General features: G+C 47.8%; 4 protein-coding genes and 1 pseudogene across 9 annotated transcripts; 2 read left to right on the top strand and 3 right to left on the bottom strand.

The window, feature by feature from the left end:
• The first annotated feature begins 25,899 nt into the window (after nucleotides 1-25,899).
• LOC120659716 (IAA-amino acid hydrolase ILR1-like 9) lies at nucleotides 25,900-30,681 on the top strand. The gene is made up of 6 exons (XM_039937943.1): nucleotides 25,900-26,335; nucleotides 28,806-28,931; nucleotides 29,195-29,509; nucleotides 29,644-29,772; nucleotides 29,846-30,285; nucleotides 30,382-30,681. The coding sequence occupies exons 1-5, from the start codon at nucleotides 25,994-25,996 to the stop codon at nucleotides 30,215-30,217; spliced, it is 1,284 nt and encodes a 427-aa protein (XP_039793877.1). The 5' UTR covers nucleotides 25,900-25,993; the 3' UTR covers nucleotides 30,218-30,285; nucleotides 30,382-30,681.
• A 1,398-nt stretch (nucleotides 30,682-32,079) lies between these two features.
• Nucleotides 32,080-36,408, top strand: LOC120659714 (IAA-amino acid hydrolase ILR1-like 7). 3 transcript variants are annotated; one of them, XM_039937942.1, is made up of 5 exons: nucleotides 32,080-32,544; nucleotides 33,327-33,452; nucleotides 34,375-34,689; nucleotides 34,820-34,948; nucleotides 35,982-36,408. In XM_039937942.1, exons 1-5 carry the CDS (start codon nucleotides 32,173-32,175, stop codon nucleotides 36,111-36,113), a joined length of 1,074 nt encoding a protein of 357 aa, XP_039793876.1. In that variant the 5' UTR covers nucleotides 32,080-32,172; the 3' UTR covers nucleotides 36,114-36,408. The 3 variants fall into 3 exon arrangements, with proteins under 3 accessions (XP_039793876.1, XP_039793874.1, XP_039793873.1); XM_039937940.1 differs by lacking the exon at nucleotides 35,982-36,408 and adding an exon at nucleotides 35,090-35,737 and having other exon boundaries at nucleotides 32,089-32,544; nucleotides 33,327-33,422; XM_039937939.1 differs by lacking the exon at nucleotides 35,982-36,408 and adding an exon at nucleotides 35,090-35,737 and having other exon boundaries at nucleotides 32,090-32,544.
• A 97-nt stretch (nucleotides 36,409-36,505) lies between these two features.
• On the bottom strand, nucleotides 36,506-47,346 carry LOC120659715 (annotated as a pseudogene).
• Nucleotides 47,347-49,332: 1,986 nt separating this feature from the next.
• LOC120659713 (mRNA-decapping enzyme-like protein) lies at nucleotides 49,333-55,485 on the bottom strand. Of its 3 annotated transcripts, none has more exons than XM_039937937.1 (8): nucleotides 55,096-55,485; nucleotides 54,929-54,969; nucleotides 54,166-54,215; nucleotides 53,154-53,298; nucleotides 52,297-52,353; nucleotides 51,483-51,603; nucleotides 50,856-51,365; nucleotides 49,333-49,613 (listed from the first exon to the last, which is right to left on the bottom strand). In XM_039937937.1, exons 1-8 carry the CDS (start codon nucleotides 55,270-55,272, stop codon nucleotides 49,563-49,565), a joined length of 1,152 nt encoding a protein of 383 aa, XP_039793871.1. In that variant the 5' UTR covers nucleotides 55,273-55,485; the 3' UTR covers nucleotides 49,333-49,562. The 3 variants fall into 3 exon arrangements, with proteins under 3 accessions (XP_039793871.1, XP_039793870.1, XP_039793872.1); XM_039937936.1 differs by lacking the exon at nucleotides 49,333-49,613 and adding an exon at nucleotides 49,623-50,000; XM_039937938.1 differs by lacking the exon at nucleotides 49,333-49,613 and adding an exon at nucleotides 50,013-50,456.
• A 1,124-nt stretch (nucleotides 55,486-56,609) lies between these two features.
• On the bottom strand, nucleotides 56,610-59,805 carry LOC120659712 (IAA-amino acid hydrolase ILR1-like 9). 2 transcript variants are annotated; one of them, XM_039937935.1, is made up of 6 exons: nucleotides 59,313-59,805; nucleotides 58,588-58,713; nucleotides 58,027-58,341; nucleotides 57,787-57,915; nucleotides 57,291-57,715; nucleotides 56,610-57,209 (listed from the first exon to the last, which is right to left on the bottom strand). In XM_039937935.1, exons 1-5 carry the CDS (start codon nucleotides 59,667-59,669, stop codon nucleotides 57,341-57,343), a joined length of 1,302 nt encoding a protein of 433 aa, XP_039793869.1. In that variant the 5' UTR covers nucleotides 59,670-59,805; the 3' UTR covers nucleotides 56,610-57,209; nucleotides 57,291-57,340. The 2 variants fall into 2 exon arrangements, with proteins under 2 accessions (XP_039793869.1, XP_039793868.1); XM_039937934.1 differs by having other exon boundaries at nucleotides 57,093-57,194; nucleotides 59,313-59,804.
• Nucleotides 59,806-60,299: the final 494 nt, after the last annotated feature.

Genomic DNA, 60,299 nt, shown 5'->3' with positions numbered 1-60,299 from the left:
CTCCGCCGCCGCCGTCGCCGCCTCGCCGGTCCCGCGCCTCCTCTCCGCCGCCGTCGCCGCCTCGCCGGTCCCGCGCCTCGCCGGTCCACCGCGCCGCCTCCCACGGCCGAGCACCGGCGCCCCCCATCGTGGGCCGCGGGGGGGCGAGCCCGAGAAGCAGGCCGGGCTTTGCGGGCTGGCCCGGCACGAAACAGGCCCACGGGCCCGTGCCTGGGCCGTCAGCGGAGCCCGTGGGCTGACCCGGCACGGCCCGCTAATGAATAGGGCCGGGCCGGGCACGGCCCGGAGATGACCGAGCCATGGCGGGCCCGGCGCGCGGGCCGGGCCGGGCGGCCCGAATGGACATCTATAGGCGCAGCGCACGCTTCAGAACACGCCAAATGGGCTGTGTTTAGTTCTAAAATTTCTCAATCTAAATTTCACTATTCACCTATCACATCAAATCTTTTATCTCATGCATCATTAAATGAAGATAAATAAAAAAATTAATTACATAGTTTTGATGTACACGACGAGACGAATCTTTTGAGCCTAGTTATGTAATAGTAGGACAACAATTACCACAAACAAACGAAAAGTGTTACAGTGTGCTACAGTATCCGATGTGATTTTTTTACCACTATTTTACGGATCTAAACACAGCCATGGTGGATTTTTTTCCCATGGCAATCCAAGGCAAAGTTTTCTTTCAAAAAAATCCCAGGCAAAGCAGTGGTTAGCACAAGCGAGCCTAATGATTTTATTCTTAATATAAATAAAAAGGATGATCCTAGTAGAGTTATAAAAAGAGAATGGACATTTATATTTATATTTAGGAACAAGTCCATTTTACCCTCTGAATTTGTAAAGAAGTAAATCAGATATCTTACACCCTTGACTCCTAAAATCGGGCAAAATACCCCCTTAGCGCGTTTTCAGGTTGGGTTTCGCTGACGTGGCGGTGGCCCCACATGTCAACCTACCGTGCTCATAGATCAGCCTCTCTCTACTCTCCTCCCTATCACCTCTCTCCTCTCGCCTTTTTGCTCGCGCCAGCGCCGCGGCCGACCCTCCCGCCGAGGTCGCCGCCGCCGGCCTTCGCGCCGAGGCCTCCCTCCCCGCCCCCTCCCGCTGAGCTCGCCGTCGTCTCCCTCCTCGCACGCCTTCGCCTCTACTCCATGCAGCGCGCCGCTATGGCGGAGGCGGAGGCGGAGGCGCAAGTGGCGCTCCGGCGACACCGGCGGCGAACACGCGCGATGGGCGCGCGCATAAGCATCGCAAGGCGGCGGCGAACGCGGCCGTGGGGTCGGTTAATGACTAGGAGGGCCGGTAGTAGGGGCTCACCAGTGACGAGCTTGGCGGTGATGGAAACAAAGGGGGTTCGCCGGTGGTAGGCCGATGTGGTCCACTACGAGGCGAGGCGAGTGGTTGGTGGTGCTCGCGGGGTGGAGACAGTGCTGGTGGCGCGAGGAATTGAGCGGATAGGCTGGGGGCGCGGCGAATTGACCGGCGGCTTGGAGCTCCTCCTCGGTGGCTCCAATGGCGGTCGCGTGACACGGCGCTGCAAAAGGGTAAGAGAGGGAGGCAGTGAGCGGTTTGGGAGATGCGCACGGGCACGGCTGTTGTGCGGCGAAGCTCCCCCTCGGTCTGGGCCTTTTCCGGCGTTGCGAGTCGATGACTGCGAGCGGCGCACAGCGTGGAGCAGAGGCAAGGGCATGCGAGGAGGGAGACGGCGGCGAGCTCAGCGCGAAGGGGGGCGAGGCGGGCTCGGCGCGAAGGCGAGTGTTATCCTAAACAGTAAACAGTCGGTCTCTTTCGTTTAGTTCATTATTCGAGCAAAACAGGTGTTTAAACGGGCAAAACATCCGTTTAAACGGTCAAAATAACAGATTAAACGGAAATGGTGTGCCACTGTTTAGCATTTAAACAGTGTGTAAACGGGCTAAATGACCGTTTAGGCGAATAGTGCCGCCGCCGCCGACCTCGGCGGGAGGGCCGGCCGTGGTGATGGGGCGAGCAAAGAGGCGAGAGGAGAGGAATGAGGGAGGAGAGAGATAAGAGAGGCTGACATATGGGGCCCGTAGGCTGGCATGTGGGGCCACCACCATATCAGAAAAACCGCCCTAGAAACCAGCCAAGGGGGTACTTTGCCCGGTTTTAGAGGTTGAGGGGGGTAAGATATCTGGTTTTGTAGTCCATGGAGATAATCTAGACTCCTTAACAAGTTCAGGGGGTAATCTAGACTTGTTCCTTATATTTATATTTATAAAGAGGAAGAACAGTTCCTTTTTGAGATTATGATCTTACAATCTCATGCGTCATGTATTAAATGGTCTCTGTGGGGTTTAGGGTTCAGGAAAGCAAGCATGTACCTAAACTTTATTATCTTCATAGACATTTTTACAAAATGAGTACTCAACTAGTGTGGTATGTAGATATCAGATAGTTGCGTGTAATTAAATTATGGCCACACTAGTTACATGCAAAACTACTAGGTACATGCATTAAATTCGTCTCACGATTTACAACCCATTCGTGCAAAAAATTTTGTAAATAGATTTTATTTAATACTTCAAATTAGCAAGATTCTCTTTCCAAAAATTTTGACCAAATCATCTAAACACAACCTAAGCTGCTAGTAGTACAAAAGGTTCACACGCTTTTCCGTTACCTTTTCGTTAATGATTACTTCCTCTATTCTTTAATGTAAGTCATTTTGCTTTGTTCTAAGTCAAAATAGTCTAAGTTTGACCAAATTTATAGAAAGAATACTAACATCTAACACATCAAATAAGTAAATTACGAAAGTACATTTCATTGTGGATCTAATTATTCTCATTTGTCATTCAAAATGTTATTACTTTTTTCTATAAATTTGGTCAAATTTGAAATAGTTTGATTTAGAACAAACCAAAATGACTTACATTTCAGGACAGAGGGAGTAAGTGGGTGATCGAAGAGGAATGCTCCTCCCTCACCAAGCTGTTTAAAAAAAATTGCTTACGTCAAAATTTATGCATTGGAATCGGATTGGGGACTTGGGTACTAGAGAGGTGACCGGGGAAAGTAACAACGATAATATTTCAATGGTAATCACTGCATCAGATGATCGATTTAGGGGCATGATTCCAATTTGCACGAAGTATATTGCTTTCATAGTGATTCAACGTGTTTGTGATATCTCCAAGTGGTCGACGGTCATCTATTGCTAAGAAAATATTCAGGCGATCATCTACTATGGATCTTTATAGTATAGTGCAAGGCGGCATGCGGGAGTTAAAAAACATTATAAATAATAGATTTATATTCACATATATAATTTAACATATACTATAGTAATTTTCATTTTTTCATTTACCGCAAGCATTCAAAATATGTTGAAGCCAAATTTTTTTAGGCCTTGTGGATAGAGAGTGATCGATCGGTTTCCGTATGTGCTTTCCATGTTAAGATAAACCGTGTGCATGTGCATAAGGAAAGAAAAGAATAAATCGTGTGCGTGTGCATAAGGAAAGAAAGAAAAGAATATTTTCCTTCCAAACGTATATTTTCTTCCTCACATTTATGGAAACTTATGGGAATTGATTGGCTGGCCATGTAGAGTAGTTTGGGTAAAATTTTTGCCATGCATGGGTCAAAGCGACGTGCGTATCAAAGGAAAGTAAATTGCCGGTAGAAGAGATGGGTATGTTAAAATTTTGGGTGAAAAAAATAAAACTTCTAGGTAGAAATATTTTTTTTATAAAAAATGAATATCCACCTACTTTTAGTTAAAATTGTTTTGGCAGCAGACCATTCTTGCAGCTGCCTCGCGCCCGGCAAGGCGTGCACATACGTGGTGTTTCTCTTCTCTCCCCCATCACATAGCTCAAGAGAGTGGAGATAACTTCTATATTTATGTTTGCCATCCCCCCCACTAGCAAGGTGAGACTAAACTTGCACCACTTCCTCTTGCACACATGAGTCTTTGAGATTTATTGAAAATTTCGAAACTGTTAATGGACCAAGCCCACTAAAATTCCAGCACAATACATGTGGTACAATATAATCACGCAAACCGATGAAACTCACTCGATTAACAAAATTCCGACCTCTACATTCAGATTCTTTTTTTTTTATAGTCAACTCACTCTTTAATTAAGCAAACCCAGGATCAGCACGATCGCGATCCACCAAAGTCGTTACAAAACCAGGGAGGGGATCCTCCCACACACTTGGGAGGTCCGGGTCCCGACTAAGACCAAAACGAGCGAGCTCATGTGCCGCTTGATTACAAGTTCTAGGAATAGCAGAAAAAATAACATGATCAAAATGCATCTCTAAAACACCCCGCGCTTCACTAAAGATGACTCCACCAGGTGCTTGATCATAAGCATTGCCGCGAAGAGCCGAAACCAGATTCGTCGAGTCTGTTTCAATAATCACTCGAGATATTCCACGGTTCATGGCCGCCTCCAGTGCTGCCAAACATGCTTCCCCTTCTGCCGAGATAGCATCAGGAACTGCAGATAGCCGGCCTGATCCTGCCACGACTGCCTGACCATCACTGTCCCTAATAATGAAACCCCATGCTCCATCCTTTTCCACTGCCCTGAAAGCGCCATCAAAGTTCACCTTTAGAAAGTCAACTGGTGGTGGTTGCCAACACTTTCGTCCAGGTATAGCCTCTCGACTTGGCCTAGTTTGTTTTTTACCACAACTAGCAATAATCTCATGTGCACTGAAGCTGACTGAATCGACCTTTTTCATCTGTTCTCCCACATTGCATTTGTTCCTGGCATTCCACCATGCCCACAATAGACCAATGACAGGGAATTTCTGGCTATCGTTCAGAGCAAGGACGCACATTAAAACCTCCACTACACTATTTAGTGACAATAGCTGGATACGTATATGCTCCAAATTCATATGCCTCCATAACTTTTTGACCATCTTACACTTCAAGAAACAGTGGCCGCCATCCTCATCTAAACGCCAGCACACTGGACACCTGGTATCTATCTCCATACCTCTTCTCAAAATGTTCATGCGCAAAGGTAAGCTGTTGTGCCCCAATCTCCACAGAAAAAGCTTCACCTTCGGTGGACAGGCTATCTTCCACAACTGATGCCAGCGAACATCCTGCTCCCTTTCAACACTAGAGCTTGAGCTACCTGTTTGTCTTATTTGATCCCTTTCCTTGGCGTCCTCCAGAACGTGATAGGCTGACTTGACAGAAAAAATACCTTTGTTGTCAAAGTGCCAAGCTAGAGTGTCTTCCCTTCCATGCTTGATGGGAATGGATAGTATGTGTTTAACGTCCTCCTCCCAAAAGATCTCCTTAATAAGTTCCTCATCCCAGGTTCCAGAGTGTGGATCAATGAGATCAGACACTTTATTGTAAACTATTCTTCCCCTAGGCGTAACTGGTCATCGTAAAACTCCATTCGGAATCCATGCATCACTCCAAATGTTGATGCTTGAGCCATCACCAACCCTCCAAATCAGCCCTTTTTTCAACGCTTGCAGACCGCACAGAATACTCCTCCATGTATAGGAAATACCAGGCTTCTCACTAGCTGTCAACGGATCTCCATTCTGAAAATATTTAGCCCTCAGAACCTGTGCAAATAACAAGTTTGGCTCCATTATAAGACGCCACCCCTGTCTAGCTAGCATAGCCAATTTGAAGAGGTGTAAATCTCTGTATCCAAGCCCTCCCTTTTGCTTACGCTTACACAGCTGCTCCCATGATAACCAGTGCATTTTGTTCTCTTTATCTTGGACTGACCACCAGTAGCGACATGTCATGGCCCCAATCTGATCACACAGAGTCTTTGTGATATCAAAACAGGACATGGCATATGATGGTATTGCTTGAGCCACTGCTTTTATAAGAACCTCCTTCCCAGCTTTAGATAGCAGTTTCTCCTTCCATCCCCGGATTCTCTTCCACACTCTATCCTTCAAATATGATAAGGTTTTAACCTTGGAATTCCCAATGAAAACCGGGAGACCCAGGTACTTTTCATTCTGCGTTTCAGCAGCAAGATCCAACGAGAGCATGAACGCAGATTTAATCTCCTCACTAGTGTTTTTACTGAACATGACTGAAGACTTTTCCTTATTTACCAACTGCCCTGAGCAGTTCTCATACAGTGAAAGCACATTTTGCAAATGTCCTGCACTCTGATCATTAATTTGGAAGAGTAACAGTGAATCATCTGCAAACAATAGATGGTTTATACTCGGCGCACCCCGACATATTTTGACTCCAGTCAACTCGCCTCTTGCCTCAGCTGCGTTCAGGAGACATGAAAAAGCTTCAGCACAGATTAAGAAGAGATACGGTGAAAGAGGGTCGCCTTGCCGCAATCCTCTCTCAGGTACTATTTGTTCCGTATGCTCACCGTTCACTTTGATCCGATAGGTCACAGTTGTCACACATTGCATCACCACATCCACCCACCGCTGATGGAAGCCCAATTTGCACATCATTCTCCTAAAAAACTCCTACTCGACACGATCATAGGCCTTACTCATATCCAGTTTCAGAGCAGCAAGCCCTTGTACACCCTTTTTCTTATTCTACAAATGGTGAGTAAGCTCATAAGCAAGCAAAACATTATCTGTTATCATTCGGCCGGGGACGAAAGCACTCTGGTTCAGAGAAATAATATCAGGAAGAATCACCTTCAGCCGATTTGCCAAGACTTTGGATGCAATCTTGTACACCACATTACACAAGCTTATTGGCCGTAGATCTTTCAAATGTTCTGGGTTAGGAACCTTTGGTATTAGGACTACAACGGTGTCATTCCAACTCCTCGGCATTTCTCCACCCCCAAGAAAAGCCCTATACTTCTTATAAAACAAAGCAGGCATACCATCAGTGCCAGGAACTTTTAGATCCCCCATACTATCCAGAGCATGTTTGATTTCCTCATCAGAATACTCCCCCAACAGAGAGCTATTCATTTCTCTCGTAACTTTTGCTGGGACCTGCTGTATTAATTCATCATATCTATCCCCTGCATGGGAAGTGAACAAAGACTTATAATAATTAGTCACCAATTCATGAATACCTGCCACATTCGTCACAACATCACCATCATCATTGACCAACTTATTTATTCGTCTCCGCCGCCGCCTTTCAGAAGCATGCCGGTGGAAAAAACTGGTGTTGCGATCACCATTCTGCAACCAATGCACTTTCGCTCTTTGTCTCCAATACATATCACGTTGCTCCTCTAGTTTCTCCAGTTTGTACTTCAGGATCTGCTCCCGCGCGATCATCTCTGAGGATATAACACGACGCCTACACACCTCCAGCTGGCGCTTGACATGCTTGATCCTTTTCTCCAGATCGCCCAAAATATTCCTGCTCCAATCCCATAAATCACCCGCTACATCTTTCACTGCATCAGCCACCACACCCGTTCGTGTGTTCATCGAGAGTTTCCAAGCATTCTCGACTATCGCTGCACAATTCTCCTCCTGCACCCACCCAGCTTCGAACTGAAAAACTGGGCCACTCCCCCTGCCACTACGCACCACTTCCTCCTCCATGGTCACAATCACCAGACGGTGATCAGAGTGCCGAGGGTCCCCATTTCTCACCAAGAAATTTGGGAAGCGTGTTCGCCAAGCAGCATCAGCCACAGCCCGATCAAGACGCTCACGGATATAATGAGCATCCGTATGGCTGTGATTTCGCCAGGTGAAAGGATCACCAGCGAACCCCAAGTCGTCCAGAGAGCATTCCTCCAAAACTTCCCTAAAGCGGTCCATGCAAATCTGTGGGCGCGCCACACCACCTTCCTTCTCATGCCCTACCAGAATCTCGTTGAAATCACCCATACACAACCACGGGTGTCTCCTTGCTGCATTCAGCACCCGCAGCGCCCTCCATGACACTTCTTTTCTCTCCGTTCTTGGTTGTCCATAGAATCCAGTAAACCTCCAAACAAAACCATCTTCTTCTACCACATCCCCATCCAAGTACAGTCGAGACACTGCACGAAGTTGGAAATTAATCTCCTTTTTCCAAAAAATTGCAAGCCCACCACTCTTCCCCTCGCAATCTTTCACCACCAAATTCGTCATACCCAGGCTCCACCGCAAGCCCTCAATCCTACGCCGATCCATCTTTGTTTCAGAGAGAAACAAAATGTCAGGGTCTTCCACCTTTTGGATATCCAAAAGGCCACGAACTGCCGGGCCGTTCCCCAACCCCCGACAGTTCCAAGCTATCACCTTCATTGATTCTCGCAGGGCTGTTCCGACAGCCCTGCCACATTATCATCAACTGACATCCTCATCTTCTTACTCCCAAGCTCCTCATTGCTCAGCGAGCGCTTTCTGCCCTCAAATGCAGAGTTGGCTGCTACCTCCGTGCTGCTGGTATTTCGAACTATTTTTTTTGTATCGGCCCCGCTTGGGAGCCTTCTCCTTCCCCACCCCCTCTGCATCCTCCGTCGCCTCCAAGCTACCTTCCCCCTCCACGGCCTGACCAGGATCCACATGCATGGCCTGTAATGCGCTGTTCACGTGCTGGTCATACATCCCAGGCACTTCCCTCGCATCACCCAATGGCACTGTAATCTGGTTGTCTGTTACTTCAGTTCTTTCATCCGATTGCTGGACATTATCAGTTCCAAAACTCAGCACCTTCCGGCTCCTGCTGGGCGACCCTCCTAGCCCGGGGTCCTGCTGACCTTCCGTTTGCTTCAGGGGACTCGTCACCTCCTCTTCAGAGTTTTTCTTTTTCTCTTCCTTCTTCTCCCCCACCAGCACTACTTCCTTCCTCCAAGTTGGGCCATCACTCCCAGCACGACCAGAGTGACTCCTGTTACTCGACCCTCCAAAGCTTCCCCTACTACCACTCCCACCCGACCTCCAAGGACCCACAGAACGACCACCAAAGTACCTATCACCAGAGCCATCCTCTCTACTCCTCCTGTCAGGGATACACCGCAAACTCTTGTTATATTGCCGCACCTCCCCCTTTGTCAGTTGTTTTTCACAAAGCTTATCAGTATGGCCAATGATCCCACAAATGTAACAGAAATTCAGGAGAAACTCGTACTCCAAAGGACACCACAATGGTTTCTTATTTTCCCCAGCAAAAACAGTGACTCCCCTCATGAGTGGCTGTCTAATATCCAGCCTGATCTTGATACGCAGGAAACGCCCCACCGCCAAACTATCATCATCCGCCTCCACCTCCATCAGAACCCCGATCTCCTTGCCAATTACCTCCCCCGTCGCCTTCTTCATCATTCCGAAAGGGAGTTTTAGAACACGAACCCATATCGGAATGAAGAAAAACACCAACTCCTCTACCGTTTTGTTTGGATCATAATCAGTCATCACCACCAGATCTCTCCCAAACATCCACGACCCTTCCTCTAGCGCACGCCGCTTCCCTGATGCTTGACGAAAGGTGAAAAGAAAATGATTCTCACCGAGATCCTTGCACCCAACTCCCTTGATTGGACACCAGATCCTTCCAAGTGCACTCGCCAAACCATCTGCATGGACCAGCTTCTCTGCGAGCACCTTTTCGACGGCCATCGATTCCGCAGATCCACTTTGTCCTCCAGCCTCCACCTCCACGCTAATGCCTTTCCTTTCTGCCGCCGACAAGTTCATGCGACCCAACATCCCTTCCACTTCCTCCATCCCGCCGCCGCCAGATCACAATGATGAGAAACACGAAGACAATCAACGACCAGGGAGGCTAGCAGAATTGGTCTAGGCTCCAGGCGGAGATCTCAACGTGGACACGAACGTGGGATGGGATGTGGACTCGATGATCTTATCCTGTGAACTAGCAGATCGGGAACAGGAGGACGTAGGACAAGGAAACGCGAAGGAAACCCTAGTCGCCGAGACCCACCCCGAGTCGCCTAGGAAAACCCTAGACGCCGAGGACCTGGAACCCTCCCCCTCTACATTCAGATTCAGCAGCCAACACGACTGGAAGCCAAAGAAAGAAAAACACAAGGAGAGGAGGAAAAACAAAGACTGAAACTGTGTGCCGTAAGCAATAATAATCATCATGCACTCAGCATATATCATAAGCTCGAAACATGCACCCTGTGAAGCGAAAGCGAGCGAGCCTAGCGGTTGGAGAAGATGACCCCGGCAACCGCCACGGCCATGGCCGTCGGGTGACCAAAGATGACGCCGATCACGACGCGCACCAAGAAGCCAAGGACCCTGAGCGAGCGCTGCAACGCTCTACCGACGCGGCTCTTGGTCTTGGTGGCGTCCCTCCCCTGTAGCAGCAGCGCCTTGAGATCCTTGGCGCTCACCGGAACCATCTCCTTGCTGGTGCTGTGCTTGGTGGTGGTGGTGGCCGGAACGCTCTCCTTGCCGGTGCTGCGGTTGGTGCGGTGCGCGTCACCGGAGGAGGAAGGCTGCTTGCTGCTGCGCTTGAGGCCGCCGCCATCAGCGATGACGACGCTCTTGGGCACGGAGGCCATGACCTTGTTGTACGCCTCGTCCATGGACACGCTGGTGATGGCGGCGGCCTCGCCGGACGCCACCAGGTCCCTGGTGCATGCCACGTGCAGGAACACCGCCCCGCCGCCATCACCGACATCGCAGCGGTAGGACCAGTAGAGGCAGCGCGAGCACCGGCCCTTGCCGTCGTCGTCCGCGCAGAGGGCGCGTTGGCCTCTTCATACGAAGCTCGAAGGCGAGGCCGGCCTCTTCATACGCAGCTCAAAGGCGAGGCCGGCCACCTCGAAGCGGTCCGGCAGGTCCGCGCAGCAGGGGTGGACGTCGTGGTCGAGCTCGGGGCAGTGGTAGACGAACCCGCTCGCGGGGCCGCCGGCCGCACGCTTCGCAGTGCCGGCGGCCCGCGGGCGGCGGGGGCTTGTCGCGGAGCACGAACCTGCTGCCGCCGATCTCCCGCGCAGGAAGGCACCAGCGTGCAGCCGACGTGGAGGTCGCCGTTGTAGCCCGCGCCGCGCCGCACTGGTAGCGCAGGCCGGTGCCGGGCAGCTTGCACCCGTCGCACCGGAACTTGACGCCGTCCTCCGGGGCCAGCTTCATCTCGTGGCGCCGATGGAAGCGGTGGCTGAGCTTCCTAGGGCTTTTCACTACGAGATAGTTATTCCATAGCTACTCTCTTATCTCCTAGGAGTCGAGGGCTCGTAGTGATTTTTGGGATATAGGCCAACGGATCGATTTCGAAAGAAATTTTGATTGGCTCCCATTCACCCCCCTCTGGTTGCCGGTTTCGGTCCCTCAATTGGTATCAGAGCTTGGTTGAGGTTTTCAGTACCTTAACCGGTTCGAAAACCACTTGGCGACCATGGCGAGTCTTGGGAAGATCCCGGTATTTTCTGGTGAGGACTATGCCTACTGGAAGGTTCACATGAGAGCCTTCTTGCAGAGCATGGGAGCCGAGGTCTGGGATATAACAAAAAACCAGACTTATGTGGTGCTTGCCACTCGGGTCACTCCTCTTCAAGTGACTGAGCACGAGGCTAATGCCAAGGCTGTCAATGCCTTGTTCGTTGGCGTTTCTCGTGCGGATTTCTCACGCGTCCAGGGTTTTCAGGAAGGCCACAAGATTTGGACGTGCCTGAAGAACTACCACGAGGGCACACCTCAGGTCAAGGCCAGGCTGTACGAGACTCACCGGCGTGAATATGAGAACTTCACATAGGAGCCGGGTGAGAGCATTGACTTGATGTTCAGTCGATTTCAATCGATTGTGAACAAAGTCAATGCGAACAGATCTGCTGATGCCCTTGAGTACACAGAGCATGAGAAGGCCCTCGAGCTTCTCTACGCACTTGACCGCTCTGTGTGGGATCTCAAGGTGAACACGATCATTGAGTCTGCTGGTTATGAGACTCTGACCATGAACGAGCTTTTCAGCAAACTCAAGGCCACAGAGGTGGATAACCAGACACGAGCCAAGCTCAATGGTGCCCCTCCTTCCAAGAGCATCACTCTTGTGACTAGCCCAGGTGGATCGTGCTCTAACGCTAACTCTGCTCTTGTCTTTTCTCTTGCCTCTTTGCCTTCTGTTATAGATGAGCAGCTGGAGACGCTGGGCGACGACGACTTGTGCCTCCTCATCAGCAAGTTCCAGCGCGTCTACCACAACAGGCAGAGGAAGAAGAACCCCGGGTGCTACAACTGCGGCGATCTGAACTACTTCATCGCCGATTGCCCCAAGAAGTCCGGCGGTGGCCAGAACAACTACTTCGACTACTACCGCCACCGCGACCGCGACGAGGGAGGCTCCAGCAAGGAGCGTCGGCGCCACAAGCACCGCAGTCGTGACCGGGGAGGATGCTTCGACAAGGAGTCGCTCAAGAAGTGATTCCAGTACAAGGCCAAGAAGCGGGAGAAGGCCTTTCTAGCGCAGCTCAGCGACCTCGACAAGAGCTCCGACACCGACCGCTCTTCTTCACCGACCTCCGACGACGACGATAAGAAGAAGAAGAAGCGGGACAAGGAAGCCACCGGCTTCATCGGCCTATGCTTGGCGGCCGGTCGGCGCAAGGGCTTCTGCACCATGGTGGGTGAGGCCAACGGTGCTCGTGCGTCTCCAGGTGGACATGCTACATCCGAGAGTGATTCAGAGGTAAACTCCACGATTGACCTGCTCGATACAAAGGTTATAGAGTTGTACGCCGCCCTCGACAACCAGAAGAGGCTTCTTAAGGAAGTAGCTAGAGAGGGTAGAAAGCTTAGGGCTGAGCTTGCTTGTGCTAGGGAGAAATCTAGTGAGGATGAGTGCGCTGGCTGCATATCTCACATGAACGATCTTGTTGCTCTCCGTGTCAAGCATGATGAGAACGTCGTAAACTTAGATGTTGCTAAGACTTTGCTTTCAGACGTGTCTCATGAGCTCACTAAGGCTAAGCATGAACTAGAACTGGTTAAGGATGCTCCAATTGTTAGCGATGTGCTTGAATGTGATGAGTGTCCTATCTATAAGTCCGATCTAGCTTCATTGCAGTCCAAGTTTGCTACTGTTGTGTGCGAGCTAGAGGAGATGAAGTCTAGGCCAGTTCTGTTTGGTGCTTGCAAGCTTTGTCCCACGCTTAGGTCGGAGCTAGATGAGAAGAACACCTTGGTTAAGTCTTTAGGGAAAACTAAGGTTGTGGAGTCTAGCCCACCTAGTGACTGCTCTGTTTGCCCTGGTTTGATCTCTGATTTGGATAATCTTGCTATAGAGAAAGCCAACTTGGAGAATGAGAATACCTATCTTTGGGCGATTCTTAGTTGGGTTTCTGCTAGTGAGCCGCAGTTGGGCATGATGATTAAGCAGTTTAAGTGTGGTGATGGCTTTGGGATCGGTTACACATACACGAAGTCAGACTTTGACAGATTGTATGGTAAGATTGGCAAGGCTGCTGGAAACATAGCTAGTTCGAGCACGCAGCCTTCGCTTGTTGACCCCGTGGATGGTGTGCTGAAAGAGCCAAAAAAGCACCTCCACAGAAGCAGGTTTGGGTTCCAAAGCCCAATGAGCTGAGGAATCCCCTCGACACGCTCCCTGCTGCCGCAGCCCAGGTTGCCCAGAAGAAGGGGGCTGCTCCTCCCCGTCCGCAGGATAGGCCTCCATCTCCCAAGCATGAGGTAAGGTACCACTACGAGTTCTGTGACAGGGAAGGTCACCTGGAGGAGTTTTGCTTCAGGAGGAAGCAGGCTGCGAGGCGAGAGCAGGAGAGACGGAATGCGGACATGTACTCTGCTTGGGTGCATGGTCCTTCTCGGTGTGGTGGTAGGCAAGATGCTAGGGCGCACCGTGTAGGTGGAGGTCAGGGAGACGGTGGTGGTTACCGTGCTCCAGCGGGTGGTCACTTTGCCGGTCGTGCTCCTGGTCATTTTCAGTACGGCTATGGACCACGGGACCGAGGCTTTGGAGGAGGTTTTGAGGCTCCACGCTTTTCTCGCAGTGGTGTTCGTCAGTCACGCGGTAGACGGGACGGGGGATATGCTTTGTCTGGTTTTGCTAACTCTTCTGTAGAGCAAATGGTCGACACTGGTTTGCTTCTCACTTTGCTAACCCCAGTGTTGAGACATTTGCTCACCCTTTGTCTCACTACTGATGTGCAGGTTGGAGGTTTGGAGAACAGGTGGATCATGGACTCCGGTTGTTCGCGCCACATGACCGGAAATGACAAATGATTCTCTAGCCTCACCCCGATGCGCACAAAGGAGTACATTGTGTTCGGGGATAATGGAAGAGGAAAGGTACGAGGACTTGGCGCTGTTCGAGTTTCTGATCGCTTTACCCTGAGAGAAGTTGCTTTGGTGTCGAATCTTGGCTTCAATTTGCTCTCTGTTTCGCAACTTCTTGATGAGAGGTTTGAGGTTCGTTTCAAGGAGGGTTGTTCGCGTGTTTTGGATTCCAGAGGAGATTTGGTTTGCCGGATTATACCCCGCGATCGGGTTTTCTTGGTTGAGTTCTCTGGAACTCCTCTTGGCCCTTCTCGTTGCTTGTTGGCTGGTCCTTCTTCTGATATATGGAAGTGGCATAGGAGACTTGGACATTTGAGTTTTGACTTGTTGTCGAGACTGAGCTCATTTGGCCTGATCCGAGGATTGCCCAAATTGAAGTTTGAAAAGGACCTTGTTTGCCATCCGTGTCGCCACGGGAAGATGATTGCTACTTCTCATCCGCCTGTTAATCAGGTGATGACCGCTCACCCTGGAGAATTGCTACACATGGACACAGTTGGTCCTTCTAGGGTGATGTCAGTTGGTGGGAAGTGGTATGTTCTTGTGATCGTGGACGACTTTTCTCGCTATTCTTGGGTCTTTTTCATGAGAACCAAGGATGAGGCTTTCGAGTTTGTTCGAGACTTGATCTTGAGGTTGAAAAACGAGATACCCCAGGCCATGCGAGCGATTCACAGTTATAATGGCACAGAATTCAAAAACACTCATTTTGACGCCTTTTGCAGTGATCAAGGGCTTGAACACCATTATTCTTCTTCCTACACTCCACAGCAGAATGGAGTTATAGAGCGGAAGAATCAGACGCTGGTTGAGATGGCGAGCACGATGCTCGATGAGCATAGGACTCCTCGTAAATACTGGGCTGAGGCGGTTAACACCGCTTGTTATGTGTCCAACCGCATTTTCTTGTGTGCTTTCATGCACAGGACCTCTTATGAGTTGCGGTTTGGACGCCAGCCCCGTGTTGACCATCTCAGAGTTTTCGGTTGCCGGTGCTTTGTGCTGAAAGATGGAAATCTTGATAAGTTTGAGTCTCGCTCGTTTGACGGCATTTTTCTCGGTTATGTTTCTCACTCCAGAGCTTACCGTGTGCTGATTATTGATACTAACATTGTCAGAGAGACTTGTGAGGTCATGTTCGACGAGACTGCACCGTGCAATTCTTCTGTCTTTGAAGTTGCAGGAGATGATGAGCTCGGCACCTCCATCTTTGAAGATGAGGAGGAAGAAATTGCGGAGGGTGAGAGTGAGGCTACCACGCGTGCTGTGGACCCAGTTGCCTCCGCCACGAGCTCGGACGATTATGACGGCCCCGATTCGACTACGTCTACTTCACGGGGGCCGATCGAGCAGGTGACTCAGGCTTCACCAGCTGCACCTGAGGAGACACCAGCTTTGGTTGAGGAGGAGGCTACTTTGACAAGGGAAGCACCGCGACACATTCAGCGCCGCCATCCACCTCAACAGATGCTAGGGGATCTCAACGAGCGAGTCACCATGTCCAATGTAACAAGTATCGCTGGCTTTGCTCATTCAGCATTTGTTGCCTCTTTTGAGTCCAAAGATATTGGACACACTCTTTCTGATTCTAATTAGGTCAATTCCATGCATGAGGAACTTGAAAATTTTGAAAGAAACCAAGTTTGGGTTTTAGTCGAGCCTCCACCTGCTTGTAATCCCATCGGAACGAAGTGGGTTTTCAAAAACAAGCAGGGTGAGGATGGTTTGGTTGTTCAAAACAAGGCTCTTCTTGTTGCCCAGGGGTTTTGCCAAAAAGAGGGTATTGATTTTGAGGAGACTTTTGCTCCCGTTGCTCGTTTGGAAGCTATTCGAATCTTTCTTGCATTTGCTGCTTCCAAGGGTTTCAAAGTTTTCCAAATGGATGTTAAATCTACCTTCTTGAATGGTTTTATTGAGGAAGAAGTTTATGTGAAGCAACCCCCTGGTTTCAAAAATCCCAAGTTTCCAAATCGTGTTTATAAACTTCAGAAAGCTCTTTACGGTTTGAAACAAGCACCTAGAGCCTGGTATGATAGATTGAAAACATTTTTGCTGGCTCAGGGTTTTAAAATGGGATGTGTGGATAAAACTTTGTTCCTCATGCGATTTGGCACTGATTTTCTTTTAGTTCAGATATACGTGGATGATATTATCTTTGGTGGCTCTTCTCACGCTCTTGTCTCCAAGTTTTCTGAGCAGACGTCCAGGGAGTTTGAGATGAGCATGATGGGTGAGCTGCAGTTCTTCCTCGGGCTGCAGATCAAGCAAACTCCTCAGGGCACTTTTGTCCATCAAGCCAGGTACACTAGAGACTTGCTGCGGAAGTTCGACATGAGCGACATGTCTCCTCATCCGACTCCAATCAGCACATCGATGGAGCTTGATGAGGACTTGGACGGCGAGGCGGTGGACTAGAAGGAGTACATGAGCATGATTGGCTCTCTCCTGTATCTGACGGCGACGCGACCGGACATCCAGTTCGGCGTCTGCCTCTGTGCGCGCTACCAGGCTTCTCCGCGCACCTCCCACAGGTAGGTGGTGAAACGCATCTTCAGGTATCTGAAATTCACCCTTGAATTTGGTCTTTGGTATTCTGCGGATTCTTCTCTGGTTTTGGTGGGCTTTTCTTATGCCGATTTCGCTGGGTGTCGTTTGGATCACAAGTCGACATCCGGCACTTGTCAATTTCTCGGTACATCTTTGGTGTCTTGGTCCTCTCGCAAGCAGGCTAGTGTAGCGCTTTCTTCTACAGAAGCTGAGTATGTTGCCACTGCTAGCTGCTGCTCCCAGATACTTTGGATGAAACAAACATTGCAAGATTATGGCTTGAGTTTCGGTAGGGTTCCTATCTTTGTAGACAATATGTCAGCCATTAGCATTGCAAAGAACCCTGTCCTACACTCCAGAACCAAGCACATAGATATCAGATTCCATTTCCTGAGAGAGGACACATAGACCTGATCCATGTCCCTTCAGAGAGGCAAACCGCAGATATCCTCACCAAACCGCTAGAGCAGGACACATTTGCTCGCTTGCGAGGGGAGCTTGGGGTTTGTTACCCCTTTTGATCGCTGACTTTTATTTGGATAGCTTTGTAGGTCTTTGTTTTTTCTTCTCTTGGTTTTCTAGGTTTGGTAGTTGCATTGTGCATATGCATTGTACATGTTTGCATTTTGCATTGTCTCACTTGCACTAGCATTTTTGTATACATTGATATGATCTTCTAGTGCCTGCTAGTGTGAGTTGATAAATTTGATCATGTATAGCTTGCTCCACTGTGTATATGACATCATCTGAGTTAAGCTATTTTGATTTGAAAATCTGAAAACATGATCACCCTGTCTTGGCTACTATCATGTTAGGGCGTGTTGATATGCTTTGCTATCTTATTCATGCTAGTGTAGCCTTTCGTTCAGCAATTCATATTTGAAGTGATCTAAATCTGTTAAAATTGCTTGAACTGCTCTTGAAATGGATTGAAAAGATCCAGGTGGGATTGCTTGTCGCACTGATCGAGCTTTCGGGACGGCTCACTTTGCACTTGTGAGAACCCGGGCAAGGCTGTGCATGACTGAAACGAGTGCTTTAAGCTTCTGATTGTCTTTTGGCATAGTCTTGGCCTCGTTGCTAAGTAAAGCATGACAAGCTTTCAACCCCTGGCATTAAGAATTGCTTGATATAAATTTGATTGAAAAATGAATGTTTGGGACTTGTTTTTGGCTGAGTTTGGATCACATGTATGAGTATGATTAGCAATGCTTTCCATTTCCTACTTGTTAGTGCTAGATCATGGGTGACGCTTTTATTTCTTCTAAACTGAACTTGCCTAACTCTAGACTGATTTGATATACCCTGTTGAGCTAGATGCAGGTCTTGTTTATGGATGCACACGTGCTTGTGACTAGATGTTACTCATATCTTTGTATCCCTAAATGCTTTCACTTACACCTCCTGCATTACATTCATTGCATAGCATCTGTTTAGGGGGAGTCTCAGCTTCCGGGGGAGCTTTAGGTCTTTTTAGGCTTGATGTGTGCATGTGCCAACAAGGGGGAGAATTTTTGGGAGAAGTGATCGAACAAGGGGGAGACCTGTTTGTTTTTTAAAAAACTTGTTGTGCACAGGGCTTTGAGAGTGCATCATTTTGGGAGAGTTGTACTTGTGAGAGGGAAAAACTTTACTTGGGGAGTGTCTGCTTTGTTTCTGGCTCCTGGTTTTCCTCATTTTCCTTCCACTTCCAGCATGACTGCGTCGAGCATTACCTCTGTCTTTGAGGAGTCATGTTTTGGCTTTTGATCGATTGCGTCGAGCCGTTGCCCTTGTCTTAGGGGATCGATCTGTGCTTGAGTAAGTGACTGGTCTTGCCTTTCTGAGCTTTGTGTCACTTGCTTGAGTTCTTCACTTTCTTGCTTTTTTTTATCACTTCTCTGGTTACAGGTGGTGTGTTGACAATGCACTCATCAAGGGGGAGATTGAGGAATGAGAGTACTCTATCCTGCTTGTGATGAGTGAAATTGTCAACCGTGCGGTGTGATCATGCACTTGGTCTTTGGATTGCAGGTACACGGGCGTCGAGTGTCGACGGAGAGTTGCCGTGGAGGAGCTCAGATGGGACGGCAGCTATGGCGTCCACTCCTGGATTGAGGGCGCAAGCAGCGACGGAAGACGGGTTTCTTGGTTTGATCCACAAAACCAAGGAGGTGGATGGCGGTTGAAGACGCCAAGTCGTGGAGGCACGGGCGTCGGTCTCGGGACTGACGGAGGCGACGGGCGTCGACGACGTCTAGGGCCTCGCTGCGGGCGAGGAGGTGACGGGCGTCGGGCGGCGTCTAGGGCCGTCAGAAGGCCGAGGCGGGAACGGCGTCTAGGGCCACGGCGTGGAGGCGGGAATCTTCCCGCGCGAGGAGTTTTGGCGGTTTTCTCAAAACCGGCCACCTACCCCGGGTTTGGCGGACCCTCCAAAACCGCGGACCAGATCTTTATCAAGATGGCGGCATCGTGGAGAAGACTTCGTTCCGAAGAAAGAACCTCAGCCGTCAGATGAGATCGTGTACAGGGGGATACTGCAGACCAACCGGTCTGACCGGTCCATGGAACCGGTCTGACCGGTCTCCGCGGGTATAAATACCCCTTCACTTGTATTAAGTTGGGTGGCTTTTGTAACTCGTCCGTGAATTGCTTGTTCCTCCAGGCCGCCGCCCCTGTGTCTCTCTCCCCCCGTTCTTCTCTTTAGAATAGGATTTGGCTATGGATTCGTAAGACTTTGTATTGGATTTGATTGGGAAAGGAGGCCCCATCCTCCTTGTGCCCTCTAGGCTTTTGAATTGATCCAATCTCGTCCCTCTTGTGCTCTTTTGTGATGGATTTTCATTTCATTTTTGGTGCACATGATTGCGACGGTTGGTAGAGTTCTTTGGAGTGATTCCCGTGCCTCTAGCCTTGTTCCTAATCCTCTGGAATCACGAGCTCTTAAGAATTGGAGTTTTTGAGGTCTAGAGAAAACCCCAATCCTTCTCGATCTTCCCTCGAATTCTCAAGTTTCTTTGATCTTTTGGGAAAGATCTCTTGGGGATATGTTCGCAGGTTAGTTGCGGAGGTATCCTCCAAGTTTCGCTGGATTTAGATTTCATTTGCTCGATTTTCATCTCTTGAAGTCTTGTTCTCGGGTTTTTCTGGGTGCGACCGGTCGGACCGGACGGCAAGACCGGTCAGACCGGTCTAGACCTGTTCTGGCCACGACCAGTCAGACCGGTCCGTTGCACCGGTCAGACCGGTTCAGGCAGACAGTTCTGCGATTTGCATCGTGTTGGCTCTTTTGCTTCCGCGCAGCTTCCTAGGGCTTTTCACTATAAGATAGCTATTCCATAGCTACTCTCTTATTTCCTAGGAGTCGAGGGCTCGTGGTGATTTTTGGTATATAGGCCGACGGATCGATTTCGAAAAAAAATTTGATCGGCTCCCATTCACCCCCCTCTGGTCGCCGGTTTCGGTCCCTCGGACCTCATAGGCCGGTTTTCACTCTGAGGGAGGTAGGTTAGGTAGGAGCCGTTGACTGTGTTGACGCGCGCGTCCTGATCAGCTACTCCTAAAATGCTTTCTGGCAAAGGTAATAGTAATAGGGCAGCTTCCTCAGTAGCAACAAAGTGGGTAACAGACTTTTTTTTTTCTTTTGAAATCGTCACACACTTTATAGTACATCTCGTCATCTCATAACATATATAAGACCGGCTGACCACTCCTCGCCGTGTGTGCACGCTGCTGCCTACTTCGCTGGGAAGCACTGAATTTTTTGAAGGAAAAAAACCCTATCAGTGTATTTCGGTCGCCTTTCTATTTCTTTTTGCGAGTACAGAATTTTCGTTTTAGTCCTCTAAAAATAATATAGTTTTGTTCCAAAAAAAAGCTCCACACAACTGCGTTCTCACGGGACGTGTCGATGCGTTTTGGCTTGACCCAGCTGCCCCCGGGTCATCTGTAACCGCTATCAAACTAAAGGGAAGAAACTTCTGAAAACTCTGAACATCTTCCTCCTCGCGGTTTCCACGCTGCTGCTCCCAAATTCCTTTGCTGATTCACCCAGTCCTCCCACCGGTAATGTGTGCCGAGGATTTTGGGTTCTAAGCTCGGAGAATGCCGGGCGCCTTCTTCAATATTGGAAGCCGCAACGGGAGCACAATGGCAATAGTCCATCATGCCCGCCATCCACCTCACTCCCCTTACTTTGTGGTTTTTTTTTCGCGAACGTGCCTTAGCACGTATTTCATTAAGAGGGAAGCAGATTACAAACAAAACTTGATGCTAGCCAAACAGTAGTTGACCGGCACAAGCACACAAAGGAGTAACAACAGAGAAAAAATTGAAAAGAGGCCAACGAAAACAAACAGCCACAGCACTAGCAGAACGACGACCACAGAGCAGAAGACCTCACCAACCCGCCAAGACCCACGAAACAAACTAACACAGATGAACCTACAAGAAGAACAACATCACCGAGGCCGCCAACAGACCACGAACACAACCAATGGGTGGCCAAGCATCCACCAGAAAAAGCAGCTCCACAGTGGCAAATCATCCGCCAGAGACGACCAATCAGCAGCGCAAACACGGCGGCAAAGCATCCGCCAGAGAGTAAAAAGGGCGGCAAAGTATCCGCCGGACCGAGCGAAATATGGGCGGCAAAGCATCCGCCATCACAACGACGGCAAAGCATCCGTCAAGGTAGCTGCAGCGTAAGCAGACCAAGGTGATGAAGCATCAATGGAGCACGGTAGGTAACATCCAAAAGCCGACCACCCTGAGCGTGAAAAAGTCCCAAGACGACGCCCTCAACAGGGACCATGACGCGCAAGACGCCAACGTCGTCCGTCCGAGCACCGGACATGGTTTTCACCAGGGAACCAATCTCAAAGCCAGGGCGGATCGCCGATACCGTAGCCCAAGGCAGTCCCGAGGACGGCAGCCGAGATGCGAAGACCAGCAGAGGAGGCATAGGAGGTGTCCATGGCGACGCCCCCAACAGGGACATGACGCACTAGGCGCCATCGTCGCCTGTCCGCAGCACGGACATGGTTTTCACCAGGAGCAAGAACCTCCATGCCATGCCGAGCCGGCATCCAGGCTCCACAAGGGCGGCGCAACCCCAGTCCACCAACCACCAGTGGGGCGGCGGCGGGGACACAGGCCCCCGGCCTCCCAAGCGCCAGGGGGGCGGTGGCAGCGAAAGCCGCAGGGCGGCAGCGTGGCAGCGCCCCTCGGCACGGCCCCCTGCGGCGGCGGCGTGACCACGGGCAACCATGGGCCCCGGCGGCGGCGGCGCGACCACAGGCCGACCACCCGAGGCGGCGGCAACGCGGCACGGCCACGGGCCGGCCACCCGAGGCGGAGGTGGTGCGGCCAAGGGCCCCCGCCCCGGCGACGGCGCGGCCACCGCACCCCGCCCGGCAGCAGATCCGGCCATGGAGGGCCACGGGCCGACCACCCGAGGCGGCGGAGGCGGTGCGGCCAAGGGCCCCCGCCCCGGCGACGGCGCGGCCACCGCACCCCGCCCGGCAGCAGATCCGGCCATGGAGGGCCCGGATCCGGCGAGGAGGAAGCCGGGACCAGCCCCGGCGGCCGGCGGCGGCGAGGTCGGCGAAAACCGGGCAGCGGGATGAAGAAGGCAGCGGGAGAGAGAGGAGAGAGCGTGGGGGCCGAAGCCGACTTCAGCTAGGGCACGGGCCGCCGCCGCCGCCCGGACGGAAGCCGGCGGCGGCGGCGGCCACTGGAGGCGGCCCGGGGGGGTGGGTGGACGGCGGCGCTCGGAGCCCCCCGAGTCGCCCAGCAGGAGCGACTCGTGGGGTGTGATTGAAAGTTGAATAACTCCCTCAAAAGGTGGTTTATCGCTGCGTGCTGTGGAGCATCATCAGAGCGAGCGACGGAGATGAACGGCCCTTTACTTTGTGGTTGACGAGGATGTGCTTCGTTCCCGTATGAACTGCATTCCATGCAGCCGTGGCAATTGAGTACTTGAAGAAACATGCACCAGCAGGTGACTTAAATTTTCTTTCGTTTGGTTTTTCTAGTGCCGTGTGAGGATCTGTGAATGCATAATGCCATTTTATTCTTAGTTTAGCTTCTTTTATGCAGATTCTTCAAGGATACCGAGAAGTAGAGATTGTTGATGCTTAACATTTTGATATGTGTAATGAAAAATGGATGCGGATGAATTTTTGCAATAATATGTTGTGAATCTTTCGTGTAGAAAACTACCATTGCTCAGAGTTTTGGCATAAAGAAGGTAAATGCAAGATAGCATAACCAGCCCACTACAATTTACACCCTTGAGTTGAATTTTGAAAGAATTGGTACCCAAAAAAAAGAGGTACATGCATAAAAAAGCGAAAGATATTGGGCTTGTACGCAGTTGCACCCAGCTACTACTCTCAACCGCACCAGCTTTGCCGCTTCCATCACCGGGCCCGTGTCGGGCCCATTGTTGTGCTTTGGCCTTTGGGCCGGCATGGACACTCACCTCGCAGGTACTAGCTAGTAGGACTTGGCTGGGCATATGCCAAGTAGGATTTTCAAAATTCGATGTCACGTCACCAGTAATATAAAAAGAAAATCATACATGGCATATTAATTAATGAGAAAGAAACCCATGTTGAGAGTAGTAAAAGTGTGGGGTTGATGTGACTGTATTTAATTTAGGCCGTGTTTAGATGTGTAAAGGCAAAACACAAATTTTTTGTAAATCGCTTGCATAGTATACTAAATGTAGTCGAAAAATAAATCGCATTATACAAATGGACTGTAAATCACAAGACGAATCTAATAAGTCTAACTAGGATGTGATTAGACACTAAATTGCTACAGTAATGCTACGGTAAATATGCTCTACTGATGGATTAATTAGGCTCATTAGATTCGTCTCGTAGTTTACAGACGAGATCTGTAATTAGTTTTGCGATTAGTCTACATTTAGTACTTCAAATATTGAAGATTCTCTTGCAAAAACACAAAAACGCAAAATGTAAAGTGAACTAAACACACCCTTACTTGGGCCTTGTTTAGTTCCAGCGCAAAAATTTTTTGCGTTGGAATCTTACTAATTTGAAGTACTAAATGAAGTCTATTTATTAAACTTTTGCACAGATGGATTGTAAATCACGAGACGAATCTAATGATGCTAATTAATCCATGATTAATCAATAATTAGTGAATGGTACTGTAGCATCACTGTTGCAAATCATGGATTAAGTAGGCTCATTAGATTCGTCTCGCGATTTACAGCCCATCTATGCAAAAAAGTTTTGTAAATAGACTTCATTTAGTACTCCATGTATGTGTCGAAACATTCGATGTGACGGTTTTTTTTTGTGTTTACGGGGTTTATGGGGTGGGAACTAAACATGGCCTTACCAAAATATGTGAAGTTACCAAGGATCATTAATTATATGTGAACGATTGCAAGTGGCAACTAGTAAAAGTTCAATAGCAATCAAAAGCACAGACTTCCAAAGCTATCCAAAACATTATTAGAATTTTGATGAGTGCACACATCGGGACTTCTTTGTTTTAGTTTACTGTGCAACTAGGTTTTATGTAAACCTGTATATATCACAATTTGGAGACTTCATAGAAGCCTCCTCCGATAGATTGTATCTCCTCAAACCATTAACACGACGGTGTGTGTCCATACGTGTATGTGAGCGCATGCATCTATACCATCACTTCTACTAAAATGATTTTTCAGAGATGAATAAAAACATACTTTTAGAGGTGATACATGCCTTAAGTTATCGCTGCTACAAATACTATTTGTAAGAGCGGATAACGCGGCTGCCCTCTAGAAATGAATTTTCAAGATCGGGATGCGGCTGATCAAATAAAAAAATAAAAACATCACGCCGCAGCTGCAGCTTCAAGCCGCTCCCGCTCCCCGCACCGGTGCACGTCGCGCCGGTATGCGCCGCGTCGCGCTGTGCTCGCGACGCGCCGACGCATGCTGTCGTGCGCTGCATCGCGCCGCTGCTGCGCCGTCGGGGCGGTCTCCTCAAGCCGCGTCGCGCCTCCGAATTCCGTGTCGTGTCGACCACCTCAAGCCGCGGCGATCCGAAGGAAAGAGACAAATAGAGAGAGAGGGAAGAGATAAGGAGAGAGAGGTCTGGCTGATTGTGTGACTTATTGCCACGGTCGCACGCTTTTTGAATTTTGTAAGAGCGGGCCACGCCGTGATCGGCCCTTAGAAATGTATTTTCAGAGATGGATCGTTTGCTATAGTAGGCATATTTTTTTTAGCAACGGATTACTTTTTGATTCACCCCTAGAAAAGCGGAGACTTGCTACAAATTATTTTTGTTGTAGTGCGTGGTTCGCAAAAATAATTACAGAACCTTCTAAAACAAAAGCAAATAAACGAATTTGGCAGGAGGAGTCGATGTCAAGAAACAAGATACTGAAGAGATGTTACGAGTAACAATCACACCCGAACCAAAGACCAACCTAGCATAAACAGTACTCCAACAGCCTTGCCCCTTTTGGGGTTGAGATGTAGCCGCGCACTCCATTTTCTCCTCGAATGAGCTGTCACAAATTCAATGGACGAGATCGTAGCGCACTAGTTCTTCACGTTACTAGTCTAGTACGTAACACCATTCTCATTTTGACGTGGCCTCACCGGCCAAAAGGCTTGGCTTTTAGCTAGGATTTGAGAAGAACTGAAATCAGCTAGCTACGGCTGAAGAGACGAAACGCATGAATGTGGTTCGATGAAGCCAGCAATGACACCGACTACTGTTTGTCCATTTCCGCATCTACTCGTGCCCAAACTCAGACGCCGCCATCTAGCCCTTTACAAAAGGGCGATTACAGTTTGTTTTGGCATTTTTAAATGTATAAATTTTAGCATATATCTAAATAAACATAGTTTATATTTATATATATAATAAAATTTATGCACTCAGAAATACCAAAACGATCTATAATTTAGATCGGATGGAGTATCTGATATTTCTGCTTAATCGGCTAGGTTGATAAAATTTTGTTATCATACAAAATTTCAACTTTGATCTAAATTCATTCATGGGCACTTGGCTCGTACACTAACCAAGAGAAAACGACCCACAACCATACGTCCATACTAAATGAAAATTTTCACATGCATGCCGATGGAATCTTGATAAATCCGAAAATCCTGCTTTATCGGCAACCTACACTAGAATTTTTCGCGAAGGCCGAGCGCGACCGATCAAAGCTGTCGTTTTTAGTCTCGGCCGGCCGGTTCGGCTTCACCACTCGACGCCGTCTCCGAGTGATCTCCTTCCTTCCGCCCGCCATGGCCGCCGCCCGCGGCTCCGCTAGTTTCCACCTCGTGCCGCTACTGCTCTACTCGCACCTGATGATCGCCCTCGCCTCGCCGGCGGGGGAGCTCCTGGCCGAGGCGCGGGCGCCGGGGTTCGCCGCGTGGCTGCGCGGCGTGCGGCGGCGCATCCACCAGCGGCCCGAGCTGGCCTTCCAGGAGCACCGCACCAGCGAGCTCGTGCGCGCCGAGCTCGACGCGGCCGGCGTCCCGTACAGGTGGCCCGTGGCCACCACCGGCGTCGTGGCGACCATCGTCGGCGGCGGCCCCGGGCCCGTCGTCGCGCTCCGGGCCGACATGGACGCTCTCCCCGTGCAGGTCCGTCCGTCGACCGCTTGTTCTTCCTGCTGATCCCGCAGCGCCGCCGTCTTGATCTTGTCTTCTTGTGCGCAGTATAGCCAGTAGGGTTTGGTAAGGGCGCAGCTGTGAGTACTAATGCTCACAATCAATTTTAATTCACCATCCGTACATTCTTTTTGTTTTGGATTTTTATTTCACGCAACCCTGTTCTTCTGAGGGATTTCCTCTGCACTACTTCCCTATCACTGACGTGTGGAGTCGGACCTGCCCGTCAGTGACCCAACTGCAGGGTGAAGTATGCAGGGTGAAGTACTGCAGAGGATCCTCGGATGTTCTGAGTATTCTGAACATATGGTCAGGCTCAAGCAACTATTATGGCTCTAAGAGCTTGTTTGGTTCAGACCCTGACAAAGCTGCTTGGCCCAGGCAGCAATCCCAGGCGTCCGATTTCGTCGGCCTAGGGTCGGATGGTGCTGCCTGGCTGGTGAGCTGCCTGGCAGGCAGCAACCAAACAAGCCCTAATTGCCTGACCTAGCCTATAGACTATAGCGTTTAGAGGATGCAATAATGCAAGGTTGTATGATTACCTGGATCAATTTTCAATTTTTTTTCACATCTTGTATGGGATTTCTTAACATGGAGATGAGAAAGACAACAGATGGCTTATAATGACTTAATAAGGAGAATCAGTTTGAGGCGCCTCAGTTCGTATCATCTGTTTTGCTTCCACCTATATAACTATTCTCATTCAGAATTTTCTGTTAACTTAGCTCAAGCTACACAATTTCGTCCAATTGTTTGTACAAATGATTATATCAAGAAATCTGCAGCGGATTTACACAGCTTCCATAATGTGAAACCAAAATGTCAATTCGGCATAATCTGAAAAACAGAGCATCTTTGCTGGGAAAAAAAACAGAGCATCAGAGCTACTAGGAAAACAATCACTCCCCACTGGCATAGTTTGCAGTGCATCCATGTGTGGAGTCTCAACTGGCACCATAGTATCCATATGCCCTTGTAAAGCTAGCAAAAACCATTACTATACAATGGGGCCGCAGTTCTTGCGGATTCTGTGCTTGGCAACCTGCTCGTTTATGCAATGGGGGCGCTTAGACTGCCAAAAGGGACACTTGCAGCATTAGAAGGGAAACGCAGAACTTTTGTTTGGACAGGCTCTGAACATGCCAGTGGTGCGCACTGCCTTGTTGCGTGGGAACAGGTGTGTGTACCAAAGGAACTTGGAGGGCTAGGCTTGAAAAACCTGAGTGTTCAAAACCAGTGTTTGCTACTCAAGCTGATCCACAGACTGCACCACCCCGGTGCTTCCTCCTGGGCGCGATGGGCGCGACAGCATGTCTGCCTTGCGTCGCTCGACGGTGAAGTTCAGGGCAATCACTGGGACACGCTAAGGGAGCTCCTTCCTCTGTACCGAGTCATCACAACTGTTCGGGTGCACAATGGCCGATCCACATCCTTCTGGGACGACTCATGGCTGGGGGACGAACCGCTGTCTGAAATTCACCCTGCACTGCACAGCCACGCAACCAAGCCACATGCCATGGTCGCAGAAGTGCTGCAGCTTGGGATCGACCAATTCCTCCAGTCCAGAAGAACAAGAGCCGCTACAGCTGACTACACTGCCTTGGCCCCGCTCCTCGCCACTGTGCTACCTGGCAGCGGCGAGGATGAGAGGGTCTGCAAATTCCAGAAGCCCGACGGGAGCTTGAACTCTTCGTCGCTGTACAAGGCGCTCATGGCTACCCACACTCCATCCTATGAGTTCGCTAGCTTCGTTTGGAAGAACCGGGCACCGCCCAGAGTCCAGTTCTTCGTGTGGCTACTCATGCAACGACGCATCCAGAGCCGGAGCAACCTCCTCAAGAAGTCTATCATCACGGATGACACTTGCGAGCTGTGCAAAGATCACCCTGAGACAGTGGACCACATCGTCTTCCACTGCCCAGTGGCGGCGGCCTTCTGGCGACAAGTTGGTTTCGAACTAAATGCACATGCAACCGTCGAAGCACTACAATCTCCCACAGCATCAAGCCCCACCCCGAATCCCCACGGGTCGGTTTTCCTCTTCCTATGCTGCTGGAACATCTGGAAGCACCGCAACCGGGTTGTGTTCGACGGCGCCGAGCCTTGCCTACAACGACTCTTGCGCAACTGCAACAAAGATGCGCGCCTCTGGGCATGGTGCCTGCCTAGGGCGGACGCTGGAGTAATCGAGTCCTGGTGTAACCTGTTTTCCCCCATGTAACAAACTGTAACAGATTTCACCCCCCCCCCCCCCCGATACCCCCATTTCTGCTATACAATCTGACTCATGAGTCAAATGAATGAAATATGAAAATCAGGTGGGGAAACTCACCCCCCCCCCCGGTTTGGCTGTCAAAAAAAACCATTACTATAATTTCCACATTCTTCGTTTACCATTTCCGTAAATGACTTATCACAGTAGAGGTATTTTGTTCTTTGGCAGGAATTAGTTGATTGGGAATACAAGAGCCAGGAAAAAGGGAAAATGCATGCGTGCGGACATGATGCACACACAGCAATGCTTCTGGGGGCTGCTAAGATACTTCAAGATCACAAGAGTGACTTAATGGTATTCTTTAACCAATTTGATGGACCTGAAAGTTCAGTGTGTTATGATGAAATTTAGAATGTTGTAAAACATCACCAAATCTTCCTATGCTATTAGGTTTACATCAGTATTCATGCATGGAACATCATGATATGTATCGCATAACAGTCTATATATATCCTAGGTTTCACTATTCTTTGTGGTTCCTGATGATTCAGGTCAGTTCAGTAGATCAATTACGCCTTCCATATTTATAATTAGTGTTGTTCTTGTTCGATTATTAGGGCACTGTAAAGCTTGTTTTCCAGCCAGCAGAGGAGGGTCAGGGCGGTGCATATTATGTCCTACAAGAAGGTCTTCTTGATGACGTGTCAGTCATCTTTGGCTTGCATGTCGACCCAGCCCTTCCAGTAGGCGTCGTTGCATCAAGGCCAGGACCCTTTGCTGCAACAGCATGTCGATTCCAAGCAACTGTTACTGGTAAAGGTGGGCATGCTGCACTACCCCACCAAGCCTTTGATCCAACTCTAGCTGCATCCAGTGCCATCCTCAGCCTTCAACAAATTGTCTCCCGGGAAATAGATCCTCTCCAAGGCGCGGTATATTGTCTGCTTACCATACTGTGGTGGTAGTATTTTCACTGACAGATAAATTCTGAACTTTTCTTTCAAAACTTCTCTACTACTGTTGAAAATTAAAAAGACTGGTACCTCCCTGCCTTTTGAACTTTCAGGTTGTATCAGTCACTTTTGTGAAAGGAGGAGATGCTTATAATGTTATTCCAGAGTCTGTGACCTTTGGTGGCACCTTGAGGAGCATGACAAATGAAGGTTTATCATATCTCATGAAGCGAGTTATTGAGGTATTTTTTTTTCTGACCTGAACTGCATTGTTTCTGCTACTCATACAATTGATGAACAACGCTTGTCTCGAAGATTGTAGGACAGTCAGCGGTACATCGCTGCACTGGCACTGTGGACTTCATGGTGGACAAAATGAGAACATACCCGGCTGTGGTCAACGATGAAGAGATGTATGCCCATGCCAAGGAAGTGGCTCAGAGCTTGCTTGGGAAGGAGAACGTCAAGGTCGCGCCGCAGCTAATGGGAGCGGAGGATTTTGGGTTCTACGCGCAGAGAATGGCCGGCGCCTTCTTCACCATTGGAGTCGGCAACAAGAGCACCATGGTGACAATCCATTCCACTCACTCCCCCCACTTTGTGGTTGATGAGGACGTGCTTCCCGTAGGAGCTTCGTTCCATGCTGCTGTGGCAATTGAATACTTGAAGAAACATGCATCAGACTGAAACTGAGTGCGAAAAATAGGCTAGTTTTTGGAACCTTTGGGCCTGCTGCAGCTATGCTTTTTGTGGAGGTGAGCTGAGTTTTCTTTAATCCTTTATCTGATTCTTCTACTGGCTTGTGAGGATCTGTATGTAACCGCAGGAGGTCATTTACTTCTTGGCTGTAGGTTTTTCAAGACAGGCAGCAGGTCTTCAGATGCTCAGGTGTCAGGATCTGCATGTTACTCTCATTGATGTAAAGAAAATGATGCAATCGCACAAACAAAATCTTCAAGAAATCCTACCCGTATCTTTTTCTTTTCTTGAATATAGATATCTTGTAATCTTGAATAGATAAAGGAGAGCCGCGCATATTTATAGTAGGAAGAAGAATACAGTGCGATTACAAAGTCTCGAGAGGTGAGCTATTACATCACTGAACAATCAACCCAATCGATAACATGACAGAGACGTATTCTTTGGTTGTTTGCCCAGATAATACCCGGTTACTGAACAAACTCATCAGCCTGCTTTCGTGCACATACTCTTTTCGCAGGGTCTGGCTTTTTTCAGATGCTGACTCTTGTCAGGCCAGAAGTAGTATGCCGGCCGCTTGCCCCACCCATCAGCTGTGCAAGGCGTAAGACAGCTTGTACGCAGATTTTACAGAGAACATCCTTTGAGATCACTATGCAGGCTAGGAAATCTTCACTGCCTTTGCAGAGAGGGATCTGAGAGTATTGTTTGAGCAGGCTAAGAAATCAGTTCATCCACAGTTTTGAGAAGCGTTTACCCTTTCAAAGTACATGGCTCTCTTGTTGAATTTTTATGCCATAGTCCATGAATTTTTTTTTGTCTTCCGTACGTTGAGGGCATAAAAAAAGAATTGGGGAACCCTGCACTGTGCACTCTCCAGGTTAACAGTATCTGACAAAGTCGCCGCCGGCTGTCTTCACTCCTCAGGGGGTGTTTAGTCGACGAAAAAGTTTGGATTTGAGTACTGTAAGCACATTTGGTTATTATTTGGTAATTAATGTTTAATTATGAATTAATTTGGTTTAAAAGATTCATCTCGTTCTAATCAGTTAAATTGTGTAATTAATTATGTTTTCAACTATATTTAATGTTTCATGCATGTATTCGAAAATTCGATGTGATAAGTACTGTAGAGAATTTTTTGGAACTAAACACCCCCTCAGTGTCCTTGCGCAGACAAGTGTCTGGTGCAGTGTTTCGCAAAAACAAAAAAATGAATCGTGCAGTGAAAGCCTCGCGGCGCTCGCGTCCATGAGACCATGACAATAGGGTGTTGGGAAAGCTAACTTTGTGTGGTTCGGGTTTTTAATTAATAAAAACCTCAACGAAAAGCTACTGTTATTGGAATGACAAATCTGTTGGATAAATTCCAAAGAAGTATATTTAAAATTTTGGCTACCAATAATTTTATAAGGTTTGTTTTGATAAATTGGAAACAATACGCCAGCCCCCTACCCCCAAGATCCATGGATACCCCTAAGCTCTCTCTCCATTTTTGGGATGAAAGAATGAAAAAAAAAGAGAGGAGAAAGATGAAGAGAAGGGGAGGAAGAAAAGAGTGGATATAAACTCTCTTTTTATTCGCGGGCTAGATTCGTCACTGCTTAGACTTCTTTTACTATACTTTTATAGTCTTATAAATATATTGAATTTATAAACGTATTTTAACAGAAACGAGTGGTAACCTCATTTTCTCTTACACAGGGATACACAGGGACCTATGATGTTCAAAATGCAAAAATGTGTTTTTGACCGAAGGGAAAGTGGAAAAAGTGTTTAAAGCTTCGATGAGAAGGAAAAAAGAAAAGAAAAGAAAAAAGGCCTCTTGAGAGAGCGCTGAAAACAGCTCACTCTCACTTGGGCTACCCAACTGATTGAAACAGAACGGGTTGCGCGTTCCAGCCATCACTCCTGACGTGTCGCCGGCCGCCGCTCGCCGCGCGATGGCGTCGCCTCCGTCTCCCCTCGCGCCGACTCCCCTCCTCCTTTTCCTCATCCTCCTCGTCCTGTCGCCCCGCCTCCCGGCGCGCGCCGCGGCGTCGCCGTCGCCAGCCCTCGGTGGCGAACTCCTGGGCGCGTGCCGCGCGCCGGGTTTCGCCGCGTGGCTGCGCGGCGTGCGGCGGCGCATCCACGAGCGCCCCGAGCTAGGCTTCCAGGAGCATCGCACCAGCGAGCTCGTCCGCGCCGAGCTCGACGCGATCGGCGTGCCGTACGCGTGGCCCGTCGCGCAGACGGGCGTCGTGGCGACCATCGCCGGCGGTGGCGATGGGCCCGTCGTCGCGCTCCGGGCGGACATGGACGCGCTTCCCTTGCAGGTCCGCGCCCTTGTCGATTGGGAGTTGGATCGGTCACGTCTTCTCTCTCTCGTATTGGATTCCAACTGATTTGTTGGCACAAAGATAAAAATTTTGCTTATCCTTTCATCTATTTTGGTCTTTTCAAGTGTACTTCTTAGCTTCATTTTATTAGTTCATTACTAATTTTTTTTAGATGAAGGACAAACCGGATTAGTTCATTACAAAGAACTTGATCAAGTACCCAATTGTTTTACCTAGTTTTTGCACAGTTCTATTTGGTTGCTATTTGACATGTTTTCTAATTTCAGTATCTCTGAACTCTTATACCTCTTTCTGTCTCCTGACTTGACTTCAGATGCCTTGTGCTAATTAAATATCTAATCTACCAATGACTTCGGCAATCGATCCAATTAGGTACACTAACCTAGAAGCACACTTGCCATTATAAATCCATTATTATCTTATCTAGCCATCTCAATTGTGTTAGGATATATTACATACCCTCTGCTTTGGATTCTATTCCTTGTCGAATCATATCGATCATGGGCTTGTTACTTGACTTAATCAAAGCAGGGGCAGAGTTTTGTTAAAATAAGATGAACAGAGAGTAATTTGCTACCGTTTTCATTTGTGAAATGGAACTTTTTACTTGTTAGTTTGGGGACAAGTTGGATGCAGTGCTTCCTGTGATGTTTTTTGCATGGCCAGTGATGTTTTTCCCCTCTTTTTGAAATACATAACATATGTCCTCGGTTGGGAAAACTGTCTCTTTGCTAATTGCTCTGCGATACATTTGGCAGGAACTGGTAGACTGGGAGCACAAGAGCAAGGAAAATGGAAAGATGCATGCTTGTGGACATGACGCTCACACAACTATGCTTCTTGGAGCAGCAAAAGTACTTCACTCTCGGAAGGATGATTTGAAGGTACCGGCCTATCAACCCGTGCTCTCGCACAGACTAATTAGAATTAATATAAAACAAGACTTACAACTAATAATTATTGTTATCTATCTCACATCTTCTTTCATTTATTACATATTCTAACACATACTCTAAAATACATTTTTCATTATCTAGTTGCAATAGATTACATTTTGTATCACACCTCCACGTGTGTTTGATATGTATTTTATTGAATCATTTGTTTGTGAATTGGTATTCTTATCTCTTCTATCATATATGAATACATGGTGATATGTAGCATTTTTATATAAACAATAATATAAATAATATATTAATAATGATAAAAATAGTAATTTAGAATTTTATATTAGTGCACTTTAATATTTTGTTATAATTATAATTTTAATTCAGATTTAAGGATTACTTTAATAACTTTTAGCAATGAGATAATTAGATAATTTATATGCAAATTTAGGATGTTATTTGCATTATTTTTATTATGCTATAGGTGGGTAATTTACACGAAGGTTAAGGGTTACATAGATATTTTTTATAATTGCAGAGGTGGATAATTTAGATATAAGTTTAGGTGGTTACTTTATTCTATTTTCATAATGGAAGGGGTGGATAATTTATTAGAAAAGATAACATGTCCAACGACTATTATGATTAGAGCTATCGGATTGATAGTCGGATGTTTCCGATTATTGTGAGAATTTTTAGGATTTCCCTATTCCTTAGAGTGTCCATCTAATCCTAGGTGGCTTCATATTAAGGCTTAAAAGGAAACTCCAATTAGTAATAGTGAGATGACCAGAACTTGTAATCTTGGATTGAAGTCTTCCATGCCCAAAAGAAAGAAAAATGGAAGAGGAATCATCAGCTACTCAAACAGGCTCTGTTCAGTGACTTGATTATCTTTTTGTGGTTTGACTTTTTGTAGGGCACTGTGAAGCTCGTCTTCCAGCCAGGAGAAGAAGGTTACGCCGGGGCTTACCATGTTCTGAGAGAAGGTGTCCTGGACGATGTGTCGGCCATTTTCGGCTTGCATGTCGATCCAAGCCTTCCTGTAGCCGCGGTTGCATCCAGACCAGGGTCATTTCTTGCAGCATCAGGCAGATTTTTGGTGACAGTCACCGGGAAAGGCGGGCACGCTGCGGCGCCGCACAAAGCTGTGGACCCCATCGTTGCGGCATCCTCTGCCATCGTGAGCCTTCAGCAGATAGTTGCCCGGGAAATTGATCCCCTCCAGGCTGCAGTATGTGGACAGCTTACTGAGTTTGCATTGTACATCTGTCTTTGCAGTCCATCTTGTCTCAACTTGTTCAACACATGCTCAGATGTTACTCTGACAATGGAATGACCTCCTCTTTGTTGCTTACCGTCAGGTGGTATCAGTCACGTTCATGAAAGGAGGCCATGCTCACAATGTCATTCCGGAGTCAGTAACCTTCGGAGGCACCTTCAGGAGCTTGACTACGGAAGGCTTTTCGTATCTTCAGAAGAGGATCAAAGAGGTAAACAATGGAACAATCACTCCATATCTCCATTTCACCTGAAACCAGGGAAAGCATCAGTCTGTAGTAGTGATCAAACAAAACTTTCATTCCTCTGATGCACTTATAACTGCAAATTACAACTTTGGACGCCTTTCAAAGATCATAGAAGCGCATGCTACCGTCCACCGCTGCGTCGCCACCGTTGACTTCATGGAGGAGGAGCTCCAGCCATATCCAGCAACTGTAAACGACGAAGGGATGTATCACCATGCCAGAGAAGTGGCAGAGGCCATGCTCGGGGAGGGCAATGTGAGGAGAGTCACCCCGTTCATGGGCGCCGAGGATTTCGCCTTCTATGCGCAGAGATTTGCAGGGGCGTTCTTCATGATCGGGGTCCGCAACAAGACCATGGAGATGGAGGCGATGCATCCCCTGCACTCCCCTCACTTTGTGATCGATGAGGATGTGCTGCCGGTAGGAGCTGCCATCCACGCTGCCGTGGCGATCGAGTACCTGAATAAACACGCAGCCAACGGCAAAGTGAACTGAACTTAGAAATGTGATGGATTGCTTCATTACTTGTACACAGATCAGGATACTGAAGGTCAAGCTGTAGTTTCGCCTTTGTGTTCTTTTCATAGTTCGGTTGCCTCTGGATTCCTGCACGGTTTCTGGAGAGGGAATTAAAGGAACATTTAAATATTTGGACTTCTCTCTTCCTGGTGTTTTATTGGGCTGTTCGATGCATTGTTTAACAAGGACATCTAAAATAATTTTATTTCTTAAAAATGTTTGCTCCGTGGATCAGCGTATGGACCGCTATTTCCTACTGTAACATATTTATAAAATAGATATTACAGTATTTTTCAAGACAAATAAATTGCGATAGTCATGCTTACAAAGCTAAATATCTACTATCTCTGTCCTAAATTATTAGTCATTTTAGTTTTTCTATGTACATAGGTTATGTTATGCATCTAGATATATTATGTCTAGATTATGCATATATTTTTGTTTGGCTGGCTGTGGCTGGTGGTTGGCGCTTTGGCAGGTGATGAAGTTGCAGGTTTTCTGCTTCAAGGATGAAGAGCATGATGTCGGGCTCGTGGAAGAAGAAAGGTGGCTGGACCAGGCTCGAGCTTCCCTCGGTGGCGGTGGTTGTCGACGACGAGTACATGCCTAGGAGGGAACAGTTTGGGCGTGGCCCCGGTCGAAGGGCGGTTGCCAATAACTTCATCTTGTTCTTTGGAGCATGTGTGTACTTCAACTCCAATCAAAACCATCGCGCTATGGGGCTTCCAGGTCAAGGAGATGCTCGTCTTCTTCTCCGACGACGTCGTCTGTCGAAGAAGATCTAGGTTGCTTCTGGTTGCAAAGGATTCAAGGGCTTGTTTTCAATATTGCTTTTCTTTGGGGTTCTTTATGAAGTTTGGCTGAGACAGATGTCTTTATGTCCTTTCTATACGCTTCTATCTCAACGAGTATTATTTAAAAAATGACGTCACTTGTTGATATTGTAAACAAACAATGGAACCTGAATTAATTCTCTCCAGTAAAAAAACATGGACACAGATATACACGATAAATCAATCTTCGGTCGACATCTTTATTATTTGACCAAATCAAACAAGACACAGAAGCAAACACACCACACAATGCAAACAAGACACCCGCGAGGGGAGCTAGGATCCCCAACTCAGTTCGTTCTTCGTTGTACATCAGAGAAATACCAAACGAAAGCAAGCCTAACTCAGTTCGTTCTTCGTTGTACATCGGAGTCGGTGACGATGATGAAGAGATCGAATTAGACTATTCCACAGTGATCCCCTGCTTTTAGATTGTTAACTGCATACCGTGTGGGGTTGCCCACCGGACCCGCCCCAGGGACCGGCAGCGTGCTTCTGGCCGGCATGGTCGGCGTAGGAGAAGGCGATGGCGGTGACGACACCCGGGCCGCTGCGAACGGTGATGCTCTCCAGGCGCTTGGGCGCCTCGGCGATGTCCATGGGGTCCCCTCCATACCCACCCCATGTCCCGATCTTCGTGACAGGGTGCTGCTGCGCGTGTGTGTATATATATATAGACACACACACGAGCTGTAAAGTCCACTACTACAGAACAGGCCTTTGATCCAGACCATTTGTCCCGGCTGCATTTGGGCCCGGGATCAAATGTGGCTTTTGTTCCGGGTCTAACGGCTAGCCGGGCCAGCGGGGGACAGGGGCCTTTTGTCACGGTTGGAGGCACCAACCGGGACCAAAGGTCCACCATTTGTTCCGGTTGGTGGCTCCACCTGGGACAAAAGGCCCAACCCTTTTGTCCCGGTTGATAACACCAGCCCGGACTAAAGGGTGATCCTTTTGTCCCGGTTGGTGGCACCAACCAGGACAAAAGGTGGCACCAACCTGGACAAAAAACCCCTCCACATGACAGTTCAAAAGGAAATTATTCTATACTCAGTCACATGTACTACTTAGGTGAGTTGGCAAGGAAATCATGCGCTCGGCAAGAGATCTTGGGATCGAATCCCGCGGGGCGCAAATTTTTTTTAGCGTGTGGGACATTTAGTCCCGGTTCTGCCACCCGTGTCGGTACCCTGTAACTGGGGTACCCACTCCTACTGTGCCAAGACTCGCGTAGTTATCTGTAACTACGCCCTAAGGAGTTGAGCAGCCGGACCCCTGGGGTCCGACTCCATCTCACCGGACCAACGGTCCCGGACTCGCTTTCTGCTCGGGGACAGGTCCGGTGTCACCACGTGTCCCAGAGGTGGAAATGCTCAGCACCTGTGGCCGCGGACCCGGACCCCCGCAGGTGGGTCCGGGACCTCTACGTGCCATCCGGACTCCCGCAGATGGGTCCGGGACCTCCACGTGCCTATCCGAACCCCGTGAGCTCTCGGCTCAGCTAGCTGCTCGGGAGGGGTCCGGAGCCGCCACGTGTCACGCAAACGCGGGCGCGGGCGCAAGCCTTCTGCTGGAAGCTCGCCCACGTGTCCCGCATGTGCGGGCGCGGGCACAAGCCTTCCGCTGGAAGCTCCCTCACCCACTCGCATTAAGTGCGAGTGGTCGAGGCGTGCTCTGCTGCCGCTGGAAACGGGGCAGCTTTTGTCAGTCCACACTGTGGATCGCCAGTTACCGAGGTGGCTCGTCAGTTACCAAGGCAAGCATTAAAGACTCAGCGCCGCGCGCATGGGCGACGAGTCATGATGACCAGCTACTGACTGGAGCAACAGTGCACGCTGCTACAGTGGACTGAGTCAGTAGTTCGGCGCTTCATCATGACCTCGACGCGCGGCTGCAGAGGCTAGACTCTACTTCGACAGGACAGCTCATGACCATACCCAGTCAGAAGGTACGCACGGAGGCCGACGACGAAGATCTCCGGATCTGTAGCATTTAAGGCTCCGCTGTGTACAATATCAAATACATCGTTCGGCCCATCTGTCGGGGACCCAACGGCTATGTACACTCCTCCCTTGAGATATAAATGGGAGGAGTACGTAAAGCCAAGTCAAGGCCAGACACAACACAAGCTCGGATTCACTCCGAACAATCCCGTTCTCAACCTCTTGAGAGCACAAGCAATATAACACACAGTGGACGTAGGGTATTACGCTCCGGCGGCTCGAACCACTCTAAACCTACTGTGTTCGTCGTGTTCTTGCATAGATCGGACTAATCCTAGCTACCCCCCCCGAGCACATCCTACACTTAGGATTAGGCGGGTGCATTCCGCCACCCGGCTGTGGTTTTCCACACCACGACATTTGGCGCGCCAGGTTGGGGGTGCTTGGCTTTCGCTTGATCATCGGCTCGGAATCACCATGTTTCAGGTGGCGAGCGCCCGGGGGCCAGAACTCGCGCGGCAACAGCTTGCGTCAGCAGGATGGCGACAACGGGTCATGCTCTCCTAGCTCGTCATCAAGCAGGTCTGGGGAAAGCACAGCTTCAACAAATCCCAGCTCACAGCATACGTCACTCATGTGAGGAAGCTCGCTCCGGCAGAAAGCCCACTTCGGTCGCACCAAGCCCGCTCCGGCGGAAAGCCCACTCCGGTCGCACTAAGCCGACTCTGGTGGCTCTCTCCGATGTTAAGCCGACTCCGGTCGCACTCCCGACTCTACATCTCTGTAAGTCCTACCCTTAGAGGCCCAGCAGGGAATAAAACCTTTTTCTTTGTAACCAGGTAGTACTTCCGTGTGGTCCAGTCCGGTGAGCCTCCCCCGTGGAGGGGTCCGGACCTCTGCAAACCAGGTTCAGGGAAGCGTACTCACCCTCCGGGGAGGTCCGGAGCTGTGTAGCCGCTTAGCCTGGTTCTGTACCCTAAGCCTGCATGCACTAGCTCCCTAGGGCGAGTACCGTAGTACCTAAGACTGGAGCCCCGGAGGTCCGGACAGCTCCGGCCTCATAAACCCGTGTTTTGGCTTACATCGCACACCTCATGTACATCTAGTTATAAAGGAAAAATTTATTCTCAGTTCGCCTCTAATGATGTTACATTCCAATTTCAATCTACTCATTCTGTTTGCGCTAACCCCCACGTGGCTTCTTACTCTTGTGCAGTGATTGTAGTCCGAATTGAGTTGGCTAGCTAGTGATTTAGCTTGAGACCCCTCATGGAAGAGAGGGGTTCGGACCCCTAGGAACCTGCAGGTTCAGGGAAGCGCACTCATTCTCCAGGGAGATCCGGAGCCGTGTAGCCGCTTAGCCTGATTCCGTACCCTAAGCCTGCACGCACCACCTCCTGTGAATGAGTGCCGTAGTACCTAGGACTAGGAACCTGGAGGTCCGGACTTTCTCTTAACCTAAAGGCTGGCCCCTTGAGCTCCATTCACTGAGCCTAGCTGTCTATCTCAAAGGATCATAGCCAACAGGATTTGGGACCCGTGGGCATGCTACTAAGCATCTACCCAGAGTCATGTGCAGGTCCAAAATGTGATGATGCAGCAGGTGACCCAAAGGATGGACGACGCAGGACAAGACCTTTGCAGCGCGCACCGCTGGGCGCCAGAAGCAGCCAAGTTGCTCACAGTAGTGGCCCCACCTGCGGGTTCGTTGCCTCTCCCGAGGCGGGCCCGGGGGCCTCTGTCGGTACCCTGCAACTGGGGTACCCACTCCTACTTTGCCAAGACTCGCGTAGTTATCCGTAACTACGCCCTAAGGAGTTGAGCAGCCGGACCCCTGGGGTCCGACTCCATCTCACCGGACCAACGGTCCCGGACCCGCTTCCCGCTCGGGGATGGGTCCGGTGTCACCACGTGTCCCAGAGGTGGAAATGCTCAACAGCTGTGGCCACGGACCCGGACCCCCGCAGGTGGGTCCGGGACCTCTACGTGCCATCCGGACTCCCGCAGATGGGTCCGGGACCTCCACGTGCCTATCCGGACCCCCGTGAGCTCTCGGCTCAGCTAGCTGCTCGGGAGGGGTCCGGAGCCGCCACGTGTCACACAGACGCGGGCGCGGGCGCAAGCCTTCCGTTGGAAGCTCGCCCACGTGTCCCGCATGTGCAGGCGCGGGCACAAGCCTTCTGCTGGAAGCTCCCTCACCCACCCGCATTAACTGCGAGTGGTTGAGGCGTGCTCTGCTGCCGCTGGGCACGGGGCAGCTTTTGTCAGTCCACACTGTGGATCGCCAGTTATCGAGGCGGCTCGTCAATTACCAAGGCAAACATTAAAGACTCAGCGCCGTGCGCACGGGCGACGAGTCATGATGACCAGCTACTGACTGGAGCAACAGTGCACGCTGCTACAGTGGACTGAGTCAGTAGTTCGGCGCTTCATCATGACCTCGACGCGTGGCTGCAGAGGCTAGACTCTACTCCGACAGGACAGCTCAAGACCATACCCAGTCGGAAGGTACGCACGGAGGCCGACGACGAAGATCTCCGGATCTGTAGCATTTAAGGCTCCGCTGTGTACAATATCAAATACATCACTGGGCCCATCTGTTGGGGACCCAACGGCTATTTACACTCCTCCCTTGAGATATAAAAGGGAGGAGTACGTAAAGCCAAGCCAAGGCCAGACACAACACAAGCTCGGATTCACTCCGAACAATCCTGTTCTCAACCTCTTGAGAGCACAAGCAATACAACACACAGTGGACGTAGGGTAGTACGTTCCGGCGGCCCGAACCACTCTAAACCTGATGTGTTCATCGTGTTCTTGCATCTAGATCGGACTAATCCTACCTACCCCCCCCCGAGCACATCCTACACTTAGGATTAGGCGCGTGTATTCCGCCACCCAACTGTGGTTTTCCACACCACGACAAGCCGGGACAAAAGCCTAAGGCGAATCCCGGTTCCAAAACCGGGACAAATAGCCCTTTGGAACCGGGACAACAAACCGGATTTGTAGTAGTGGTCACTGACTTGAACAGATGCATATATGTATATATATAACTTATATATGTATACTCCAAGAATTCATTATAGGAAACAGATTTAGATAATGCGGGCGGCTTAGACCCTGTTTGGTTCCATAAGTCAGGTGACTTTTTGAGTCAGCTGACTAAAATTCAATGACTTATAAGTTCAATTTATTTTGATTGTAGGTAACTTATAAGCTCCCTCTGGAACCCCGCCCCAGTCTCATCCCCCCGCCCGCTCTTCTCTCTCTTTCCACCGGCGGAGCGGCCGAGGAACTATGGCCTCCGCCTTCTCGCCGCGTACCTCCACCGGCGGAGCGGCCGAAGGGCTCTGCCACCGTCTCCCTGCCGCGGCCCTCCACTGGCGGGCAGCGGGCGGATCCGCGCCCTCCCTCCCTCTCTCTCCATGCCGTGTCGCCCCCACACTGCCTCCTGGGCGCCGGTGAGCCGCACCGCCCCCACACCTGCGCCTCCTTCGAGGCGAATCCGCTTGCCCTTCTTCACCTTCACGCGCGCGGCCATGGGAGGGAGCGCCTCGGCTCCTCTGCACTCACGGATCCAAGCTCGCGTGGCGCGGCGGCCGGATCTGGGTCGAGGAGCGGTGGGGGATCCGAGCTCGCACGGCGGCCGTCTCGGCGTGGCGCGATGGTCGTCTCAGCGCGGCGGGGGAGCAGGGCGGCGTCCCCCTCCCCCGAGCTCCATCACCACTGCCGCCCAAGCTTAGCCGGTGGGCCACCCCTGTGGCCTCCCTCACCCGTAGTGGACTCCACCTCCGAGGGGTGGCTGCGGTGGCTAGGTGGCGAGGGGCGGTGATGTGGTGTCGAGGGGCGGCGACGGCGAGATCTGGAGGGATGTGATGGCGGCGAGCACGGGAGGGGCACCGCGCATGGTCGGGTGCCGATAGGGTTGGCGTGGGCCCCATGTGAAAAGATGTGGGCCCCACACGGAAAGGGGGATTTATAAGTTTTAAGTAGGGGTGTACCAACTTATGTCTTATAAGTTGGGGTGACTTAGAAGTTGGTAGTGTTTGACAAAATAAGTCACTTATTTCACTTTTTAACTTATAAGTAGGTAACTTATTTGGAACCAAATGGAGCCTTAATTATATTTCTCACCCTTGTCCCCTTGAGTAGTGGGCAGAAGGCATGGATAGTGAGCTCAATGATGTTGCCATCGCTTCGTTGCTCATGGAACTTCTTGGTGATGACACCGGATGCCATGGCAAACTGGCCAGTGCCCCCAACGATCGCTCACTCCCCAGCTTCGACCGTGATTCCCATCACATGAAGTGTGGACCTGCTAAACCTGCATGAGACAAATATTATACATGGACCCTTCAAGTGTTAATTAGGATGATGCATGTGGCAAGGTAAAGATTAACAAAATATTCATGGGTCAAGAAACTTAATTAATATGATATATAGGTAACCCAAACTATTATTTCATATCTTTCTTTTTTTCTAAAACGAACTAGGCAGAAAAGCTACCGATTATATAATAACATCAAGCAACTTCACATTGACACATCACTCAAACTATTCCATGTACCTTTCGTTCTCAAAGACGAGGCTGAAGGAGTTGAGCCAGTTGCCGGCTAGGATGTGCAGGCCCTGGGCGCGGGCGACGACCTTGGCATCCGGCCCTGGCCCGTCGCACACCGTCCAGTTGTTGACCGCGGTGGCGCCCATCGGCCCCTTGCCGTCTATGATCAGGGCCCGGTTGGCCTTGGGGCCCAGGTGCGTGTGGAACAGATACAGGCCCTGGGACCTGAGCTCGCTGCACTCGGTGGGCGTGGCGCAGGGTGTGACTTGGAGGCTGGACGCGTTGCTCGCCATGGGCTGCTGGTCTAGTCCAGAGAAAGAGCTAGCTCTAGCTAGCTGAAGATGGTAGTGCGTAGTGCCACTCGAGATTGACCGACACAAGAGCACAAAGGACTAAAAAAAGAGAAACACTGAAAAAACGCACACACAAGCGAGAAAACACAACAAAAAATACAAACAGCAACAAGCAACACGGGGAGAACAACGCGCTCAACCCACAAAACAAGGGAACCCACACCACCGATACAACCGAACCTGCAAGAAGGAATGCCACAACCAAGATTGCACAGTCACCGACGTAGCAGCAAGATCCCTAGTGGCCAAGCATCCGCTAAAGGAGAATAGGAACCAAGGCGGCAAAGCATCCGCCCAAGCTGAGAGAGGTGGCAAAGCATCCACCAGAAGGCACAACCAACTCAAAGAGACGGTGGCAAAGCATGCACCTACATGAACTTCAACCAGCAAGGCGGCAAAGCATCCGCCAGAATGAAGCGACCTGAGCAACCAAGAGTGATGGCGAGGACGGTGAAGCGAAGGCAGGATCAGAGGGTCCGACGATAGTGCCAACCCGCGACGCGAGAACAAGGTGGATAGGGTAGGCACCCCATGACTCCAAAGCCGGCAGAGCGCTGACAGCAAAGCCTCCAACGAGGAAGTGACGCCACTGGCACTACCATTGCTGGACCATAAGGTCAAGGTTTTCACCCACAAAGCTCACCGGAGAGGAGGGAAGAAGGGAGGAACGGATGAAGCCTTCAACAAGGTAAGTGGCGCTCGAGGGCGTCGTCGTCATCGACCCACAAGCGGGCATGGCTTTCGCCTGCACCCCCATTCTTCCCTCGAGAACGCAACGCCAAGGAAGCCAAGCGAAGCAAGCAAAACGGAGGCAAGGAAGCCCACCGCCCCCACTAAGCCGGACGGCGGCCCCAGAAGGCCATCAGAACCACAGAGGCCGAAGATCCACCGGAGCCACGACAGCCCAGACGGCGGCAGGCCACCCGCGACCCCCGCACCGTGCGAAGCCAAGGGCCCACGCCAGCCAACCTTGCGGTATCATCTCTGCCAAAAGTGCAAGCACTGGCAGAGGAGGCTGGGGCTGCGCCAGCACCACCGGGCGGAGGAGCGCCGGCACCGCCAAGCGGAGCAGCACCGCGGAGGAGCACCGGCCAGGCGGAGGAGCGCCGGCCAGGTGGGATCCGGCCAAGAGAGGCACGGATCCGGCGATGGAGCAGGCGGATCTGACCACCGCCGACCTAGCCACTGGCGACACCGTCGGAGGAGGTGGGGCGACCACGATACCTGAGCTAAGGGAGAGAAGAGGGCTGAGGGAGAGAGGGGATGAGGGAGGAGGGCGGCTGGCCGACTTCGGCGCAGCCACGGGCCGCCGCCGCTGCCGGCCGGCCGGGCAGCGGCGGCATCCACAGGGGTCGTCGGCGGGGAAGGGGTTGCGGGAGAGAGGATTGCGGGAGAGAGGGCTCGAAACGAGTGAGTCTACAGACCAAAATTTCAAAATATAAATTGATGACTATTCAATTTCTAGGCGGGTCTGCAGGGGCAATCTCCAGGCTGTCAGGCGTAGGGGCGGCGGCGTCAGGTGCAGGGGCGGCGACGGCGTCCTTGCTGCAGGGCCGGCGGTGGCGTATCGGATGGAAAAAAATGCGAGGAGCGATGGGGGCGCCAGGAACCGAACCGGTGCACTCGTTTGGGGTGTTTTTGCAGAAAGTGATATTAGGAGGGGATTGGTGAGGGGTTTAAGTGCTAAAATAGCACACTTTTATCTTTAGCCATTGGATTAGAATCCTAGGGTCCTGATCGCTGTCACAGAACCGCCTAAATTAAACCGGTTTAAGTGTGCTAACTATCATCTTAAGCATTAATCAAGTAAGCACGCACTTAAAATGGTGTAACCCGGCAGCCTGTTGGGTTAATGATCGAAAATACTGGAACTCTCACCTGAAGGCGAGCGCAGATGATTACAAGCAGACATAAGTTTCTCAAATTTAAATTACAAAACAGAACTTCACAAAACAAGTTTAAAGTAATTGTCAGAGTTAATATGCAACGGAATTTAGATAAAAGCTTAGTTTGAAAACAACGTTACCTACGAAGTCGTGAGAACGTCACATCGAGCCCACCGATGTGAATCCTGGTTAGATTCAACCAGCAGCAGCTACCTGAAAATAGGGTAACAACAAACTCTGAGTATACTAATACTCAGCAAGTCTTACCCGACTATGATATATACTTAGCCGACTCCTAGACATGCAATGCTATTTGGCTCTGGAGTTATTTTGCTGAAAAGCTACTAATAGTGGATTCTTACTTTGAGTATTTTAGCTCAAGTTTATTATACATATACCGACTAGATTTGTCTGAACATCTAGAGCACGCATGGTTGATCACATTATCCTTTCAGAGTACCACAGCCATAACTCATATTCTCAACTTTCCATTCCCAATTCCATCATTTGCTATGATGTGACAGAGAGATCAAGGTTCTCATATCCGCGAGTCACGGCGAATCGATTCGATTTAACATTGCAAGGTAGACCTAACTCACACGACACGTGCAGCCACGCCGGACCACATATGTAACTGTTCCCATCATTACCCCGACGTCTGAACCACGCCTGCCTAAACCCGGGTGAATGGGCCCCTCACGGCCATAAGTAACAAGGACCTATAGCTCGCGAGTGACAGGAATCTACCGACTTCTACCGAGTCCTAATTAAGCATGGCAGTACTAATGACCTGCACACTAGTAGAGTAACTGAGGAAACCTAGGGACCATGCATCTACAGTTCCAATCAACTCCTAGAAACATAAATGCACAATAATTATATAATAAACATTGAATACTGAAATTAAGGGTTATGCTCCGGGACTTGCCTGGGTTTGATACAAAGTCAGTTAGTTAGCTTGTAGTCTTGCTCCGGCTTGACATCATCCCAGTCCAAGCATGCACTCCAGTTGGTCCTTCCGTCTTCTGGATTGGTCTACCCATGCACCATCTTCTGGCTCGGCTTCAACATTGCCCTCCGGTTCCATGTGTCGCACATCTAGTGTACCTAGATGATATGCAACGATGCAAATGCAATGCGATTAAAGGAAAGACATGACTGGGCAATCATTTATCGAGTAAACACAACAAACAAACTCAAAAGGCAAAAGGGGTTGGTGCTGCAATAAGAGAATTCAGGTTCAATTTATTTCAGCCTGAAGTATTTCCTACTAAAAAGCATTACTAGCTTGCTTAGAAAAAGCTAAGCAAGAATATAAAGCAAGAAAGAACAATTTATTTAACCAACAAGGCATAAAAGTAAAATAAATAAAAGCAACCCATGAACTAGTTCTCAAGAGGTTAACATAACTTATACAGGACTAACTTAAATTGTTGGAATTAACAAGCAATCATGATTTTCCAACATTTATTGATAATAGGAGGTAATTAAATTAACCCCAACAGGACATACAAGTTAATTTAAATCAAATCATTGCAAGCACTCACCAAATAAGGATTAACCAAACCTGTCTAGCTAACAAGAGTTAATATACTTCACCGAGAAATGACATAACTTGATGGATTGAAACATGCAGAAAGGAAAAGTTTAGCAATGCTTTTGTAAAATGAAGCCATAGCTGGAAACCAAACAAATACAAAAACATAACTTGTAGCCATGTTTTAGTAACAAAAGTTAACTGGCATGATAAGATATTGGTAAAGAGTGTAACAAAAATTTATTAACATTTATCGGTGACCGAAAACATTTATTTTAGCCCTAGGAAGACAAACCGAACAAAAAATAGATTTTAAAAATATGCACATAGCTTCTGGTTCTGAAATTTTTACAGTGAACAAAACATATAAAGAGTAAGCTACTGCATAAAGTTCATAATTTTCTGACTTCTAGAATTACAAATATTAAATAAACAAACTAAAACATGCATTACTCAAGATTAAATCAAAACATCACAGAAACATTAAACAACCAGCATGTTAAATATTTTACCTAAGCACTACATGTCAAAATAAAGCTAACCCAACTGGTTTTATATTTTTCTTATACTCTTAACTCCATTTATGCATTAAACAAGCTAAAAAGGCATTTATCTAGCATAATTAAAACTGCACCCAAAATGTTGTCAAACAACACATTTCATGGTTGTATCTTATAGAGAATAAAAAGATGAATCTAACAAAATTGGTTTTGTATTTTTAGCATTTTCCTACTGTTTTATACGGATTTTCAAAGTTTCAAGTAATTTGGTCCATGAAGAACTATTCATATGAGTCATAGACTTCGTAGAAAACCCCCTGGACTTTATTCAATTGCTGCAGGAGGTCCTTGGTCGCATACAGAGCAAGGAACAGCTTAGGGAAACGGCGATTCCGGCGATGGGGTGCTCACCGGCGGCTATGGAGGGGTGGATGAGCACGAGGAGGTCGAGAGCTACCCATTGGTGGGTTCGGACGGGGTTGGGGCGGCCGGAGAGGTGGTCTCCACGGAAGCAGGGGCGCGACGGCGGTAGTGAGCGGCGGCGGCGGCCGTCCGGCGATGGAGGGCGAGCGGGTCAGACCGGGAAGCTTCAGCGCGACGAGGAGAACCCGTTCATGTGCTTGGCTTGGGCGGGGGATGGCCAGAGGTGAGGGCGCGGCGGTGAGCTTCCGGTGGCGGCCATGGTGGCAGCGGTGGCGAGCTCTGCTCGTGGCCGTGGTAGCTTGGCGGCGGTGGCGGCGCGAGCAGGGGAGGTGGCGAGGCGGCGTGCGACTCGGTGTGGGCGGGGACGCACGGCACGCGCGGGGTGCGGACGGTGCCGTGGGCAACTTGAGCACGGCTCTGCTCGGCTTGGTCTGTGGGTGTGGACGTTCGGGTGAGGGAAGGAGCTAGCAGCAAATAAATTAGTTTAACGAAATTTAGCTCGATTTTAACCGTCGAAAACTCAAAATTTCATATAGAAACTCGAAAAATTCCAAGAATGAAAGTTGTTCAAAAGTTGATTTCCTCCAACTTTTGTTTTAGGCAAAACTTCATTTGAAAATCAAATCATGGTTTAAAATTTGAAATGTTAAAACCAAAGCATTAATGTCCTATTCAAAGCAAAATTAAAAGTTTTCTTTAAATTTTGTGCTGAAACTTAAAAAAACCATAAACACGAAAGTTTTTCACCACTCCAACTCTACAAGTTTGTTTTTAGGCAAAAATTTATTTGAGCAAGAATTTAAAAATTATTTTTAAAACATGTTTCATTGGATTTGAAAAATAGTCATCATTTCATGTGTTAACAAACTAGCAAAAATGTAATAAAAGGAATATTTTATGCATGCACGGTTAGTGTTAATGACGATTCCAAACATATGATTAACCTTAACTACAGGTGATTAACACCTGGGGTGTTACAATCGCTGGTTTGCATAGTTTGCATAGGAGCCTAGTTTGCATAGCATGCATTGGCAAACTACAAAGGGTACATATACCTCTAACAGACCCCACCAAACCTTGGAGATTATGCCTATGGTAAGATTGTTGGAGTTATCTATTTTACCATCTATAGGTGAGGTGTACAATTACTATAGAGAGCACATAGCACCTTACTACTGTTGATTATGCCCTTACTGTCAACTGGGGGAAGCCTAGTACTACCGGTTGCTTGCCTCAAGGCACTATCATATTGTTAATAACAACGCAACCGGTTATGTTTTAACAAAGACTAGGAACAATATTCGTAGACGTAATTTTAGAGCATATTTTTCCCAAAGAACCATATTTTTTATATGATCACCTAATTTTCCATATTTTTTATATGATTTCCTATAATTTTATAATTTTAGCATTTGTGTGGAATATTGTCCCACCTTATAGTTGAAGGTGAGTTAACCCAAGGATTGAAATACACTTGCACTTGAATTTATATTGGTGAACCTCACCCTCAACTAGCAAGGTGGAACAACCTTCCACACATGCTTTGCCACTTGCACATGAACCACTAGTAGTAGTTGGCTCAAATTCGTCCTCGGCGCAAATTCGTCCTTGGTGCGGGATGCCACTAAAAGGAATGACCAATTCTATAACATTTCAAAACTCTCAAATTATAAATACATATAAAAACTAGAACATGAGAGCTACAGTAGTATAGTGAAGTTTTGCCCATCTTAGATTTGTAGCTTTTATCTCTAGATATATAGCGTTCATCAGATCCCAAAGTTAAGATATATGTTCAGAACAAAACTTTACTGCACCACGAATATAGCAGATGACATTCCACGGAGCAGATAGATTTCATAAGCATTTACAGATATGTAGAAAGTACATAATACAAACTTCGCCAACCGATGGACTTCACTAATGAATTTACATCATAACTTGAATTACAAGCTCACAACAGATAGCAAGAGTCCAAACACAACCAGCCTGTTTGAGAGGTCTGTTCATTCAAAATTCATTATTGTCTGTTCACGATCTCCCGGTAGACCAAATCGATAAATTCATCATTCTGGCAAGAAACAGTAAACAACTTTGTATCTTAGATGCAGGAAGTAGTTTACAGTACAGGCCAACCAAGAGAAAGATACAAACATCGACAGGAATGTTCTACATAATGTGCAATTATTCAAGTCTATGGCGCGACGAGGTTCCAAGTGCTACCTTATTATGCATAGTTACTGAAATTGAACAGGGAAGGCAGTTGGGACAGGAAAAACACAAACTGGATAAATGGTCCAGATTTTAATCATTTAATGGAACCGTTCAATCAGCAGCTTAGCTTCGGTTGAGCACAGGCAGCGTGCCCAGGGACCCTTCTATCAGTGGGATGATGCTGACGGTAGCTCCCTGATGCCACATTCCCTTCACGTCTCGGGGCTCCTTCTCCCATCAATCTCTTCCCACCCAAAGAAACAAGCAACCCACCAAATCAACAAATACGCAAAGCTAACATGGTTTTTAGCATGGCCGAGATGCTTCTATGGCAGATCAACATGTTGTTCCTGGTGGTCCACCCTATTCTCAGCCAGACGTGCAATGGCGGCCTGAGTTTCCAGTTTGGTGGGTCAAAGCCTCCAAGCTTTTCACTTGAGCTCATTGCTTGAGCTGCAGTGAGGGTCTACAAAGTGGCTGAGCAGCAATTGCTGTCAAATATTACGATTTGTAGGTCCCACCCAGAGGATGAAAAAGCATCACTGGGTAGTGGGTACATGGTCTACATGAGACTGGCTGCAATGTGTGAAATAGTGTATTGATACTTTGATAGGAGATTTGCTTCCTTCCAGTATGTTTACCTTTTTGGATGCAGGAATTTTCACCTTTCTTTTGGCTGATGTTTTTTCATGTTCAAAGGCTAGAAAATGCACAATACAAGTTGCACTATGATTAGCAAAATTGGCGGAGAAGGTTATTTGTATTTACACCCATGAACGAATTCATCTGATTGCCTATTAATGAACACACCCACTTGTCCTTAATCGACTAACAAGCACTGGCCAAACAACAATTTTTATTGAACCACAGGGTCAACCATAAACAATCGAACAGAAGTACCAGCTCGATTGCCAGTCCTGTCTTAATAACTATTATACATATATGTCTATGCTATAGCTAGATAATGAACAAATTAGACTAGAGCGAGAAATATTACTCAAACTGGCAACAATGGCGATAATGTGTATCTTCCTTGCAATATAAAAAAGAAGAATGCATTCAAATTCAACAAGAAAATAAAATTAACAGAATAGCATACCTCCACAAGTCTCAGTAATGCATCTCTAACTTTGTCTCTGGACAGTGCTGGGTTGTAGACTGGAGCTGATGCAAGAGACGGCGATGGATTTGGTGGTGGAAATGGTTGAAGCAATGGAGTCCCATACGGTGGAGAAGGTGAAGCTGTAGGTAATGGAAAAGGCTGAAGCAAGGGAGCACTTTGCGGATGCTGAGCAGTACGAGGGTGTTGAGGTGGAGCAGTTGGTGCTGCAGAATTACTGCGCACCATTGCTGTCTGCGCTGATGTCAATGGTGAGAAATGTGATGGATTTACAAGGCTTGTGGACCTCACTATAGGACCAGTGCCACCATGAACATCAGCAGGTATGCCAGAAACTGATGAGGTCTGTGAAGGAAGCAAATGATGCAAGCCCGGTGATTGCGATGTAATTGTACTAGTAGGTGCATGTGACAAAGGAATAGCACCAAAAGATTGATTTGGCTGTCCTGCAATAGCTACAGAGGTGGTGCCACCAGCGTTCACAGCTGCCTGTTCCCAGAGATGCACATTTAAACACAGAATAAAAGTTACAGCTACTATTTTGGAGAAAGTAGACAACTAATGGAGATGAGGGGACCAGTATAATGAGAAGAACAGTTTCCATACACTGAAGAATGCAGATAAGGGGTCCTCTTGAACGTGGGTGGTAGTTGATATGATATTTGATGTTTGCGGTTCCAGAGGACCTTCAACCAACGCAGGTGCTGCTTCAAGCTCTTCAAATTCACTAAAACAGGATCAATGTTGTAAAATATGCCACACTTTTTCTCCAAAAAAAAACTTTATTTTATAAGATGATGTGGCTCGACACTATAGCAGTAATGCTGAAAATGTGTATAATTAACATCAAACAGTAGTAAGGTGCAGTGTTAAATTAACAAGAAAGGGTGGTATCAAGTCATGTTAAAACAGCACCACTCTAACTTGCTTGTTTTCACATCTATACCTATTTCTAAAGCGAGTAAGGTTTCCACCTAAAATTTTGGTTTGGACCGTCTCATATTATTGACAGGTGGACCTTAGTCCACCCCGTATGTGAGTCGGACTAACCCCCCTCGGTCCACGATTCGATCATGTAGATCCCTATAAATTAATGCACGGGCACCAATACATATTTGATACTTATACCAACTTTGTCCGTAGCAACGCACGGGCACAATTGCCTAGTAATATGATAACTGAAGTACAATTGCTTCTCATGTGCAAACAAGAAAATAAAATGCTATCCAGTAACATAACAGTATGCATATGCCTTGAGTAACTTTTAGTTCTTCACTGTATGTATTTGATGAATTCAGCATCCAATCATCACGAATTAAAAAAATATGATAAGCACTTGTTTGCTAAGTTCCGGAAGATCCATAAAAAAATCAAAGCAGTATTTTGTGTGTCCAACTGATTAGCAAAATATTTCAAGTACCTTTGAACAGAGGGAATCTTTGGCTTTGGAGGCACCTTCGAGAATGCATTCAGTATCCTGCAAAATCGCAGAGTGATGTATTGTACTATTGTTCACTAAAGGAATAGGAAAATTGCATGAGAACTGAAAAATGCCCCAGTTTGCTAACTAGATAAAGTGCCAAAGTGAGAAAGAAATAATGGTATGAATCTGATGTAGATCATATATGCATATGTGAATGTGACCCTCAAATTCCTGGAAATTATCGATCCTAATGACTGAAACCAGTTTAACAATTCAACTCAACCTGTTCACTTTCATAGGTCACAGAAGTGCCCTGATAACCCACCAGCTACATCAACATATACGGTATCGGTTCCAAAACATCACTTGCTGTGCACTGACATATTTGTGTTTTGCTGGTAAATTAGCAGTATAATCCAATTGGCAAAGTTTGTACATTTGGGAACACAAGCACAATACACGTTCAGGGGGCTACAAACTAAATCTTGAAGTTTAAGACGGTCCATTTTCGCAGGGAGTCGGCAAATCTTTTTGACCAAAATGTAGAGCAGTCACTAATCACGCATCTCTTATATCAATGCACAATAAACATTAGCCAGTTAGTAAGTTCTGTTATTTTCATATCATCAATAAACTGATATTTCATAGGGAAGGCATAACTGGACTCATTAACTCCATACATACAATACTCAATAAACAATGCCCTTATGAGAAAAATAGAAAACCTTAACATATTGATCAGGCTGCCTCTGCTTATACCAAATCATGAAATGGAGTAAGATATGTCCATGAACAGAGGGGAAGAAGACCCTAAAGGCAAAGGCAGGTGAAATAATAACAAATTTACAAGATACCTGCTAAAAAGATTTGCAACTTCTTGACACTCCTGGGAGTTGTAAAACCAAATTCCAATAACTTCTTGTGCAGAATTGCGGTACATTATATAAGGAACTTGGAGTTGGTATTCGAAATCTCCCAAGAGATCTTCAACTAGATTATCTGTTAGCAAGAGGAAGCCAAAGAAATATAAAAAAACATTACAAGGGATGTAAAGATAGAATAAGGCCATAACTTTTAAGATAAACATAATAAGCTTTTATCACGATCCAATTGAGAAGAATAATCCAAAACTGATCTTATGATGACCAGCCAGTTTCAAGGAATATGTTTTCTCCCAATATTTTATCAACCATAGTAGCATCTAACATACTATAGAATTCAGCTTCAAACAGGAAGCCATATCATAAGTAATCTATCTTCCTTTGCCTGTAGGTTTTATTTCAATAATATAAATTTGGACTGTATGGAACAGAGAATACAAAAATACTAACAAAGCTCTTAAAGGTCTTTTTTGTTTTATCACAATGATAAAAGGATAGAAAATGGTTGAATGAAAATCAATTTATCATCTATTAATTTGATAAATAAGACTATTGCATGCCATCTTTCTCAGCCAGAGAAGTATTTTAAAGCAAACATTAATATACCACTTAACTAGGTTTCAAAAAGTATTGACGAAAGGGGGCAGTAGGAATTCAAAACATCAATTGAATAAAAAAGGATGCAAAGAAATATGTTTGATTAACCTTGAAAAGCTGAATCTTTATGAACTTCATAAGAAGGAATTATCTAAAATTTCAACTACTTCCTAATGGCAGGAGCAAAGAGCAGTTAGAAAAGATCACAATTGTTCACAGAAAAAAAAAGTTCACTAATATACTACTTGAAGTTTTGAACCGCCAGGTTGATACCGATCATCATTCATGTCACATGATTGAATTATTCTCATGTGTAAGTCTTACAAAGGGTAGACATAATCGATCATACCAGATCAAACAAGCTCAAGAAAATTACATGCTAAAATACCTGTGTTCCGGCGATTCATGACAATGAACTGGAATCTGGGTTGGGCATTCCTGAAATAAATATACCCTATTTGTCAGAGACATACTAAGGTATCTGACACAAGTAGCAAATGCAAATTGTTAAACTTTCATCACTATAAGGCCCACAACATTTCAGTTATCACTAGAAATAACAGAGGACATCTAGAAGTGGAAGACTGGAAACAGATAGAAATATGGACACATGTCAATAGATCAATGCTAGGATACGCAAATGCTTGCACTTGCAGGGAATGAATTCTCCTTGTCGGAGCTTTTGATTTTAACTCTAAAAGTAGCATGACTTGGTAATCACTAAATTGCAGCTTTGAACCCCGAAATAGTCAATTCCAGGTCATGTGTCTCTCGAGAAGCGGCATAACTAACCAAATAACTGCAATCTTTACACCGCAATCAAATTGTCCATATTTTGTTCTTATGCCCTGCCGTGCATCGACTTTAATGGCATATGTGGTGCTGTGCATCTACTTTAGCAGCATACGCCACGCTGTGCATCTAGAAAACAGAGAGAAGCAACGGACAGCGCAACTGCAGAAACTTTGCCACTAAAGTTATCAGTTTTATTAGTTTCCTATGACCACCAACCAATCCGGTTTTTATGCTACACATAAGTCAGTTATATGATAAATTGCTACAATGGAACAACATTGATTATAGACAAACTGTAGAAGTTTCGATTTTTGTGCAGTTCATTCATGGCGCTAGTCCGGAGAAAGTGTACGCACCTCTTGACGACGAAGAGCGACCCCTCGACATCCTTCCGGCTCTGCAAACCCAACAACAAGCACGCAAATCAGGCCGTGAACCAACCAAGCATCCAAAATCCCCCACCCAGAAACACAGAGGGGCTTAGGGTGAAGCCGAATCCGGCGGAGGCGGCGGTCGCACGCACCCACTGGTTGACGTCGGTGTCGAAGTCGTAGAGCGTGACGTGGGCGGCGGTGATGAGGATGTCCTCGACGGCGGGGTCGAGGCGCTGCAGCACGGTGAGGTTGAGCGTCCGCGTGCCCTCGCCGTCCACCGCGAGGTTCGGCGTCACCTTCGCCCTCCCGCCGCCGCCGTGGGCCATGTGCCGCGCCGCCGCGGGTGAGGAGGGGGGACGACCTTGGCACTCTGGTGGCGGATTGCCTAGGGTTTGGGGGGATTGGATCGGAGGGATTGGAGGGGCCGAGGGGGAGGAGGGGGAGGGGCGCAGTGGGCGGCGAGTTGAGACGAAGAGGACGAGGAAAATAAAAAAGGAACTTTTTTTTTGTGCCCAGCAAGTATTTTTTGTGGGTTTTTTTTTACGGTTTGGGGAAACGGGGGAAGCGAGAAAAGGGGGAGCCGAGATCCGGGACGGAATGTTTGGTGGCGGCGGCATCGGGGGTCACGTGACGTGACGACGTGTTAAGGTCACGTGCCGCCACTGGAGATCAGATCACTCCTGGAGAAGAGAAGGCCCGACGAACGCACGTTCGGTGACATGACATTCCAAGGTGATATTCACTGTGTTCGGCTGGTGGGTAGGACTCCAGCTCTACAGTAATTCTCTCACACTACTCCAGCTTCAACCTCCAGCCACCAGCCAAGTAATAGTGTTTTTCTCTCACACCACTCCAGCTCCAGCTCCAGCCAGCCGAACGCGGTGATTGAGTTATTGATGTGTGTGATTCATGTGATATGAGTTTTATATGTGAATAACTCAATGTTACTGAAAATATCACCATGGAATGTTATTGAATCTCAATCCGGGATTGACGGGATTATTGTTTGTAATATCGTACGGGAATAGTATTTTTGCTAATGGAAGTAGAAAGAAAACTCTAATATTACAAAATCGCCATCATCATCCCATAGTTATTCCACATTCATTTTCTCTCCATATCGTCAAATGTGAGACTACTAATCTTTCCAAAACAAGATTTGATTGGATTGGAGGGTAGTTTTAATCACCATATTTATTTGTCTATCAACGTATGGAGTAACTTCTAGGTGATTGATACCTTGAAGGCATGAACTATCATCAACGCTAGATTTGCTGAATTCCAAAAATTTTCCAAGAATGTACATAAATGTCACCATATTTGTGGCCCAAGTCACGAAAAATTGAATTTCTTGTAGTAATTTTTCGATGGATGGTTATTGAGTTCTTATAAATTTTCTCAATTAGCTAGAGGTTTTGTAATTCAATTTGGATAATCTCATAGGAAAAAATAAATTAGCAACCATGAAGCCCAACAATTACTTTCCAAAAAAAAAATGGTCGATCACTTAGCAAATAATATAACTCTCGGAGAATATCATTATCAGACTAAAAAACCTTAGGTATTTGAGAAAATTCTAAAAGATCAATACCTGTTGTTCATTTGCTACCAAATACTATTGTCTCCAATTAATCAATAAGAAATGTTTCACAATTTGCTTGAATGAAATTATTTTAATATTGACAGAAACCATGGCACGCAACTTTATATCAGAGATTCTTTCATGTTTAAAGTTGGAAACATTATAACAGAAACCATGGTACGCAATTTTATTTATCAGAGACTCTTTCATGTTTAGGAGATAATTATTTTTTTAGTGCATCCACATCCTGTTCTTGCATTGTAGAAAATAAATTTTGCATGTGAAGGCATTTCCGATCCCAAAGCCATTTCACAACTAAGTATTTTCTATGTTCGCCTCTTTCAAGTGTCTAGAGCCCAAGCATCTATGCTGATGTGCTACTACATCGTAAAGAAGATCCATATTTTTTGCTTTAGTATTCACATTGCCTTTTCCTATTCTTTCAAATTTAACTCAAGGATGTAAATATAGTGGGTTGGTTCTGTTATTTTACAGCTAGCTCCTTCTTTGTGCCAATGGTCATTCCTACGTACAAGATAATTCAACAACATGCTACTGATGTCGAAGTTTGTTTGCAACCAATTTTTCTTCCTCAGTGAAGTTTTATTTACATTTTCTAAAATGTTGGGTCTTCAACATGTCCACTTCTCAATATCCTTGACGAACCTGCAAAAAAAGAGGCTGAAATAAGAAAGTGGCATTCTGCATTCACAGATCATTACAAGGCAGTAGGACAACGAAATGAAAGAAACTTCAAGTCACCTGGATGAATGAAGAGAGCATATATAGCCCCTATATGTTCCTATTCTGTTTCATGTTGATCCATGCTTCTTCAAGTATTCAATTGCAACGGCAGCATGGAATGCAGATCCCACGGGAGGTACATCTTCATCGATCTCAAAGTATGGGGAGTGAAGTTTATGGACTGCTGACATTGTGCTCTCGTTGCGGATCCCAATGTTGAAGAAGGCACCCGCCATTCTCTGAGCATAGAACCCAAAATCCTCGGCACCCATTACCAGGGGAGAAACCCTGACGTTCTTTTCACCAAGGAATCTCTCAGCCACTGCCTTAGCATGACCATACATCCCTTCATCATTGATCACAACAGGATATGGCCTCATCTTGTCCTCCATGAAGTCCACAGAGGCAGTACAGTGATGTGCCGCAGACTGCCCTTCTACAATCTTCCATAGAAGCACATGTCAAGTGAATGTGTAGCAGAAGATACTCATTTCAGGTTCGAGATGAGCTTTACCTCTCTGATCCTCTTCTTGAGATATGATAAACCTTCATTTGACAGGCTCCTCAAGGTGCCACCGAAGGTCACAGACTCTGGAATAACATTGAAAGCTTCTCCTCCTTTCAGAAAGGTGATAGATACCACCTGAAAGTTTCAACGGCAAGGAGCTGAGGCACCTGTCTTTCACTTTCAGCATCTATGCAAAATTCATAATAAATAAAATTGTTGCTATAGGATTGTAAGTCGATCACTTACTGCACTCTGGAGCGGATCAATTTCCCGGGAGACAATTTGTTGAAGACTGAGGATGGCAGTGGACGCAGCTACAATAGGATCGATGGACTGATGGGGTACTGCAGCATGTCCACCTTTTCCATTCAGGGTTGCTATGAATCGAGCTGATGTTGCAGAGAAGGGTCCTGGCCTGGATGAAACGGCACCTAATAGAAGGTCTGGGCTGACATGCAAGCCAAATATCGCTGACACGTCATCAAGACAGCCTTCTTGTAAGATGTAGTAGGCCCCGCCGTAACCCTCCTCTGCTGGCTGGAATACAAGTTTCACAGTACCCTAATGAACAAAACAAAGATCCACACATATTACACAAGCATGTATTGCATAGATGATCTAGTCCTAATAACCACAAGCGAAAAAAGAAAATTAAACCTTGGCGAGAATAAGTCTCCAATTATTGAGAACATATATATGACATCGCTTACTGACTTTTATTTTCTTGATAGTATATAGTAAAGAACAATCTGGCGCTGTTCTGCAACGTGTAAAAATTATTAACCAGACATTTCAATAACACAATACCTTCAAGTCACCCTTCCGATCTTGAAGTAGCTTAGCAGCTCCCAGGAGCATTGTTGTGTGTGCATCGTGTCCACAAGCATGCATTTTCCCACTTTCCTGGCTCTTGTACTCCCAATCTACTAATTCCTACCAATGGATAATGTCATAGTAAGCCAAACAACCACACCTCAAGTAGTATGTTTTCTACAAACGTTAATTAAACAATGTAATGGGTTCGTTCGTTTGTTTTTTTTCTGAAATTTGTTTGATTTCCTTACAGAATGCAATGCAAACTATCGCAAATGGTCCAAGCATTTTTTTATTATCCTCTTAGTTGACCTTGTTAGCGTTTTTTATTTGGTACCATGGGAGTTGTCTCGGCAAGAATCTTGTTCAGATGATGCAGTGACTTGCATATTGCAGAACAAATCGAAATGAACTGACTTACGATGCATCCAGAGAATGTGATGGTAGATTATTACAAAATAAAAAATTCTGATGATGAAACCAACTATATCAGTATCATGTTTCTATATATGTTCCTATTTCCATGAAACTGATGCGTCATCATGCAATGCAAGTCAATGGATTCAGACTCCAATCAGACCCTACAGTTCAGAGGAAAGCAAATTTCCACCTGGAAAGGGCGGAAATTCTCCTGAGTATCATATTCACTAGCTAGAGAGATCGTCTTGCCATCCGTGCGCGCGCAAGATCAGAACCGAGAAGGCGAGAATCATACGGACCTGCAAGGGGAGCGCGTCCATGTCGGCTCGGAGCGCGACTACGGGCCCGTCGTCGTGGCCGCCGCCGCCACCAACGATGGTCGCCACGACGCCGGTCTGGGCGACTGGCCACCTGTACGGCACGCCGATCGCGTCGAGCTCGGCCCGCACGAGCTCGATGGTGCGGTACTCCTGGAACGCCATCTCGGGCCGCTGGTGGATGCGCCGGCGCAGGCCGCGCAGCCACGCGGCGAACCCCGGCGCGCGCGCCTCGGCCAGGAGCTCCCCCGCGAGGTGCGCCTCCGCCGGTGAGGCGAGGGAAAGGCGGAAGCCGAGTAGTATGGGTAGGAGGAGGCAAGACGCCGCGGCGGCGGCCATGGTCCAAGGAGATGAGTTGTCTCGGAGGCGGCTTCGGAGTGGACGGACGAGTGGCACCAAAGTGAAAAATTGAAAATCAAAATCCTACTAGAATCTTGGATCCTTGTGTTTATCCCCTACTTCCATGGTTCATTATCAGCAACAAATCTGGGACGATTAATCTCAACGCGTTGGTAAAGATAATAACTCAGTCCACTCTTTACCGTGTCTTTAGGCCCGGCTAGCCGCTTCTTCTCCTCAAAGAAGTGTTACCCTGTTTCTCAAAAAAAAAAGTGTTACCCCTTGGACCTCCTAAGGACAATTATTTTATCCTAGATAATAGGATGAATGACATTCCTCAAGTCAGTCAGTTGTCGGAAAACGAATTTCTCATCGCTCCATATTTGATATTCGGAGCGCCAGCCCAGACAGCTTCACGGCTGAATTTTATTAGCAGTTTTGGGATGTCATCAAAGAGGACGTGTTGTGAATGTTTCATGATTTGCACAAACGTGACCTCCTCTTATTCAGTCTTAATTTCGCTGTCATAACATTATTACCAAAAACACTAGAAGCCGGCAAAATCCGGCAATATAGATCGATTTGTCTACAAAATGTGAGCTTCAAGTTTTTGACGAAAGTGGCGACAAT

Source organism: Panicum virgatum, chromosome 2N (assembly GCF_016808335.1).
Source record: "Panicum virgatum strain AP13 chromosome 2N, P.virgatum_v5, whole genome shotgun sequence".
In the NCBI taxonomy this organism is placed as follows: Eukaryota; Viridiplantae; Streptophyta; class Magnoliopsida; order Poales; family Poaceae; genus Panicum; species Panicum virgatum.
Note: the sequence above shows the minus strand (reverse complement) of the source record. Positions and strands in the feature narration are given on the sequence as shown.

What these genes read in the sequence shown, in the direction of transcription:
- LOC120659716 (XM_039937943.1), top strand. Translation starts at nt 25,994, where the DNA reads ATGGCCGCCGCCCGCGGCTCCGCTAGTTTCCACCTCGTGCCGCTACTG. An exon ending in ATCACAAGAGTGACTTAATG is followed by an intron (nt 28,932 to 29,194) that starts GTATTCTTTAAC and finishes TTCGATTATTAG; the next exon opens with GGCACTGTAAAGCTTGTTTT. An exon ending in TCATGAAGCGAGTTATTGAG is followed by an intron (nt 29,773 to 29,845) that starts GTATTTTTTTTT and finishes CTTGTCTCGAAG; the next exon opens with ATTGTAGGACAGTCAGCGGT.
- LOC120659714 (XM_039937939.1), top strand. Translation starts at nt 32,173, where the DNA reads ATGGCGTCGCCTCCGTCTCCCCTCGCGCCGACTCCCCTCCTCCTTTTC. An exon ending in CTCGGAAGGATGATTTGAAG is followed by an intron (nt 33,453 to 34,374) that starts GTACCGGCCTAT and finishes GACTTTTTGTAG; the next exon opens with GGCACTGTGAAGCTCGTCTT. An exon ending in TTGATCCCCTCCAGGCTGCA is followed by an intron (nt 34,690 to 34,819) that starts GTATGTGGACAG and finishes GCTTACCGTCAG; the next exon opens with GTGGTATCAGTCACGTTCAT.
- LOC120659713 (XM_039937936.1), bottom strand. Translation starts at nt 55,272, where the DNA reads ATGGCCCACGGCGGCGGCGGGAGGGCGAAGGTGACGCCGAACCTCGCG. An exon ending in ACACCGACGTCAACCAGTGG is followed by an intron (nt 54,970 to 55,095) that starts GTGCGTGCGACC and finishes TTGGGTTTGCAG; the next exon opens with AGCCGGAAGGATGTCGAGGG. An exon ending in AAGATTCCCTCTGTTCAAAG is followed by an intron (nt 51,604 to 52,296) that starts GTACTTGAAATA and finishes ATCCTGTTTTAG; the next exon opens with TGAATTTGAAGAGCTTGAAG.
- LOC120659712 (XM_039937935.1), bottom strand. Translation starts at nt 59,669, where the DNA reads ATGGCCGCCGCCGCGGCGTCTTGCCTCCTCCTACCCATACTACTCGGC. An exon ending in TTGATCCGCTCCAGAGTGCA is followed by an intron (nt 57,916 to 58,026) that starts GTAAGTGATCGA and finishes TGAAACTTTCAG; the next exon opens with GTGGTATCTATCACCTTTCT. An exon ending in TCAAGAAGAGGATCAGAGAG is followed by an intron (nt 57,716 to 57,786) that starts GTAAAGCTCATC and finishes CTTCTATGGAAG; the next exon opens with ATTGTAGAAGGGCAGTCTGC.